The sequence below is a fragment of the Artemia sp. Qi Xiang Cuo genome, chromosome 21 (genome assembly GCF_049724085.1).
Source record: "Artemia sp. Qi Xiang Cuo chromosome 21, ASM4972408v1, whole genome shotgun sequence".
Taxonomy (NCBI): Eukaryota; Metazoa; Arthropoda; class Branchiopoda; order Anostraca; family Artemiidae; genus Artemia; species Artemia sp. Qi Xiang Cuo.
In genome coordinates, this window is record NC_142814.1 from 5030735 (window position 1) to 5102823 (window position 72089).

Sequence of the window (72089 nt, forward strand, 5' to 3'; positions counted from 1 at the left end):
TGAACATTTACTCTGCCTCAATATGTCATGCCCTTCGGTGTGCCGAATCAGCAGCCGTACCCTCTCGTAAAGTTCGAGTAAACACTGAAATTAGAGGATGGTCCGCTAACCTAAATTTAACAGAAGCATGCCAGACTGCAAAGTTCTGGTTTTGCCTATGGTGTGACAGTAGTAAACCAAGATCTGGTCAAGTCTTGAAAGTGAAGAATCATACTAAACGTGCCTTTGCCAATGCCTTGTCTAAGCACCGTAGAGACATAATTGACGAATACAGCAAGAAAAGCAAGTCCGATCCCAAACTCCTTTGGCGGAATTTAGTGAAGCCCAAAGAATCGACCTCTGAGGTCCCGCTTCTGACAAAAGAGGCCTGGAATACTTACTTCACCGATCAGTTCAAAAGTCCCGACCAAGCACTACGGAATTCTTACCGGAGTGAGCTAGATGAAATGCTAAAACTGCCGAAAGAGAACATGGTAGTTAATAGAAGTGTCATGCGTGAATGCCTGAAAAAGCTAAAAAAGAAACTTTTAAGAGGCTTCAATAAAATTTGTGGCTAGCATTTACTTTACGGTAGTGAACAACTTCTTGAACATGTATCATTATTATTTCAAATTATCGTTACCAGAGGTATTGTCCCGGATACCTTTTGCATTGGTGTAATAACACCCATTCTCAAACCAGGGAAGCCTCCCTCCCGGTGCTCCTCATATAGGCCCATTACTGTGTCGACTACACTATGTAAACTATTTGAGCTTCTTATTCGTGCCAAAATTATAAGCAAGTGCTCGGTTCCCCCACACCAGTTTGGATTCCAACGATCGCTTGGATGTGATCATGCCCTTTACTCGCTGGTGTCTATACTGACTGACGCTGAGAATGACAACGATTCTTTAGTTTTAGCAGCCCATGATCTTGCCCGTGCTTTCGATTCGTCTATCCACGAACATATTTTACTCTCTGCAGCAGAGAGAGGCGTAGAAAATTCGGTCATTGAACCCCTTGATTCAATGTATAGTAATCTTCGTGTTAGGATAAAGTGTCCTGGTTGGGATTGTGATATGCTTTTAGAACGTGATATACCAGTGAAAAAGGGTATTGGGCAAGGGGCAGTAAATTCACCAGATTTATTCCATAATTCCGTAATCGAAGCGCAACATGAAGCACCAACAACGTGTATTTTATGCGGGATTGACGTGTCGCTCATAGGTTATGCTGACGACATTTTAAACATTAGTAGAACCCTGAATGGAATAAAGAGTTGTTTTAGTGCATTAAAGGTAGAATATGCTCGTGTCGGTCATACATTTAATCCATTGAAAACTGAATTGTTATTTTTCAATTATAAAGTGTCGACTGAGGACATATGCGTTATTTTAGATGATACGGAAATCAAACCTGTTCCATCACTTACTTACCTTGGAGTCCCGATCGGTACGTCACTCAAGGCCACACGCGTACTTATTATCGATGATACCCTTAGAAAAGTCCGTGCTGCATATGGAAAGCTTGTCCCGAGCAAGGCGAGATTTAGTCGTGAAATTTTAGCCCGATTGTATAATGCATTTGCTTTACCGAATTTTCTCTACATCTCTCCGTTTTGGAGTTGCTTCACACAGACAGAGAAGAAAAAGTTACGCACGATTTATTTTAAATATACTAAGTATCTGCTTGGACTACCACCATGGTCCAAAAACCGGTATTTGATCAGTAGATTTGGATTGATAGACCCTGCCTTGGCAGTTCCTGCCAGAGTAGCGAGTTTTCATAAAAAGTTCATGACTCTAGGTCATCCTTGGGTAACTCTTCAGGGACAGACTTGAGTTGATTGTGTTTTTGAATGTTGATGTTGAGGGCCCATTTCATTGTATATATTCGTATTAAACCGTACTTTGTTGTTTGTCTTTTATTTTCTTTTTTCACTTTCCTATACTCTGCCGCCCATTGTATCTCTTACAGTTTTGGCAGGTAATAAATCTATATTATATTATATTATTATTATTATATTATACAGTTCGTTACCATGAACTGTTTGATAAATATGTTTTAACCGCCATCACAGACTATGGCTTATTACGAAAGGGCTGATAGATATGATACCTTCTTTGGATGTCCCCTACCACTTAAATTTCAGAGAGTTCTGATCTTAGGAAATGAGATTACTAATACAGTCTTAGCCTTAAAAATGGAATAAACATGAAAACAAAACGCTGCCTATTGCTCTGGGATGTCAAATGGACACTTTTAGTGGCTTTGGACACTTTTTCACTCTGAGGGACACCGGGACACAATTGGGTCAAAAAGGCAGCTTTTTGAAAAAAAGGCACTTTTTGGACATTTTTCCAAATCAAAAACCAAATATCTTTATTTTCTTCTTTTTTTTTTTAAATACGACTGCTTTTAGTTTGTACTTACTTTTAAGCTTTGGTAACGTCTTGGGGATTTTTCTTAGATGTTTTGCGCCCTGCGCGAACACCATTTATCAACCGAATAGGAATAGGACCTAAAGTCTTAACCAATGTGGTATACTAGAACTGTTCGAATCCATCTTCTTCTTCTATCTTACGGTTGAAGTTTGTCATCAAGTCGTTCAACTTCAAGGACCCACCTACTGCTGGTGGCGAAGTCACCAAAACCGCTGAGAAGGCTGGAAAGAAGAAGTGAATGGCCAATCCCTGCTGGCACGTTCCCTGTAAATCCCTGTGGCGTGTAGCCTTGTGCATATGGCTATTATTACACTGCTGTTATAGAAAGAAAGGAGTTTCCCAGAAAAGCTGTGTTGCAGCTCGATTTTATTTATAGCCCCTAGCCAATGTTTCTGTTTTATATTCTATACTTTCAGCTGTGATTTTTTGTCAAACGCTGGTCGTCAGTTTCTATCGAGTATAACTCTAGCGAATTTATTTCAATCAGCTTTGTCTTCTCACTCTTTTAGTTCTCGAAAACGTCATTTTTTCTCAGGGCTACTTCGAAATGCTCAGAAAACGGCAAGATAGAGGAGTTGTTAAACGATTTTAACCAGTTGGCTGAGTGGTTAAGGTGATCGACGTCTTTTCTTTAACTGTAAAACCATGTAGGTCAAAATAAACATTTCGTTGCTACAGCCGTTCGGACCTTGTCGCACCCAAAGATCCGTAATAGCTACTGAAGATCAACGACTCACATCTTTTTCGCATAACTTATGAAAATGCTGAAGTGAAAATGAATGTCTATGATTGGTTCTTTCCTTTTCGACTCATATAGGTAGTGGTATCGATATAAAATTTCTCTCTGTTGACATTCTCATGACGATTTTTTTCTGCCATCTCTTCAAATTGAATTAGCACTAAACTTTATTTATAGGTAGCGTTAATGTCAAAGCTGGAAATACCTGCAGAACTCATGCGCTAAGTAGCAGAACTAAGAAGGACGAATTTCACAGGTTTTTTGGCACTTTTTTCACAGGTTATGAAAATTCATAGTGGTAATCCTGTATTTGGCTAATTTTCTAGAGGGACACTAAAAGTGTCCTTTCTTGGCCGACTTGGACACTGGTCCCTAAAAGTCTTGGCAACCCTGCTATTGCTTATTTTCCTGTCAATTGTAAACTTATTGAATGCACTAATTTGACAAGCATTGCATATTTGTAGTCTGATAACATGGAGTTTGAATCTCTTTAAATAAGATGCCAAGGATCTTAGTAATGTTTTTCAATACTAATTATCAAAGTAAATGTTTTTACTTTGACAAAAGAACTGAAAATGTGCTTATGTCTGTGGGGAGAATATTCAACCTGGCAAAACTATAGCCGTAACATCGGCTAGGGGGAAAAGAGTATTTGACTGGTGAAATTTTTCGGGTCTACAATAAATGTAGAACGACTTACAATGGCTTGTGAAACGGATTTTTACAAGTCAGATTTGACAAGTGTAATTTATTTAAATTAGTTCAAATTAAAAAGAATAAGAACAATGCAAATTTCTCATATCTTGCGATATCTAGATATTTTACAGTTTATTTATAAATCAGCTTTTTTTTTATTTTAGGAGAGGGTCATAATCTGATGAAAATGAGGTGGCGATTGAAAAATGCCTGTAAGGCTTCCCCTAACAATGAATGTGCTGGGAAAACCTGGGATGTCCTCAGTTGATGGATACGAGGATTTCAATTGAAGAATTCAAAACACTTTAAAAATGTCCGTGCCAATTCATATAATTTGCAATTTTGCTCATTACTAATAAAATATTGAGAAAAAAACAATTTTTCATCATGCGAAGTTTCCTACTTTGTAATAACCCTATACACTTTCAGTGAATATTTAAGCTCATATTCAGATACACTTGTATAAATTTTCTTACTGAGGAACAGGCTAAAATTTCAAAACTTGAATATAGGAGAATTTGTAAGAAGTTCAAAAAGCTAATTTTACATGAGAAGAAAAACTAAAGATTTTTAAGAACCTGAAACAACCTCTTCTTTAAACGTCTATGCTTCCTTCGCGACACACTCAACCCAGTGATACGAAGCTGGATAGTCGACTGTGATGTGCTTAATACTATCCCATCAGGGTGTTCATTGGCCTTAAGTTCTCTTCCCACCTTTTTATGAAAGACGCAGGTAGAGACAAGACTTAATTAACGGTGAAAGCAAAAATGTGCTGTGGATTACCGTGCCAACACGATACAATTGTACCGTTTTTGCTACAAATTAAAGATCTTTGTAAAATATAGTGTTTTGGACATTTCGTGACGCAATCCAAAATTTCTGGCATATTTTAATACATCCTCAAGCAACTTCTAATCTAAAGGATTTAAGTAAATTATAAAAAAGGAATTTTTGTCGACGCGAATTATTACATGAAATCTCGTCAAGTTTCAAACTAATCACACTAGAAATAACACTAACATTTTTTGTCTGAGAAAGCATAAAGACATCATCGAAAACAAGGTCTGCTTGCCTTTCAGATTATTATATAATTTATTCGCTGAAATTGAAACTGACATAGAATACCATAATTATGCTATAAAGTGCAATTCGGTTAGAAAACAGGCGTGATATTCTCCATGTTATGGCAACGCTGCGGGCAGGGTTGCCAACTGTCCCACTTTTGTGATTTTGTCGCACTTTCTCGGTCATTGTACTGTAGTAAGTACGGCACAGAAAACCGCACTTTTCCCATGAAAAGCCAGAAAGTGTCGCACAAAAGTGCTATGGTTTTTTTTTTATTTGAAAATCTGGATGTGAAAGAAAATAAATTGTCAATTGCGACCTTTCTGTGTTCGTAGTGTGACTGAAATAAAGCGTCGCCTTTAATTTGTTGACGGTATGCCAGTTCAATCAATTTGACAAACTGACAAAAAATAAAGAACCCTCGCCGAGAAGAAAAGAATCTCAACGTTTGAAATTTAGATTAGTTGGTGCTCAGTGAATTAGATCCAATTTAATCTTGGGTTCAGTCATGAAATAGAAGGGCCGTTCTTTTACTCATCTTTGTGCTAAGATCTTACATCTTTTAACAAAGAACGCTTAAAAGTGAAATCTTAGCACTAAGATTTTACATCTTATAGCGTTCTTTGCAAACGTCTTTCATCATTCTGCTCTGACCAGCAGTCCAAGAACAATGATTAGTATATCGTCAAAGTTCTCTCATCATTGTTCTATGTGGCAGAAAGATGGCGTCCTTTACACTTTTTTATAATGTCACTGAACTGTAAGATCTTAGAACAAAGATGGGTTAAAAGAACGGAAATCTTTGCAGAAAGATGTGAGATCTTAGATGTAAGATCTTAGTGCAAAAAAACGACCTAGAGTAAGAACCAACAAAAATAAGAAAAACAAGAAAGGTTAGCCAAGCTTTTCTTAAGCCTCAACATCAAGATTCTAGTAAATTATAAGCTGAGGACTAGTGTTAGGTGCCAGCTAGGTTAGCCTTAGTTGTTAGGTGACTGTAAACTTTAGGCATTGCGCATTAATCAAGATTGTGGGGAATGGTTTTATTTTTACTAGGCTAACATATCGACAAAGGGTGACAATTCTGGTAAGTATACAGCTTTCAACATAAATTAGCTAGAATGAGATTGAATACATCACTTGATGCTACTTTATATGCTCTTTTTACTTCAATAACCGTTTTTTCAGGAAATTAAAGTTTTAGCCCTTAAAGGGACTAAGAATGTTCAAAATAGCATATAGTAACCAAAAGTCTAAAAACATGTTTCTATAGTTAAATTATAGGCATTGCGCATTAATCAAGATTGTGGGAAATGGTGTTCTTTTTACTATGCTAACATACTGACAAAGGGGTTACAATTCTGGTAAGTATGCATCTTTCAACATAAATTAGTTAGAATGAGATTGAATACATCACTTGATGCTACTTTATATGCTCTCTTTACTTCAATAACCGTTTTTTCAGGAAATTAAAGTTTCAGCCCTTAAAGGGACTAAGAAGGTTCAAAATAGCACATAGTAACCAAAAGTCTAAAAACATCTTTCTATAGTTAAATTTTAGACATTGCGCATTAATCAAGATTGTTGGAAATGGTGTTCTTTTTACTAGGCTAACATACCGACAAAGTGGTGACAATTCTGGTAAGTATGCAGCTTTCAAGATAAATTAGATAGAATGAGATTGAATACATCACTTGATGCTACTTTATATGCTCTTTTTACTTCAATAACCGTTTTTTTCAGGAAATTAAAGTTTTAGCCCTTAAAGGGACTAAGAGGGTTCAAAATAGCACGTAGTAACCAAAAGTCTAAAAATATGTTTAAAAAAAAACTGTCGAGGTAGAAAAAATTGTCATTACGGTAGATTTACAGCTTCTAAGATAATCCAGCAATGCTCAAAATGAAAACATCACTTGATACCTTTTTTTTATCAATTTAATTAAAAAAACTCTGCAAAATAAGTTTTCAAAGAAAAGTAAAGAACTCCATTAAACCAAAAATGAGCAAAAATGAAATCAAATAATCTAGCAAGCGTGAAACTACCACAAATCAGCATCGATAAATAAATAAAACCCAAAACGAACAGAAATTACAATAACGAGCAGAAATTAACATGAGTAGGGCTCAAAACCCTTATGCCTTCCCAAGGCCAGAACATAATTTGCACTTTACTGAAAGAAATATAAATTTTTTTACTTTTATAACTTTAATAAATCAAATAATATTAACATTTTTATTACTAAATATCAGTGTATGCACACTAAACTGACAATGCACATTCATTTGTTCACTTTCCTTACTTTCTCTTTGCCGACTCAATTTTACATGTGGAGATGTGAAGGGTAATCGTCTGGGGTAATTTTTCACCGGAAAGCAATTGTCTAGAGAATCTTTCTGTCGGTGGAGGGGGGTATATTTTTCTGTGGAGATGGAGCTGGATTTATCAGTATTATTTAAAAAGCCATCAAAAATAAAAACGTGTTTTTTCAACCGAAAGTAACGACAAACATTAAACATTAAAACGAACAGAAATTATTACGTATATGAATGGGGTTACTCTCTCCTCAACACCTCGCTATTTACGATAATGTCGTAATTTTGTTCTGATTCTTTAAGAACGACTCCTGAAACACAAGAGCCGTTTAATTGAAACTACACGAGGATTTTTTTAAAGTACTAAAAAACCTTAGGGTGAAAAGTGAGGTGCTGAAGAAAGGGCAACCCTCCTCAATTAACGGAAAGGGCTGTAAGTTTCGGAATTTGCCTAGATTGTTTACACATAGTATGTTTTATTGAAATGTACACTAGATCGGGAGATCACCGGTGCAAACACGGTTATCCCCTGATTTTAGTCAGAAGTGAAGTTAAGAGCTATGACTAGAACATTGAATTGTGACGCAAAGTAATGGAAAAAAATTATCTAACAGTGTATCAAACAGTTATATGTATTCTTTGAAAAATAATCAGAAATAAAATTTAAAAACAAGTTTTTTTTTAACTGAAAACAAGAAGCGACATTAAAAAGTAAAACGAACAAAAATTATTCCGTATACGAAAGGGACTATCCCATCCTAAACGCCTCGTTCTTAACGGGGATAGTCTATCCCTTTTGACTTTCAAAAACAACACTAGGACTTCTGATTTCCAATTGAATGCACCGCATCCGAAGTCTATCCGATATACGACTACCCTTCCTAGAAAAACTCTAAATGTTAATAATCAGAAACTACTATACCTTACAGCCCATAGGGCCGTGTAAGGCGGGGGGAGGAGAATTACTAGGCCTTTCAAATATACTTAACAGAATGGATATATCAGAATTTTTATTGGATATGTTTGGAGAAATGATGGGCGTGGAGGGGGGCTGGCTGCCATCCAGTGATTTTCAACTATTAGAAAGTGCACTAGAACTTCTGATTTCTAATTCAGTGGGCCCCTCCGAAGTTTGTACGACCACCATTTCCATACAAGTCTTATAGGCCCTAGGGGTATAACTTATAGCTCTTGCCCAGAGGGCTATGGGGGGGGGCAAACACATAATTACTGGACCTTTAAATTATGCTGAACAAAATGGCTGCCTCAATTTTTTTTGTGGATCATGTAGATAAATAATAAGCATGGGGGGCTTTTTGCCCTCCAATCATTATCCACTGTTATAAATGACGCTAGAACTTGCAATTCGCGAAAAAATCAGCCCGTTTTGGAATTTCTACAATAATTTCTTTTTATACGAAGTGTCCTGGTCTAAAACAATATAATGATACATTATTCCCATATCGCTATTTACTTAGTCAGTGCTGTTGCGCAGCCTATAATTAAAAAAAAGCTGTTTGGGAGCCAGGAATCAAAGCTCTTATCAGAAAAGGTAAATTGTCCTTCGTTTTGTTTAAACCAGTGATTTTTCTTAACTGCTTAATATATGATCTGTTAAATATATGGTGTAATATTTGATGTTCAATATTTGATGGGTTGGCTTTAATCACTGGGTTCCAAAAACTCTGGTTATAGAAATCAGTGAATAGGCTCGTCGCACTTTTTAGGTAGAAAAACACTTTCTCGGCTCTTTTTGTCACACGTTGACAATGCCGTCAGTTGGCAACGCAGGATATAAGAATTTTGGTGGAAAGTTCAAATAACGCATATGACCCATTGGTGGAATGCGTCAAACCCCAAACAAGTTCAAATGTAGATTAGTCAGTCACTTAAAACTTGTAATAACTTGTTTTTGATTGTAAATTTTAGGCTAATAGCGCAATATGCGTTGACTTTTCTTTCAAAATAGCCTACAATGGACAGATTTTGCACTGATAGTTTTGATTTTCACCAGTGCTAATATTTAAAGATTTTGGAGAAGAGTAAATAGCATTCCTATGTAGGTAGACATGCTGACTCAAGTGGTAATTTTGGCTCTTTGTTTTTCTATCTTGGAAAGGGGCCAGGCTAGGAAAACGAAACTTTCAGGGATAGCCTAGGTCTACAGACTAAAGTATGAGTAAATTTCTAGGTAGGCCTATAATTTAGCTAGGATGAAAGTGAAAACATCATTTGATGCCTTTTTTATGATCTTTCATAATACAATAATTGCTTCTGGTCCTAGCTGTATCATAAGCCTTAAAAGGGGCCCCAAAGGTATGAAAGTGAAGATGTCATTTGATGTCTTTTTTATGCTCTTTCATTATACAATAATTGCTTCTGTTGCAAATTGCATCTTGAGCCATGAAAGGGGCCCCAAAGGTATTTCATTTTTGTAACCATACAAAGCAGTGGGGCCCTGCTTATACCCTACAACTACTACTGCTACTAAGCCTAAAAGCATTAAGGTGAAGCTTTCAGAGAACTTTTATGGGGTTTTGAAACAAGACAAAACACACTATGACAATATATGATGTTGAAAGGGTGCATGAGCAATATCTCAGTAACAGCTTATAGGATTAAGTTGAAACTTCCTGGGTATCATGATGGGATGTTGAACTAACAAAAAGGCACTATGTGCATACTATTGCTACTGCTGCACACTATATAAGTAATTTCTCAGGAGCAGCTTAGAGTGTTAAGTTGAATCTTTCTGAGCATGTATAGGGGGATTTTGAACTAACCAAAAATCTCTATGTGCATGCTATCAAAAGAGTGTAACAGGTAGGTTCTCAGGGACTGCTTTGAGTATTAATTTGAAAGATCCAGTGCATGTTGAGGAGAATTTTGAACCAACCAAAAGGCACTACATGCACAAAGCCACTACTACTGCTAAGGCTAAGGGAATCAAGGAGAAGTTTTCAGGGACTGTTAACAAGAATGTAGGCTAAATCAACACTTACCAAGAGAATACAGGTTATCAAAAGGGTGTTTCAGCAATATCTCAAAACACCTTAAAGTGTTAAGTTGAAATTATCAGGGTATGTTGAAGATGTTGAACTAATCAAAAAGGTACTATTTGAATACTACTACTGCTACCACTACTATTATTCCTAATTCTCCCACTACTGCTATTATTGCTAATACCAAGGCTATTAATAAAACTCTCAGGGAATGGTAAGGCTGTGTTGAAGTAAATCAAATACACTATTTGCATGCAGGTTGTCAAAAGGTTGTATCAGCAATATCTAAGGAGTGGTTTAGAGCATTAAGTTGAAGCTTTCAGAGCATTTTGAGGGGGGTGTTGAGCTAAATTAAACCACACTGTGCAAATGCAGGTTATCAAATTAAGATATCAGCAACACCCTCGGTTAGTGAGCTAAAACTGTCAGGAATACTAGTATTAATACCATTTTTGCTGCTGCTTCTACTATTATTACTGCTACTATTGAACTATATCAAATAGTTCAAGTGAATCCAGGCTGTCAAAATGCCAAAGGCAGGATATCTTAGGACTGGAATATGGCATAAAGCAGAAATTTTCAGGGAAATTTTATGTTTCTATGAAATTAAATCAAGAGGCACTATGTGTATGTTGGCTGTCAATAGGATGTTCAACAATATCTCAAGAATGGCATAAAGTATTAGATTGAAACTTTTAGGGCTAATACCATTGCTACTGCTACTACCACCATTGAACTAAATCAAAAAGGCTTAAATGTATCTAGGTTGTCAAAATGGCATAGATATAATGCCTTAGGAACAAAATAAAGTATTAGTTTTTAATTTTCAGGGAACTTTGATAGGGCAGAAAACTAAATGAAAAGTTATGTGTGTATCCAGATTGTCAAAAGGGTGCATTTACATAATACCTGTAGCAGCTAGGGTCATTACATTGGAACTTCCAGAGCATGTTGTTGGAAATGTTGAACTAAATAAAAAAAAACTGTGTCAATCCACACTTTTGTCATAAAGGGTGTATTTGTGATAATCTTGGAATTGATACAGGCCTAAAATCAAAGTTTTAGGGCATGTTAAATTAAACATGGATATTAAAAGGGCATAACTGCAATATATCTGGAACTACTATGGGTATTAATGTTAAAATTTCAGGGGATGTTGGGTGTATGTTGCACAAAATAAAAACATACTATATGCATGCAGGTTGTAAAAAGCATCAGTAGTATTTCAGGAGTGGTTGAGGGTATTAAATTAAACCTTTTAGGATTACTACAACTACTACTACTACTATTAATAAAACAACAACCTATACTGCCATGGCTGCTACTACTGCTACTGCAAATATATATGACTATGACTGCTTGCAACTGCAAAAACTTGCTACTGCAACTCCAGCTACTTGCAACTGCAACTCTAGCTACTTGAAACCACAACTCCAATTGCTTGTAACTGTAATTACTTGGAAATGTGATTGTGACTACAGGTGAGTTTGACAGCAACAATTACTTGTGTCTGCAGCTACTTACAACTGTGACTGCAATTGCTTGCAACTGTGATTGCAAATACTCTACAAAATTGACTTTGACTACTTGGAAATGTGAAAGCAATTTGCAAATGCATGCAACTGTGACTTCTTGTAACTGGAGCTACTTGCAGCAGCTACCACTACGACTTAAGTACTTACTACTACTGCTATTGAACTAAATTAAAAGAGTTATCAATCAGATTGTCAACATGGCTCAGATGCAGTGTCTTAGGAATTAAATAGGGGATTAAGTTGAAACTTTCAAGGAAAGTTGAGGGGGATGTAAAACTAAATCAAAAGAAACTATTGGTATCCAGTTTTCCAAAAGAGTGTCAATATCCTAGGAAAAAATCAGGGCAATATGCTGGACCTTCAGGGTATGTTTTGGGGATACTATGCTAAAAGACACTATGTGCATCCAGTTTTCTTCAAAAGGAATATCTGCAATATCTCAGGAATGGCTAAGGATATTAAGTTAAAATTGTGAGGGTATGTTGAGTGGGAAATTGAAATAAAATAAAATGCACTATGTGCACACAAAGCTGTTAAGAGGGTCTATCTGCTATATCTCTGGAAAGATTAAGGAAATGAAGTTGAAATTTTTTGGGCATGTTGAGGGCATAGTTAATTAATATCAGTCTATAGTCAAGGCTTTAGCTTGATTGGGGCTAGAATTCCATCAGCCCTATTGAACCCCAAAGATTATACAGATGTAGAACCTGTATATGAATGTTTTCCTCTGTATCCATCAATCCAAAGAATCTGTTACACAGTATTACAAAAAGTTGTTGCAAAATTGTGTCTAACATATAAATAATAAACCAAAATCGGGATTCTTGTTGAGGAAAATCAAAAAAATTAAAAATATTCTTTTGTCAACCAATAAATAAACTATGTATATTAAAAATAATTTTTTTTTTTTTTACAGAGGTAAGTTTTTCAAAGAAAATTAACAAGCTACATTAAACCAAAGATGAGTAGAAATGGAATACCAGGAAAAGGCATTATTAAATGAAAGAACTCCCCAGAAAGTTTTTTTTTAACGGAAAATCTGCTTTGTGGCCTCCCCTCTCCCTCTTGACCTTCCTGCTATGAGATAGATTTTTTCTATTGAGTTGTTAATTTTTTTTTAGATTGAGTTCAGAGTTCATTTATTGAACAATAATTTTACACAGAAAAGCACACCAAAACATAATTATAATAATTAAATATATTGGCAATAATAATGATAAATAAAAAGTTTAGAATTTAACATAAAACTTAAATTTTCGTTTTTACCCTATAAATTAAACGGTACTTGTTTAGTATCCAGTAAACATGCAATAAGTGAAGTTTCGTTAATGCTGATGAAATAAAACAAAGTATGATAAAAATATAATGGTTTAGAAATAAATTTGGGCTATATATTTGCACATTAGAGGGGGGGGGGGGGTAAATCATAGCATATATTAAATACTTTACCTAACCTAGGTACCTTTATTTTGCCTAAACCCCAAAAAACTAAAGTTTAAATATAGTTCCCAGTGTGAGAAACCCCTTGTTTATACAGTGTCTCATATGAATTACAGGGTAATGTCTATTTGATCTTTGCTTTTCCCCGAGTGGCTGTTTTGCGTTTTTATTGGATTCTAAACAAGTACCAATTAAACTCTTCTTGAAGATAATTCCACACCATTTTTTTTAATGTCCCAAACAAATGACTACCTTGTGCCATAGCTAGTAGAGAATTCTATAACTTTAAACTTATGGTAACCAGATTAAAGTCAGACCAAACGCGCCACATAGAAGGAATTCTTTCATTAGCAGAATATCAAAGGGCATATAACAAAAAATTATAAACAAAGGATGGAGTCTTTAAAACAGTTGGCGGTTGCCTGTGGACTAAAAAAAAAGCAGAATATGCACGGAATACGAAATACACAGATCAAAGATTTAGAAGAGGCTTGATTAAAGAACTGTTAAAGTCTCTTTAATAATATTTTTGGCCCCTCATGGGAAGAAGAAAGCAAATTTGTAGAAGACGGAAAGGTAGACATCTATATTAGTGGACAATAAGAAACATATGATTGAACCAATGAAGAAAAAAAAAGCTTATGAATGCAATCAGGATATGAGTGCTTAAGCTTTTGAAGAGTACTAAGATGATAGATTTTTATATACCAAAATTCCCAGGAAACATACAGAACCACAATTAGGTCTAGAGATGGATCCTGTAGAGGTCTAGTTTTCTTTTATATCAGGGCAAGATTTTGAAACATGAGAAAAATAAAAAGCTTTGATTTGGAAACATTTAATACAAGATGATTCATGGTAAACCATGAAACAAAATGCTTGAAAAGAAATGTCAGGTTCAGCCACAGACCAGTCTCATCTTTAAACAATGTGGTTAGTAGGCTATCATCTACAAAAGCCACCAGACCATCATCAGATCCAGACTCATGCTTTGAGAGATCCTGGTTGGCTTGTTGACAAAGCTGATAGTATAATTGTGATTTACAATTTTTAACTGCAAAGAAAAGTGTTGAATTCTTTGATTCAATAGTTAAATTTAGACCGAAGCACCTATAATAAAATAAGCACAAGCAAGCAATATAAGCAAAAGCATACACAAGTAATACATAAGCAAGCACAAGCAAATATAATAGATAATGCTACATCTCCCTTCTTCACACTTAACAAGGTCTACATATCAAGCCGTGTTATTGGCCTAATCACTCTGCCACTGTGGGTCCGGGGCAAGTTCACTGATGCAGAAAGGAGTGGTGTAACTTCCACATGGTGCAGGGAGGCATGTCTGCTGTTTGGTGATGAGTTTGGCGACAGTGGCGCCTCTTCTTTGTGTGACTCCTGATCAATTTTGGGGGCTTCTTCTGTTGGATAAGAATCAATGTGTGGATTTTCTGCATTGGAGGTGTCCAGATAGGCTGTTTCATTGTTTTCGTTTCGAGTTGTTAGGGTGCCCGGTGATGTGAGGGTAGGGAAACGGCGTCGAAAGATATGGGTTCTGTTTCTTCGCAGCCTAGATCCATCAGCAGTTTCAACAACGTAGGATCTAGGATTTTCATGTCGCGAAATGATTTTGGCTTTTGTCCAAGAGCTATTTGCCATTTTCTGGATAAATACTTTTTCACCCGTCTGAAGTTCCGGGAGTTGCTTTGCTGATTTGTCATAGTAAGATTTCTGCCTATTATGTTCAACCAACCTGTGTTGCATGAAATCTTTTGTTGGAACAATTCTGGGTTTTAGCTGTTGTTATGTTGATGGTAGGATTGACTGGAGCTGGCGACTCATTAGAAGCTGGGCTGGTCAAGCATAACTGTCAACTGGGATATTCCTATATTCCAAAAGAGCAATACAAGGGTTGGTTCCAGCTTCTTTTGCTTTAGTGAGTATTTTCTTGCAGATATGGACAGACTTTTCTACAAGCTCATTGGATCTTGGGTATATGGGGCTAGATGTTTTCAAGCTGATTCCTCAGGACTGAGTAAAATCTTGAATTCCTGGGAGAACAGTTGTGGACCATTGTCAGAGGATATGAGCTGGGGAATCCCAAAACGTGAAAAAATGGTTTTCATTTTTTCTATAATGGTGGACGAAGTTTGGCTTGGCAATTTTTTGACTTAAAAAAACCTGCTATAATAATCACTGATTATGAGGTGGCATGCTCTGTTCCACTCGAATAGGTCAATACCGAGGTGTTGTCATGGGATTGATGGTATCTGGCTGCTTCTTAGCGGTTCTTTCTGGTTGTTGGCAGCAAACTTCAAACATATTTCACAATTCTGGACAAACCTCTCTATATCAGCATTCATCTTTGGCCAGTATATGATCATTCTTGCACGCATTTTAGTTTTGTCTATTCCCAGGTGAGCATGATGGAGTTGGTGTAGAATGTTAGTTCTCAGCATGTGAGGTATGATGATCTACTGGCCTTTCAATAGCAGACTGTTGTGGATGCTCAGTTTGTGCTGGATATTCCAGAAGGCCAAAACTTCCATTGGGCAAGACTGACGTTTTGACGGCCAACCATCACGTACAAGGGATGCGAGTGTTGCTAGTTGGGCATCTCGGCGTGTCTCATGCCGGATTTCCTCAAGTTTAGAGTCGCTCACTGGTAAGGATTTCATCACTGTATTGACATAAACTTCAATGTCGTTCTGTAATTGAGTGTCCGTGTCAGGCAAGTGCAGACGTGATAGCGCATGTGGTATCGGTATTTCTGCTCCAGGGCTGTATCGGTCTTCTAAGTTGTAGGGTTGAATCTGTCTCATCATTTGCTGAAGCCGGGCGGGTGCTTCATGGAGTGGGCGTGACAGAATAGTCTCTAGTGGGCGATGGTCAGTTGTAACAAAGACTTTGCGACCATAGATGTAGTGGTGGAAGTGTTTGCATCCAAAAACGATGGCATACAGCTCTTTTTCCATCTGTGAACAGTTCTGCCTGTCTTGCTTAGCGCCCGTGAAGCAAAACCAAATATTTTACCTTTCAAGGATAGTTCAGCTCCCAGCCCGTGTTTCGATGCATCGACCTTAAGGTTCAGTGTTTTGCAATCATGTTCAAAAAAAGATAAGCTGTCTGATATAGACCTTTTTATTTCTTCCATAAATGATTTGTGAACAGCTTCCCACTTGAATTCTGTGGCTTTAGTCAGGTCTCTCAATGGCTTGTTCTTTGAAGATGAATCAGATATGTATATCGATAGAAAATTCAACATTCTAAGTAACGTCTGAAGCTCCTCTTTTGACTTGGGATTTGGCATATCCTTTATCGCTTTTATTATTTCAGGATCAGGCTTTATTCCTTCTTTGCTGATGATATGTCCAAAGTATTTGACCTGATCTCTTGCAAATTTACATTTGTCTTTGTTGAATCGAATTCCGGTTTCTTTAGCTCTGTTGAGATCTGCAGTAAGCCTTTTATCATGCTCTCTATGGGATTTTCTGTATACTAAGATGTCATCCACAAGTATTGTGATGCCTTTAAGACCTTCAAATGCTTCTTCCATTTTCCTCTGGAATTCATCTTGCGCCGACACAAGGCCAAAGGGATATCTCTTCCATCTATAGCGTCCAAATATTGTGCTGAAAGTTATTAGGTATGAAGATCGAGTAAAGAGTGGTAGTATCCAATAGCCTGAGCGAGTGTGTAACTTGCTGAAAATAACTGCTCCATCTATCTCGGCAACAGCATCCTCGAAGGTTGGGATAGGGGAGTGTGGGCGTTTTATGGGCTTATTAAGGTCCACGGGGTCAATACATAATCTGAAAGTTCCATCCTTTTTCTCAACCATTACCATGGCATTTACCCAATCTGTTGGTTCACTAACCTTTTCAATGATGTCAAGGGATTCCAACCTATCTAGTTCGTTTTTTAGCTTCTCTTTCATGGCTAGTGGTACTTTTATAGCTGGGTGTACAGTTGGGGTTGCATTGTCCTTTAGATGTATCTCGCATTCTGTTTCAACTTTCCCTATGCCCTTAAACACGTTAACATTTTCAGCTTCTGGGGACTGTTCAATGCTCGGAACAAGCTTGATCAGGTTCAGGTCTTTGCTTGTTTTGAGGCCAAATATGGGTGTGGTATTTGATTTGACTATGTAGAATACATGTGATTGTATAGGTCCATTTTTGTAGCTTCATGACAGGCTGCATACCCCAAGGTAGGGTATGGCTGACCCACAGTAGCTGGTGAGTCGTTGAGTGGCTTTGGATAGCTTTGGCTTTTCTGACAGTTTACTTAAGTATTGCGATGGGAGTATGTTGACCTGAGCACCAGCGTCAACCTTAAATTTGATCTTCAGCTCTCTACTGATGGATATTTCTGCAAAGACTTCATCACTGCTGGAGCCTTTTCCAATTGTATATAGAAATACCTCGGTTTCTTCCTGATTTTGCAATTCACTAGTGAAACTAAGGCTCTCTGTTGCACCATTGCCAACAGCATTCACTGCCTTGCTTCTGCAGACTTTGGCGAAGTGGTTACTCTTTTTGCACTTTGAGCATGTTTTTCCTTTAGCAGGGCATATGTGTAGGGGAGAGTATGTGCCACCACAGAAGTAGCACTCTGCTTTCTTATGAGGCAGATAGTATTTGCTTTTTGAAATGGCATCCACTTCTTGCTTGATTTCTTTCTGTTCAAATGTTTTGAGTTGCGCTTGGGTCGATTCATGTGCACAACAAATTGTGACAGCTTGGGTAAGTGTGAGAGTGTCACCAATTCCCGAGAGTTTCTCACGCAGACTAGGGTTTGTCACTCCACATACTATTTTGTCTCTCACCATCTCACTTTCATTAGTATACCCAGCTGGTTTGACTAGAATTTTTAGTTCTGTTATGTATTTCTCAAAATTTTCAGTGTCTCTTTGGTCTTGCTTTTTGAAAATGTAGTATGAGAACACTTGGTTTTTCTTAGGGGCTGCATACTATCTGAATTTTTTTCAAATACACCTTGAATTCGTCTTTATCTGCTTCTTTGAGCTCAAATGGTCTGAATATCTTTCGCCCTTGATTACCAACCCATATGAGAAGGTAGGCACATAGCACTTTCTCTGATTTTTCAGCAAGGGGACCTTCGCACATCAGTGTTGCGTGACTCTCGAACTTGGTCCATTCAGAAGCAAGATCATTGGTGTTCCAGTTGATTGATGGTTGACTTATATCCATGACTTCTGACACCATGTAGAATTCTTTGATTCAATAGTTTAATATAGACCCAAGCACCTATAATAAAATAAGCACATAATAAGCACAAACAAGCAATATAAGCAAAAGCATACACAAGTAATACATAAGCAAGCACAAGCAAATATAATAGATAATGCTACAAAAAGGTCATTAACATAAATTTATATCAGCATTGGACCCAAAACCGATCCTTGAGGTACTCCATATTCAACCTGAGAACTATCACGAAAAGATTCACCAATCGAGACAAGAACCAGGAATAAGCATTTGCCCATACACCAAAGTGAGAAAGCTTTCCTAGAAGAATATGATGTGTCAGAAAAGTGTCTTTCAAAAATCTAAAAGAAAGCAGCCAGAAGCAGAGTAGATTCGAGAACAGTGTGAATAAAATCTATTAAAGAAACACATGCATGTTAGTAGAATTTCTAGCCCAAAAACGTAACTGGAAAAGATGAAAGAAATCTTTAGCTTCAAGAGAGCTTAAGAGACGTGATAATATGGTTTTTTAATCACTTTATTAAAAACCGACAAGAGCGAAATAAGTCCTTAGTTGGACAGGCCATTCCAAGGGCCTTGTTTGTAAAGAACTATAACTCTAGCACATTTAAGAGCATCTGGAAACACTCCAGATTCAAAAGATAGATTTATCAACTGTTAACTGGGATTAAATAGACAGCAAAATAATTTGAAAACACATGTTTGTATCTGATCTGGACCTAATGAAGATGTACTTTTTAGCAATGTAAGAATTTTAGCTACTAACAATTTAAACATTTTTTCTACCCCATATGTATGAAATCGGACTAACGAATCAATTTTTGGCTCCTATCTGAATTTAGATCGATTCTGTTAATAATATTAATAAATTTTGTTAATAAAATTTGTTGCTATACAGTATTTTTCCCAATATTTGCAAAATAAGATGGCAAATTTTTCTGACCTTTCTCTGTTCCTGTCAAAATATCACCATCAACAACCAAACTAGAAAGAAGAGGCTCAGAACATGAATTATTAATTTTCCACGTCTCTAGCGTCTTTTTCATAGTCTGAAAACTAGGAAAAATAATCATCAGACATTACTTGAAGAACAAGAGACTTGAAAAGGTTCCTATATGCTTTATAATTGTGAAGATGCTGTTGAGATGCCGACCTCTTCCTCTCTCTCCACAAGCAATTATTTTGCTTCCAGCTTCTTAGAAGACTTGGGGTCATCTATGGGTTAAGCGACTCAGCCTTTTAGATCAGGATTGGCATGGCAGAGAAGCATAAGTATCAAGAATAGTAGTCCTAATTAGTTCATAAAATATATTAAAACGCCGATTCGGATTTAACTACAACCCAAGATTGCTTATTCAATCTAGACCTCAGAAGATTAAGATTTTTAACAGAAAAACAATGAAAGCGTGAATCAGAACTGTTAGATCTGGAATTGGAAGAATCAGCTGCAAAATAATTGTTAAGATAAGAAACACCATCAACAAGAGTCCTGTTGATTCAATGACTCATGTGGGTATAGATGTCATAGGATGCATTCTACCTGAAAGCATATTGGAAAGAAAATCCAGTGATGAGGAAGAACTGTCAATCAAGTTTAATTTAAAATTGCCCGTAATCACTTTCTCGCACTATTGACGGGGAATCAGATCTACAACCTCGTTAAGTTGTTGTAGGAAAGATGAAACAGATCAGCAAAGAGAGTGATAAAAGAGACCCGGCCTGCAAAAGAGGCCCAAAAAAACAAAGATTAAAAATCCCTTCCAAACTTCGACACAAATTTTTACAAATAGAAATGTGACTAAAATTGTTGTAGCTACCAACTGAAAGCAAGATTTTAGTTGTTGTCATGTCAGTATTTTTATCCTCTTTTTTTCGTCTTGTTATTTCATTTATTTTAGTCTTCTCATATAAACTATCCATGACAGATCAAGATTAAAATGATTAATGAGAAAAATGCAGGCATCCCTCAAACCCCACGCCCCGACAACTAATAGTATTAGAAAAACACTGGGGCATCATTAGTTTTAATTCAATGAGGGAGATTGACAGGGATGTGCATGCAGCTGTGTTGGCCTAAGGTAGCTTAATGCTGCAATGTGTTATTTTATAATAGTAGTAGTTTACTTTTGTTGACAAAATGCCACTGTTTTTGTTTAATTATGTTGATGGATCTGCCATTGCTGGCTAAAAACTTATTATTACCAGAGGCGTCATTAGCCAAAATGCTTGGGAGGAAGGGCAATGGATTTTACCGACTAATTTGAGTGTTATCGCTATTAAAAGTACTTCTTTTCCGTTTTTTACCCACATAGACTGATCTTCTTTCACAGAAGACTGAAACTCTTTATCATATATCAATCAGCCGATTTACCTTATGAAAAAAGAAGATTTTTGCTAGTAAAAAGTGGCGCTTCAAGCCACTTTATTACTGATTAAACTTTACTGGCTGGCTGAGAATTCTCCATTACTTATATCTATTATAAATTTTAGAAAGAATTCTCCATTTATTGGATTGAATATCCTGAGAAATCATTTGATCTTTTCCCATTCTTTCAAAAAGCCTAAATGATTTTAAATAGTCCAATTGTGCAGGCTCTATGACAATGATAAATGATAAAGCCATCAACTCAAAACTAGATTAGAACTTAATTTCATTACATGCTTCATGATTTATGACAGGCTTCATTAAGTTCTGTTAGATATTGAAGGGGTTCTAGCTCTAAATTTCAAATGACCTGGTACGCAAATCATAATATTTGGCAGATCGTTGATCAAATCCCATTTGAGTTGGATGCGTCTTTTTTTGTACTATGTTTACAAAGTAGAATATAAGTTCATATTTCTGCTTCATATTTCATATTTGGGTAATTAAACATGGAGAAGAACAATTTTTTCTCTTTTAGGTCCTATAGGGTAAAGGTACCGATGATTCAACAGTTTTTGTAAAAAACCAGTTTTTCTGGTCTAGAAGTCTTAATTTAAAGACTTTCATTTTGAAAAGGGTTTGAGTATGTAGGAAAAACATCTTGGGATCTAACTGTTTGATGAGAAGTTTGAAGTTTTGTCTGGAAAGGGTATAAAACTCCAATTTTCCGAAATTACAGCATTTTCATCTACAAATTCGACACAACAAAAGTTACCTGTTTTTGACACAAGTCGGAACCCAATTCAACACCCGTATTGGGTGTCAAACCGATGATTCAACAGTTTTTGTAAAAAACCAGTTTTTCTACTCTAGAAGTCTTAATTTAAAGACTTTTGGTTTGAAAAGGGTTTCAGTATGTAGGAAAAACATCTAGGAATCTAACTGTTTGATGAGAAGTTTGAAGTTTTATCTTAAAAGGGTAAACAACTCCAATTTTCCAAAACTAGAGTATTTTCAGCTAAAAATTTGACACAACAGAAAAGTTCCCTGTTTTCAACACAAGTCGGGACCCAATTCGACACGCATTGGAATGCTTGGGGAATGTCTATGGGCGGAACCTGGTGTATTTGAAACGTATATTCTTAAATAATTTCTTAGACCACACTGCTTTTCCATTAAAAACAAAAAAAAAATTTTTTAATTAAGGGTTATGGACCGGGGGGTTAGTTGACCTTTTATTGTTTTGGTCTAAGTATAAATATATTCTTCATTTTTGATAGATTTCAATTTATATACTGGGAGGAGGCGAGTAGAATCAATATAGACATTCAGTACATGGAAGTGTTTATTTAATATATTTCAATTTATATACTGAGAGGAGGCCAGTTGAAAGACAGTCAGTGCATGGAAGTGTTTAATTAATATGTGAGTTTTGTTCTTATTTATTTATATTTTTCTTTCGTTGTTGCTTTTTGTTCTCTTTATGTGTTTAGTATGTTTTATTGTAATGTAATTTAAGTGGTTTTTTTTTTGCTTTATTTATTTATTTATTTTTACGTTGAGAAAGGCTCCCGGATGTGGGGCCGAAATATTCGGAGCTTTTGTGCATAATTAATTGTTTTGTAGTTCACTGCTTGTTAGAAAATTAAAACCCGTTTTTCGTGTTTAAAAATTTTTTTTTTGTTTTTAACGTATATTCTTGTTTCTTTGTTTTTCTTCAACTTCATTTAATGTATAAAAGTATAAAAGACTATGCAAAAAGTAGAAGTAATAAAACTAACAAATTAGTTTCAAGTATGTAGTATTTGGTATAACAAAATCGGTAGAACAAATTTTAATACACTTTATTAAATACAAATAGTTTTCAGTATAACAAATTTTGTAGAACAAAATTGTTTCCCTAGCATTTCGTAAGGGATAGAGTCTAGGAAAATAGGAGTTGATTTCTAGAAATTTAAGAAGTTTATTTGATTTAGTGGATTTTATTTTCATTTGCAGATTCTTATTTTCGTTCAAAACATAGGCCTACGCATCATTTTGTATAAAATTTTGTATTCAATAAAATTTGTATTTTTTATTCGGATGAAGGATAAATAAGGGTATAATCTAAAAAAATCTGGTGGGGGGAGGGGGGCAAAATCAGGTCTAGGGGGGGGGGGGCAAAACGAGGTCTGGGGGAGCAACTACCCCCCCCCCCCCTCCCGCCCCATACCAATTTATGCCTCAGCATGGTATGAGACCAAGTAGCAGTTCCTCAGATGATATACAAATCCAGTGTCTGTAAGTAAAACGTCAAAGTTAAAAAAAAAACTTTTGTTTAAGTGTTCTTTTATCTGAAATATTATAAGAAATAATAATCATCGAAATCTCTCGTTGCGCAGAAAGCACCCGTAAATTCGACAGCTATGGTGCCTATGGTTTCGTCAGTGGATCCTGGAATTTCGACACCTATTATTTCTCATCTGTTTTACATGTTCAGTGAAGTTTCGACAAATTCACCTATATTTCGACAGGGCCTGTTGCTGTCTGTCCAAAATTTCGAAAAGGTTACTACGAGATATTCGCCAAAGAAATAAAACCCTTGATAGAAGCCGATATTTACGGTTGAATGCGGCTGAAGGAACATTTTTAGTCCGCCTGGTATTCCACTACATCGAACAAGAATTTTCGACACTTGGAACCTAGTTTCGACAATGCAATTTCCCTCGCCATTTTCATTTAATTTTATCAAGAAAAGCTAATGTAGCTACATTTCAGAGAAGATCAGATGTATCTCGACACATTGGCGCTTATCCCAACTTTTTCTTGCAATAAATAACCAAGTAATGACAGTTTGAACATTACACACCTGAAAAATTGTCGGGAGCTCCTTTCATGTCGAAAACAGGAAACTGACCGAATTGTATGTCCTTTTCTTATCTGGGTGTACCGGATATAGTGTCCACGTTTTGCACCGTCGAAATATAACGACGGCTCCAAGAGATGGCGCTCTAAGTCACGGCTAAGCAGAGCTATCCCGTTTTGAAGGAAAATTTCAACAGTGGTTCCGAAATTGCAATGTCGAATCATCGGTGCCTTTACCCTACTTCCAAGATGCCACTTTATGCCACTCAAATCCTTTGTGTTCTAGTAAGATCTAACTATTAGATTTGGCAGATCATATATTCATGGCAAAGTATGATCTTGGATGGGTACGAAGTCTTTCTTAGTTTGTCTCCGGCTTAAATTTTGGTTGTCAGAGAGCCAATTCAAATATTCTGCTCTAGTGTAAGCTTGTATTTATATATTTCGTTCTTGGCCTTTATTATTTCCTCCTTGCCAAATTATAATTTATTTTTGTAATTGCTCTAAAAAAGTGGAAAAAATAATAAAAATGGAGGAACAAGGAGAAAAAAATATAAATAATCTAGGAAAATTGCTAATATGGTGGCAAAAAAAGACTAATGGAAAAAGAATATCAAAGCAAAAAACATTGACTTAGTAATTAGTATCATTAGACTGTGGCCCTAAATTAGATAAGAGCGTATTTGTACAACAAACGTCATGGCTTCTCAAGCGAAATAATAATATCCCTATCTCGGTATTTGGCAGTTTCCTTTTGCGTTAAAGTTCTAATGACATTATACATGAAATCTTACCCTGAGTTCCCACTGATGCGAGTTCACGCTAAAACGGCGGTTTCTGCGTGATCCATCATATTTTCTCCTTTTTTGCTGCAAGTTTCTGCGTCACAACGGTTTAATGGCTGCGTTGAAGTATTTCTACTGAGCCATTGAAAATCGTATCCGTTATTTTAAATTGAAAACATTGTAGAACCATAAATTCCAAGTAACTGAGAAACTAAAGTTTATAAAAAGTTTTCCCTTAATATTTGACAAGCAACATGAGGATTTTGTCCTTTCGGTAATTCAGTAAAAAATTTTAATAGGCGAGTCCTGGGGGATTTTTACAAGGAAATGAACCAAGGAGACAAGACTTATATTTTACATTAGGCATAGTTAGCCTAGGCTATTATAGGTTAGCCCTTTGAATTTGATTTAGCCTATTCCTATGCATATGTTTTTTTTTAATATATCATTGTATCTTTGCGCTTCAACGGCTGTAGTGAGCCGGTTCTGTGTGAACATTTTTGCGATTTTCCCGCATCCGCTATTCGTGAGTCGTTTTGCGTTAAACAAAAACCGTACCAGTGGGAACCACACGTAATTATTAAAATTATGTAAATGAAGACTTACACAACCATATACTTGTCACAAATTTAGGAAAACTGAGGAACTCATTTTTAGCGAAAAAGACCTCCATATGCCGTCATGCAGTTTTAGCACTTAGCTGGCGTCAGGTATGAGGTTATGGAACGTGTGTGAAAAATCACAGAAAATGAATGAGAAAGTATGTCATCATTGAGCTGTAACTGTAATTTTGATTATTGCAGTGAAAGAGTATTAAGTGTATTAAGCTGAAATTATCAAATAATGTTTAGGAGGGTGTTGAACTAAATCAAAATACTTTCTGTGCATCCAAATTGTCAAAATTACGTATATGCAATGTTTATGGAATTGCTAAGGATATTGAGTTGAAACTTTTAGAGAATGTTAAACTAAATCAAAAGACACTACTTGCATCTCGCTTGTCAAAAGGGCGCATCTGCGATATCTATTGAATTGATAAGGGTATTAAGTTGAAACTGTAAGGAAATATTAACTAAATCAAAAGACACTATGCACATCCAGGTTGTGAAAGGGTGTATAAATACAATGTTATGAACAGCTACTTTGAAATTTTTAGATAATGTCGAAGGGGATGTTATACTACGTCAAAGCACATAGTATGTGTATCCCAGGGTGCCAATAGGGCGTATGTCTAATATCTCAGGAACAGATCAGGGTTGAACCAAAACAATTAAATAAAAATTCTGTTAAATAAAATTAGAATCTTAAATTGCTGAGCTTTCGAGGAATTTCCACATATTATTATATATTAAACATCAATTTTATTTTCATATTTTTTTTTTAATCGTCTTGATTGTATTTTATTTTCCATTTTTCGTCCATGTTTTGAAAAATTAAATGACGCTGTTTAAAATACATATAGTTTTCAATAAAACTCCAATTACACAAAAGCTTTTAGAAGATTTATTGAATGGGGGGAAGGTAGCCAAACTCCTGTTTGAAATAATTTCTGTTTGTTTTAAGTTTGACTTTGAGTATTCATTTTAATTTCTACTTGTTTTAGGATTTATCAATATCAGTATATGTCATCTTAATGTTTGATATGATTCTGTAATTTGTGTTCGTTTCATCTAATTCATCTATTCATTGATAGTAATTTCTGGCCGTTTTAAGCTTGAGTTTTTATAGAACTTTATTTTAGTTCGTCTCAAGTTTTAATATAGATTTTTACTTTTCTTTGAAGAATTTCCTTTTTGGAAAGCTTTTTTAATTAATTATAGAAAGACCAACGTCCTTCAAACAGGGCGATACCAGCCTCAGACTAGTAATCCCTGACCTGGCCAATGAAAATGATGAACGTGGGCAGGGGTCTATGAACAGCTAAACTGGTCAAGCGAGAAACAGTCAAGTTAAATTTTTAAAGAAAAAAATCATTATTAAAGAAAATTCCCTAAAGGATTACTAATAATGTTTTACACATGCCCGAGGAATTGAAGGCTCCTTTACTTGGTTTGAAGCCTGCAGTACCATTCCAGTTGGGTAAGGGGCTTTCAAAAGGGCCGAAGGCCGTAGCTGTCAGTGGAAGTAAGCTATAAGAGGCGGCATATTGTGATCCCTCTGGCCGTCTATATATGTAAAATCCAACATTTGCAGTCCTCCCACTGAATTTCCGTTCAAGCTTCAAATATGAAAACTTATGAGAAATAACTCTGAAACCACGAAAATAGATATGACTGTAAAATTCCAAACTAAAAATAAACACACAAAAAAAAACAATTCATTTTCAATGGCTGAAGACCCTTTTTCTTCGATGGCTGAAGGCCCGAGCAATCAGTGGGAGGTAGCAATAAACTGGTGAGGCCAGCCCTTTTGCTAGTAATTTATAGGTTTCAACTGCGTATATGTGTGTTGTTGTTTTTTTTAGTTGTTTTGTTTCCCTTTGAGCCTAAATAAACTGCCTACAAAAGTATCACTATTCACATCCTCTTCTTACTTACTTTACTTACTTACTTAAAGCTCTTGCTCGGCAGCGTCGCCAGCGTAGAGGGAACCAGTCGTCAGCGCCGTCAGTCTTCTCCAGACTGGTCGGTTCAGGGCGAGGGTTGTCACTTCAGCTGGGTTAATGTTTCTGGAGGCGAGCCGATCACGGATGAAGCCCACCCATCTGGTGCGTGGTCTTCCCCTAGGACGCCTCCCGCCGTTTGCAGCTGGGTCGAAATCGAAGATGAGCGAAGCGGGTGTTTGGGCCGGCAGACGGAGAAGATGACCATATCAACGCAGCGAGCGAGATTCAAGCTGCTCAGACAGAGGTGGGAGTTGTAAGGACCTGAGGATTTCTAAATTTCAGACCCTGTCGGGCCATTGGGAGCGTTTGATTTTTCGGAAGTGTTTCGTCTGGATGGCGTCTACCTTTAGCGTTTGTGTCTGAGTCAGCGACCAAGTCTCAGAAGAATACAGCATAACGCTGGCAACCGAAGCAGAATATAATTCGTGCTTTTGTGAGACGGCTGATCTGGGGTTTATGGAAGACTGTTTTTAGAAGGCGACCGAAGACAGAGTTTGCTTTTGCCGCTCTTGCTGATATTTCGGCATCTAGGCTTCCGTTTGAGCAGACAATTGAACCAAGGTAGGTAAACTGCTTGACTACCTCTACAGTCTGGCCACAAATTTCCACAGATGACAGGGGGTTGGACGGCGTTTTCTCAATGGGCATTATCTTGGTCTTCGACCAATTTATTTTCAGACCGAATTTCTCAGCGGCAGAGGCCAGTGTTTCCAGTGTAGTTTTGAGGTCACTAATGTTTTCGCATATTAGCGCCACGTCATCGGCAAAGTCGACGTCTGAAAGAACTCTTCCAGCAAAGCCTATGCCAAACGGCTGCACCTGCAGTGTTTTATTCAGGATGTGGTCTATTACATAGTTAAAGAGCTCAGGTGCAGCGGCACATCCTTGCCGGACACCATTTTTAATTTTGAAACATCCAGAAGGCCGTCCATTTACGATCACCGCACTTTCAGTGTTATTATACAGCTCTTTGAGAAGACGGACGATTTTCGTGGGTACGCCAGCAGACTGGAGGATTAGCCATAGTGACTGCCTATCAACAGTGTCGAAGGCAGATCGAAAATCGACAAAGGCAATGTACGCCTTCCTCTTATATTCAAGAGTTTTCTCTACTAGCTGTCTAGTCGTATGGATTTGCTCGGTGGTGGACCTGCCTAGCATGAAGCCAGCTTGCTGGGGGCGACGCAGGGCATGGAGATATCTTGTTGCCCGTTTGAGAAGCAGCATAGCGAAGAGCTGTCCAGGAACTGAGAGTAAAGTTATGCCACGATAATTGCTACATTCTGGTTTGCTCCCCTTCCTCTTGTAGATTGGTACAAGTAGGCCCTTCTTCCCGTCTGAGGGGATTTTTTCAGAGTGCCACACAAGGTTAAACAGCATTTGTAGCCAGAGGATCATGGCTGGACCCCCATTTTTAAGGAATTCCGATGTTAGGCCACATATTCCTGGCGCTTTGTTATTGTTTAGCTTGCGGGTGGCAGCTTTTAGCTCCTCCGCTGTAAATTCAGGACCATCAGGAGCAGGTATGGTATTAGCCGCAGCAGCTGCTAGCTCATGGTCCGTCTGGTATGGTGGATCTGAGTTGAGCAGTTTCTCAAAGTGGTCCTCCCACTGGCGGAGGCATTGTGATTGGTCGTAGATATTCTCACCGCTAGCGCTTCGAAGGTATGGCGTAGTTTGAGTGTGCTGACCTGACAGCTCACGAAGAATCTTGCAGGTGGCTCCACTGTCCTTTTTCTTGGCGGCCTCTTGCAGTTCGGATGCCTTGCTGTCAATAAAAGCCTTGCGGTCTTTATGCAACATGGAATTGCTCTCTTTGTTTAGCAGTCTGTATGTAGCCATGTCCCCGCCAAGACCTGCTTCTCGCCTGAGATCTATGATGGCAAGGGAGTGATTACTGATCCAGTCCTTTTTCTTCCGTTGCCTCATTCCAACAACGTCAGTTGCTGCCGCAAGAGTGTTCTCATTGAAGGACTTCCATGCAACTTCACTATCATCGCATTGGCCAAGGACCTCAAATCTGTTGGATATCTCCACTTGGTACCGCTCAGCCAGAGTGGGGTCCTGTTGGATGCGACCGGCATCAATTTTCTGAGAAGACTGGCTGTTCTTCATAGCTTTGAGTTGGAGCTTAATTTTGGCCGCTACCAGCCGGTGGTCGGTGTTCCCAAGCTCAGCGCCACGGTAGGTGCGGCAATTCTGGACAGACGACAGCCATCGTCGACGTACGATGATGTAGTCAAGCATCTTCTTTGTTGATCCATCATTGCTATACCAGGTGTACTTGGCTATATTTGGTCTCTGGAACCATGTGTTCGCAATCGTTAGATTATGGGCCACACAACAATTCAGCAGCCTCTCTCCATTATTATTTAGGCTATCCACTGTAACAGGTCCAACAGCGAGATCCCACAGGCCTGATTCGGTTGAAATACTTGCATTCAAGTCTCCTAGGAGGAGGAGGTAGTCATGAGGAGGTACAGAAGATAGTTCAGAACTAAGCAGGCTATTGAAATCGTCTTTGTCTTATTCATCAGTGGCGTTTGTGGGGGCATAGCAAGTAGTGAAAGTTATTTTTCCATTCTTCCCAATGAGTATTGCGGTCAGGAGTCTAAGCGATACAGGTGCTAGGTAAAGGAGGGCCCAACTTGCAGCATTGTTCAGTACTAGGCCAACGTCTCCTCTTCTTTGGCTACCGCCAGACCACAATAATATGCGTCCTTCACCTATGTCCTCTTCACCATGTCCAGGGAGGTGTGTTTCGGTGACTCCAGCTATTGTGACTTTATATTTTTTTAGTTCTTTTGCTAAAAGAAGCTTCGAACCGGGTTGGTTCAGCGTCAGGACGTTCCAGGTGGCCACATTGGTGCCACCTTGGTCAACGATGTTCAGAGGGGATTTTCCTTGGGCGGTCCGAGGTCGATACGGGGTTTGAGATGATATATCCGAGGCTGAATTTCTGGTTCCATTCGTAGCAATAGGAGTTTCAGGAGGAGGGCTGCCAACCCAACCGTCCCTAGATGCATTTGGTTCTCTGGTGGCTAGCCAGGTATCCAGAGGCACGTGGAGGTCGTTCTTCATGCGCCAATTTGCATGGGAACTTGCATGGGAACTTTCGTTCTTGGCCTTTATTATTTCCTCCTTGCCAAATTATAATTTATTTTTGTAATTGCTCTAAAAAAGTGGAAAAAATAATAAAAATGGAGGAACAAGGAGAAAAAAATATAAATAATCTAGGAAAATTGCTAATATGGTGGCAAAAAAAGACTAATGGAAAAAGAATATCAAAGCAAAAAACATTGACTTAGTAGTTAGTATCATTAGACTGTGGCCTTAAATTAGATAAGAGCGTATTTGTACAACAAACGTCATGGCCTCTCAAGCGAAATAATAATATCCCTATTTCGGTATTTGGCAGTTTCCTTTTGCGTTAAAGTTCTAATGACATTATACATGAAATCTTACCCTGAGTTCCCACTGATGCGAGTTCACGCTAAAACGGCGGTTTTTGCGTGATCCATCATATTTTCTCCTTGTTTGCTGCAAGTTTTTGCGTCACAACGGTTTAATGGCTGCATTGAAGTATTTCTACTGAGCTGTTTAAAATCGCATCTGTTATTCTGAATTGAAAGCTTTGTAGAAACAAATATTCCAAGTAACTGAGAAACTAAAGTTTATAAAAGTTTTCCCTTAATATTTGACAAGCAACATGAGGATTTTGTCCTTTCGGTAATTCAGTACAAAATTTTAATTGGCGAGTCCTGGGGGATTTTTACAAGGAAATGAACCAAGGAGATAAGACTTATATTTTACATTAGGCATAGTTAGCCTAGGCTATTATAGGTTAGCCCTTTGAATTTGATTTAGCCTATTCCTATGCATATGTTTTTTTAAATATATCATTGTATCTTTGCGCTTCAACGGCTGTAGTGAGCCGGTTCTGTGTGAACATTTTTGCGATTTTCCCGCATCCGCTATTCGTGAGTCGTTTTGCGTTAAACAAAAACCGTACCAGTGGGAACCACACGTAATTCTTAAAATTATGTAAATGAAGACTTACACAACCATATACTTGTCACAAATTTAGGAAAACTGAGGAACTCATTTTTAGCGAAAAAGACCTCCATATGCCGTCATGCAGTTTTAGCACTTAGCTGGCGTCAGGTATGAAGTTATGGAACGTGTGTGAAAAATCACAGAAAATGAATGAGAAGGTATGTCATCATTGAGCTCTAACTGTAATTTTGATTATTGCAGTGAAAGAGTATTAAGTGTATTAAGCTGAAATTATCAAATAATGTTTAGGAGGGTGTTGAACTAAATCAAAATACTTTCTGTGCATCCAAATTGTCAAGATTACGTATATGCAATGTTTATGGAATTGCTAAGGATATTGAGTTGAAACTTTTAGAGAATGTTAAACTAAATCAAAAGACACTACTTGCATCTCGCTTGTCAAAAGGGCGCATCTGCGATATCTATTGAATTGATAAGGGTATTAAGTTGAAACTGTAAGGAAATATTAACTAAATCAAAAGACACTATGCACATCCAGGTTGTGAAAGGGTGTATAAATACTATGTTATGAACAGCTAATTTGAAATTTTTAGATAATGTCGAAGGGGATGTTATACTACGTCAAAGCACATAGTATGTGTATCCCAGGGTGTCAATAGGGCGTAAGTCTAATATCTCAGGAACAGATCAGGGTTGAACCAAAACAATTAAATAAAAATTCTGTTAAATAAAATTAGAATCTTAAATTGCTGAGCTTTCGAGGAATTTCCACATATTATTATATATTAAACATCAATTTTATTTTCATATTTTTTTTTTAATCGTCTTGATTGTATTTTATTTTCCATTTTTCGTCCATGTTTTGAAAAATTAAATGACGCTGTTTAAAATACATATAGTTTTCAATAAAACTCCAATTACACAAAAGCTTTTAGAAGATTTATTGAATGGGGGGAAGGTAGCCAAACTCCTGTTTGAAATAATTTCTGTTTGTTTTAAGTTTGACTTTGAGTATTCATTTTAATTTCTACTTGTTTTAGGATTTATCAATATCAGTATATGTCATCTTAATGTTTGATATGATTCTGTAATTTGTGTTCGTTTCATCTAATTCATCTATTCATTGATAGTAATTTCTGGCCGTTTTAAGCTTGAGTTTTTATAGAACTTTATTTTAGTTCGTCTCAAGTTTTAATATAGATTTTTACTTTTCTTTGAAGAATTTCCTTTTTGGAAAGCTTTTTTAATTAATTATAGAAAGACCAACGTCCTTCAAACAGGGCGATACCAGCCTCAGACTAGTAATCCCTGACCTGGCCAATGAAAATGATGAACGTGGGCAGGGGTCTATGAACAGCTAAACTGGTCAAGCGAGAAACAGTCAAGTTAAATTTTTAAAGAAAAAAATCATTATTAAAGAAAATTCCCTAAAGGATTACTAATAATGTTTTACACATGCCCGAGGAATCGAAGGCTCCTTTACTTGGTTTGAAGCCTGCAGTACCATTCCAGTTGGGTAAGGGGCTTTCAAAAGGGCCGAAGGCCGTAGCTGTCAGTGGAAGTAAGCTATAAGAGGCGGCATATTGTGATCCCTCTGGCCGTCTATATATGTAAAATCCAACATTTGCAGTCCTCCCACTGAATTTCCGTTCAAGCTTCAAATATGAAAACTTATGAGAAATAACTCTGAAACCACGAAAATAGATATGACTGTAAAATTCCAAACTAAAAATAAACACACACAAAAAAAAACAATTCATTTTCAATGGCTGAAGACCCTTTTTCTTCGATGGCTGAAGGCCCGAGCAATCAGTGGGAGGTAGCAATAAACTGGTGAGGCCAGCCCTTTTGCTAGTAATCTATAGGTTTCAACTGCGTATATGTGTGTTGTTGTTTTTTTTAGTTGTTTTGTTTCCCTTTGAGCCTAAATAAACTGCCTACAAAAGTATCACTATTCACATCCTCTTCTTACTTACTTTACTTACTTACTTAAAGCTCTTGCTCGGCAGCGTCGCCAGCATAGAGGGAACCAGTTGTCAGCACCGTCAGTCTTCTCCAGAGTGGTTGGTTCAGAGCGAGGGTTGTCGCTTCAGCCGGGTTGATGTTTCTGGAGGTGAGCCGATCACGGATGACGTCCGCCCATCTGGTGCGGGGTCTTTCCCTAGGACGCCTCCAGCCGTTTGCAGCTGGGTAGAAATCGAAGATGAGCTGGGCGGGTGTTTGGGCAGGCAGAAGGAGCAGATGACCATACCAACGCAGCGAGCGAGACTCAAGCTGCTCGGACAGGGATGGGAGTTTGAAGGACCTGAGGATTTCTAAATTTCGTACCCTGTCGGGCCATCTGGAGCGTTTGATTTTTCGGAGGTGTTTCGTCTGGATGGCATCTACCTTCAGCGTCTGTGTCTGAGTCAGCGACCAAGTCTCAGCAGAATAGAGCATAACGCTGGCAACCGAAGCAGAATATAATTCGTGCTTTTGTGAGACGGCTGATCTGGGGTTTATGGAAGACTGTTTTTAGAAGGTGACCGAAGACAGAGTTTGCTTTTGCCGCTCTTGCTGATATTTCGGCATCTAGGCTTCCGTTTGAGCAGACAATTGAACCAAGGTAGGTAAACTGCTTGACTACCTCTACAGTCTGGCCACAAATTTCCACAGATGACAGGGGGTTGGACGGCGTTTTCTCAATGGGCATTATCTTGGTCTTCGACCAATTTATTTTCAGACCGAATTTCTCAGCGGCAGAGGCCAGTGTTTCCAGTGTAGTTTTGAGGTCACTAATGTTTTCGCATATTAGCGCCACGTCATCGGCAAAGTCGACGTCTGAAAGAACTCTTCCAGCAAAGCCTATGCCAAACGGCTGCACCTGCTGTGTTTTATTCAGGATGTGGTCTATTACACAGTTAAAGAGCTCAGGTGCAGCGGCACATCCTTGCCGGACACCATTTTTAATTTTGAAACATCCAGAAGGCCGTCCATTTACGATCACCGCACTTTCAGTGTTATTATACAGCTCTTTGAGGAGACGGACGATTTTCGTGGGTACGCCAGCAGACTGGAGGATTAGCCATAGTGACTGCCTATCAACAGTGTCGAAGGCAGATCGAAAATCGACAAAGGCAATGTACGCCTTCCTCTTATATTCAAGAGTTTTCTCTACTAGCTGTCTAGTCGTATGGATTTGCTCGGTGGTGGACCTGCCTAGCATGAAGCCAGCTTGCTGGGGGCGACGCAGGGCATGGAGATATCTTGTTGCCCGTTTGAGAAGCAGCATAGCGAAGAGCTTTCCAGGAACTGAGAGTAAAGTTATGCCACGATAATTGATACATTCTGCTTTGCTCCCCTTCCTCTTGTAGATTGGCACAAGTAGGCCCTTCTTCCAGTCTGAGGGGATTTTTTCAGAGTGCCACACAAGGTTAAACAGCATTTGTAGCCAGAGGATCATGGCTGGACCCCCATTTTTAAGGAATTCCGATTTTAGGCCACATATTCCTGGCGCTTTGTTATTCTTTAGCTTGCGGGTGGCAGCTTTTATCTCCTCCGTTGTAAATTCAGGACCATCAGGAGCAGGTATGGTATTAGCCGCAGCAGCTGCTAGCTCATGGTCCGTCTGGTCTGGTGGATCTGAGTTGAGCAGTTTCTCAAAGTGGTCCTCCCACTGGCGGAGGCATTGTGATTGGTCGTAGATATTCTCACCGCTAGCGCTTCGAAGGTATGGCGTAGTTTGAGTGTGCTGACCTGACAGCTCACGAAGAATCTTGCAGGTGGCTCCACTGTCCTTTTTCTTGGCGGCCTCTTGCAGTTCGGATGCCTTGCTGTCAATAAAAGCCTTGCGGTCTTTATGCAACATGGAATTGCGCTCTTTGTTTAGTAGTCTGTATGTAGCCATGTCCCCGCCAAGACGTGCTTCTCGCCTGAGCTCTATGATGGCAAGGGAGTGATTACTGATCCAGTCCTTTTTCTTCTGTTGCCTCATTCCAACAACGTCAGTTGCTGCCGCAAGAGTGTTCTCTTTGAAGGACTTCCATGCAACTTCACTATCATTGCATTGGCCGAGGACCTCAAATCTGTTGGATATCTCCACATGGTACCGCTCAGCCAGAGCGGGTCCTGTTGGATGCGACCGGCATCAATTTTCCGAGAAGACTGGCTGTTCTTCATAGCTTTGAGGCGGAGCTTAATTTTGGCTGCTACCAGCCGGTGGTCGGTGTTCCCGAGCTCGGCGCCACGGTAGGTGCGGCAATTCTGGACAGACGACAGCCATCGTCGACGTACGATGATGTAGTCGAGCATCTTCTTTGTTGATCCATCATTGCTATACCAGGTGTACTTGGCTATATTTGGTCTCTGGAACCATGTGTTCGCAATCGTTAGATTGTGGGCCGGACAACAATTCAGCAGCCTCTCTCCATTATCGTTTAGGCAATCCACTGTAACAGGTCCAACAGCGAGATCCCACAGGCCTGATTCGTTTGAAACACTTGCATTCAAGTCTCCTAGGAGGTGGAGGTAGTCATGGGGAGGTACAGAAGATAGTTCAGAACTAAGCAGGTTATAGAAATCGTCTTTGTCTTCTTCATCAGCGTCGTTTGTGGGGGCATAGCCCGTAATGACAGTTATTTTGCCGTGCTTCCCATCCAGTCTTGCGGACAGGAGTCTAGGCGATACTGGTTTGAATGACAGGAGGGCCCTACGTGCAGCACTGTTCAGTACTAGGCCAACGTCTCCTCTTCTTTGGCTACCGCCAGACCACAGCAATGTGCGTCCTTCACCTATGTCCTCTTCACCATGTCCAGGGAGGTATGTTTCGGTGACTCCAGCTATTGTGACGTTATATTTTTTTAGTTCTTGTGCTAAAAGAAGCTTCGAACCGGGGTGGTTCAGCGTCAGGACGTTCCAGGTGGCCACATTGGTGCCACCTTGGTCAACGATGTTCAGAGGGGATTTTTCTTGGGCGGTCCGAGGTTGATACGGGGTTTGAGGTGATATATCCGAGGCTGAATTTCTGGTTCCATTCGTAGCAATAGGAGTTTCAGGAGGAGGGCTGCCAACCCAACCGTCCCTAGATGCATTTGGTTCTCTGGTGGCTAGCCAGGTATCCAGAGGCACGTGGAGGTCGTTCTTCATGCGCCAATTTGCATGGGAACTTGCATGGGAACTTTCGTTCTTGGCCTTTATTATTTCCTCCTTGCCAAATTATAATTTATTTTTGTAATTGCTCTAAAAAAGTGGAAAAAATAATAAAAATGGAGGAACAAGGAGAAAAAAATATAAATAATCTAGGAAAATTGCTAATATGGTGGCAAAAAAAGACTAATGGAAAAAGAATATCAAAGCAAAAAACATTGACTTAGTAATTAGTATCATTAGACTGTGGCCTTAAATTAGATAAGAGCGTATTTGTACAACAAACGTCATGGCTTCTCAAGCGAAATAATAATATCCCTATTTCGGTATTTGGCAGTTTCCTTTTGCGTTAAAGTTCTAATGACATTATACATGAAATCTTACCCTGAGTTCCCACTGATGCGAGTTCACGCTAAAACGGCGGTTTTTGCGAGATCCATCATATTTTCTCCTTTTTTGCGGCAAGTTTTTGCGTCACAACGGTTTAATGGCTGCATTGAAGTATTTCTACTGAGCTGTTTAAAATCGCATCTGTTATTCTGAATTGAAAGCTTTGTAGAAACAAATATTCCAAGTAACTGAGAAACTAAAGTTTATAAAAAGTTTTCCCTTAATATTTGACTTGACTTGACTTGACTTGACTTTTATTTTCAACTAATAATACATCATACTTAACTGGCACTTACAACACATTTTTTGAATAACATTATCAACAAACGTAGAGATGGTAAGAACGTATGACGTTTTATTAAGCCACTATTGTGACTTGAGCAGCGTCACACAATCTTTTATCATAATCCAAAACTCATTCCCTCTTTCTACTCTTTTCATACCATTCAATACAAATTAACTCAATTTAACATTTTTTTTAACATTTTCATTTACAACTTAATTACAATTTAACATTAAAAAAAAAAAAAAAAAAAAAAAAAAAAAAAAAAAAAATTAATTCACACCCAACAAAAACTTTTTTAATCTAATTTTAAACTGAAACTGGTTTTCTTGACTTCCTAATACTCTCCGGGAAACAATTCCAAAAATTAACTGCATAGTTTCTAATTGCAAAACTAGATCGACTCGTACTCCTTACTTCTGAGACCAAGCTTCAACAACCTCTAGTCCTATGATGATGATAGTCAGAATTAAACTTAAAAAAATCTCTAAAATATTCTGGAGATAATCTATTAAGCACCTGGTAAGTAAACACTCCCGCCTGATGGTCCCTGATCTGATGAATATTTAAAATTCTAAAACTAATAAAAGATTCCCGCGTATGCTCATACTGAACAAACTCACCCAGTACTCGAAGTGCCTTATTCTGAAGAATCTGCAGTCTTTTAATATTTGAAGTAAAATTAGATGCATAAATACAGCAACCATAAACAATAAAAGGATGAAAAACAGTATGATATATATTTCTTAAAACACTTAAGGGTAACACGTGTTTCAAACGCCGCATCACTCCAAGACCTCGTGCAAGTTTAGAAGAAATCATATTTATGTGCTTCTTCCAACTCAAATTATTATCAACATAAAATCCTAAATATTTATTTTCAAAAACCTGTGAAAGCGACAAATTATCAAATACTACGGAAGCACTATTTACAATTTTTCCTACCCTACTAAAAATCATATAATTTGTCTTAGAAGTATTAACAGCAAGGTAACTCAAGGAGGTAAACACCAAAAGGTTTTCCAGCGTTCGGTTTGCTTTATCTACAAGTTCTTCCAGTGACTGTGCAGAAATCGTCAAAGCAGTATCATCTGCAAATGCTGTAACAGTTGCTTCAGGCATGTAGAAACTCAGAGTATCTATGTATACGAGAAAGAGTAATGGACCAAGGACTGAGCCCTGAGGAACTCCACATTTTACAGGATAGACTCCACTAGCGATGTCATCTATCATTACTTTAGTTGACCTTCCATACAAGTATGATTTAAACCAATCCAAGCAAACATCTTTTATCCCCAGACTAGATAGGCGACACAGCAGCAACTCAAAATCCACAGTGTCAAAGGCTTTTTTGAAGTAAACAAACATCGTTAAAGGAATAAGACCTTTTTCTAGAGTTCCATTGATTACATCCAGAAGATGATGAACAGCATGGCTAGTAGAATGTTTACTGCGGAATCCAAATTGGCTGTCACACAATATTCCTAGTTTATCCAAATAATCATAAAGTCTCCTGTGAATTATCTTTTCATAGATTTTAGAAAAAGTAGGCAATAACGATATCGGTCGCCAATTCGATAGTTCTTGTTTCTTCTCCCCTTTATACAATGGTATTACCTTTGCTAGTTTAAGACCACTAGTGAATTCGTCGGTCTGGAGTGATAGATTTATTAAGTCAGTTAGACAAGGTAATATATAAACTAGGATAGCATTTACAGCCCTAAGATTAAGTCCATCTATTCCGGCAGAATTGGACTTCAGTCCTTTCACTGTGCTCTCGATCTCCTTTGCTGTGCACTTCTCGAACGAAAAACTGTGCCCTTCGCCTCGATTATCAATAAAGGACTTTAACAGATGTCTTCTAGACTTTTTAGCTACGTCTTCCTTAATACTCGCGCCTATGTTCGTGAAATATTTTCCGAATTCATCAGCCATTTCCTGTTTATCAGTGATTTCACTTCCATTCACCATCAGACTCTTTACTCCATCATTATCATTAGTCTTCCCTTTTAAAACCTCATTTATTAGTCGCCAGGCTCCTTTTGCATCACCACTTTTACCATCAAAAGCAGAAGCATAATATGCTTTTTTCTCACTGCAACGCTTATGGTTAACTTTGTTTCTGACTCGCTTAAATTCTTCAAGTAAACTCGCATTTTCCGGGCTCTGTAAATGTTTTTCAAAAAGCTGGTTTCGCATTTCCATCATTTCAAGCAATTCTGTGGTCACCCATGGCTTTCTTGGCTCATTTTTCTTTTTCCTCATTTTCCTCAGAGGACAAGACGCCTCATATACCGGCAAGAGAATATTCATAAACCTGTCAAATGCTGTAGTTGCATTCTGCTCTTCACTAACTTCATCCCATGCTATAGTACTAACTTGCTCTTTCAGCTTTCTCAAGTTATTATTTCTCATATCTCTATAAACTCTCTTACTTAGGTTTTTAGTCGAAGTTTTGATACTATTTATCATACAAACAATCGGGAGGTGGTCAGAAGCAGGTTGAAGGAGAACATCACAGAATGCTTGCCTCAATAGATTTGAAGAAACAAATATGTTATCAATTAATGTTGCCGACTGAGCAGTGATACGGGAAGGAATCAGATTCACTGGGTACTAATCATGAGATAATGCAAGATTTAAAAATTCTAAATTAACACTATTTAAATTCAATAAATCAAAATTAAAATCACCCAGAATAACACACTCTGATCGATTAGACTGGGCCCTGCTTAGAAACATATCAAACTCCTGAAAAAATTCCTCCGGATGAGCACCAGGGGGTCTATAAACCAGGCAAACAATTAACTTTTTACCATTATTTATTTCAATCTCAATAGAAAAAATTTCTATCTTACCTTCATTCCATAAATAAAGGTCCTCCCTTTCCTCAAAATTCAATCCCTCTCTCACCAAAAATGCAAGTCCTCCGTGCCCCATTGAATGCCGCGACTTCGATATCAGTTGGTAACCTGGAAAAGCGTAGGAAGAGAGAAGACTATACAAACTCAAGAATGATTCACAAATTCCCAAAACATCAATCACACTATCAACATTACTTAAAAACTGAACAATTTCTTCAAAAGCCGACGTTATGTGGCAATTCCATTGAGCAACACACAAACTATACAACTCTTTTTTAATTTGACCAAACTCTTCAAAACCAACGTAGCGGCTAGTACGTAGCGGCTTGTGGAATTCAACAAATCGATCATGAAAATGGGGACATATCTTATGTTATAAAAAATCATCAACTAAGAAAGAATTTTTTTCAAGCAACTCTAACTGAGGTATTGGGAGTAAACTAACCATAATAAGAAATTAAAATAAAAAGCCACGATCTTGTTTTCTTCATTAGGGATAAAAACCATACATAAACTGGAAATAAAGGAAATAGGAATAACTGAATAATAATAATAATATATAAACACATATAAATACTCAAAATTTAAAAAAAAAAAAAAACACATATAAAGACTCATAAATTGAATAGGAATAATTGAATAATAATAAGAATAGATAAACACATATAAAGACTCAAAATTTAAATACAAAAAAAAAACATATATAAAGACTCAAAATTTAAATACAAAAAAAAAAAAAAAAAAAAAAAAAAAAAAAAAAAAACACTCAAACACGATCGAATATGTCATTCAGAGACCAAAGTCTACGAGCAGAAGTTGCATTTTTTAGATGGACATAGATCCGACCTTAGTTTGACCACACAAACTTATTGCCGTATTTTTCCCTTGCAGCATTCAACAATTCTCTTTTTTTCTTTGTTAGGTTCTCAGCCACAAAAATCTTCGTGTTCACAAGGTTTTTTTTGCAAGCAAAAACTTTCACAGCTGTGTGCGCGGTCTTTAAACTTCACTAAAACAGGAGCAATTTTATCAGGGCGGCTATCAACAGAGTTCAACCGAAACCTATGCACAGATATAACATCACTATCAGCAAGACCTGAGAACGCCATCTTATTGCGTATAATATTCATTGTTGCATCTTTTACTTCAACGCCGGGGGATTGCTTGACACCGTTGAACAGTAGTGTATCCAGTCTCAACTCTTGGTCAGCATCATCGATCTTGGCTTCAACTCTAGCAACTCGATTTTCAAGTAATTCCAGTTGATTTTGACATATTTTCAGGTCTTTTTCAATCCTGTCAAATCTCGGAGTATATTCCAGTATTATTGCATCGTGAACTACGTCAATTATCTTTTCAATTTCAGCAGCAGATGGTGTGGTCGAGGGGTGAATTTTAAGTGCTTCGTTAACTTTTTGCGCTATAGCCTGTTTCATATTTTCTTTTGTTACTGCTACATCTTTAAGAGTTCGCTCAATAAGTCCCGTAGTATCTGAACTTGTAGCCAAATTTTTATAAACAAGCGGGCTGAGAGCGAGTTCCTCAAAAGCGCCTTTAACTCCCTTTCCAACGTTTTTCATAGCTTCGGTTTTGTTTGATTCGAAATTTTTTTAATTTTGTTCCAAAACCATTTCAACTTCATGCGATCCGTAACAAAATACTTGGTACTTAAATCGACCAGATTTCTCTGCGACAGAACGAAGAATTCTGACTGGCCATAAAGGATATCTCGCAAAGCTTGCCAGGGCAAGGTCATCATCCTGAAACAAGGGCATCACGGTTTCAAAGAAAAGGCACGAAAAAAAAATAATAAAGGCAGGAAATAGACTTATCTTTACGTGGAGCCTGCTAAGCTTTACCACCGTTTTCTGACATCCCAATTCACGAAAAGTAAATATCTGATCAGTAATTATCCAATCTAAAAAATATCCACTTCTCGCCAAAAGTCTATCACCAACAAATTAATTGGTAAACATAGGACAGGATTATACGTCACTATAATCCCAAACCAATTGTTGTTACGAAATCACTGAGTTAATTATATTTTCAAGTTCAAAGAAACCAGTTCAAATAGATGTTCACGCTTTGAAATCTAGTTCAAGCAACATGAGGATTTTGTCCTTTCGGTAATTCAGTACAAAATTTTAATAGGCGAGTCCTGGGGGATTTTTACAAGGAAATGAACCAAGGAGATAAGACTTATATTTTACATTAGGCATAGTTAGCCTAGGCTATTATAGGTTAGCCCTTTGAATTTGATTTAGCCTATTCCTATGCATAGGCTTTTTTAAATATATCATAGTATCTTTGCGCTTCAACTGCTGTAGTGAACGGTTTGTGTGTGAACATTTTTGCGATTTTCCCGCATCCGCTATTCGTGAGCCGTTTTGCGTTGAAAAAAAATCGCACCAGTGGGAACCACACGTAATTCTTAAAATTATTTAAATGAAGACTTACACAACCATATACTTGTCACAAATTTAGGAAAACTGAGGAACTCATTTTTAGCGAAAAAGACCTCCATATGCCGTCATGCAGTTTTAGCACTTAGCTGGCGTCAGGTATGAGGTTATGGAACGTGTGTGAAAAATCACAGAAAATGAATGAGAAAGTATGTCATCATTGAGCTGTAACTGTAATTTTGATTATTGCAGTGAAAGAGTATTAAGTGTATTAAGCTGAAATTATCAAATAATGTTTAGGAGGGTGTTGAACTAAATCAAAATACTTTCTGTGCATCCAAATTGTCAAGATTACGTATATGCAATGTTTATGGAATTGCTAAGGATATTGAGTTGAAACTTTTAGAGAATGTTAAACTAAATCAAAAGACACTACTTGCATCTCGCTTGTCAAAAGGGCGCATCTGCGATATCTATTGAATTGATAAGGGTATTAAGTTGAAACTGTAAGGAAATATTAACTAAATCAAAAGACACTATGCACATCCAGGTTGTGAAAGGGTGTATAAATACTATGTTATGAACAGCTAATTTGAAATTTTTAGATAATGTCGAAGGGGATGTTATACTACGTCAAAGCACATAGTATGTGTATCCCAGGGTGTCAATAGGGCGTATGTCTAATATCTCAGGAACAGATCAGGGTTGAACCAAAACAATTAAATAAAAATTCTGTTAAATAAAATTAGAATCTTAAATTGCTGAGCTTTCCAGGAATTTCCACATATTATTATATATTAAACATCAATTTTATTTTCATATTTTTTTTTTAATCGTCTTGATTGTATTTTATTTTCCATTTTTCGTCCATGTTTTGAAAAATTAAATGACGCTGTTTAAAATACATATAGTTTTCAATAAAACTCCAATTACACAAAAGCTTTTAGAAGATTTATTGAATGGGGGGAAGGTAGCCAAACTCCTGTTTGAAATAATTTCTGTTTGTTTTAAGTTTGACTTTGAGTATTCATTTTAATTTCTACTTGTTTTAGGATTTATCAATATCAGTATATGTCATCTTAATGTTTGATATGATTCTGTAATTTGTGTTCGTTTCATCTAATTCATCTATTCATTGATAGTAATTTCTGGCCGTTTTAAGCTTGAGTTTTTATAGAACTTTATTTTAGTTCGTCTCAAGTTTTAATATATATTTTTAATTTTCTTTTAAGAATTTCCTTTTTTGAAAGCTTTTTTAATTAATTATAGAAAGACCAACGTCCTTCAAACAGGGCGATACCAGCCTCAGACTAGTAATCCCTGACCTGGCCAATGAAAATGATGAACGTGGGCAGGGGTCTATGAACAGCTAAACTGGTCAAGCGAGAAACAGTCAAGTTAAATTTTTAAAGAAAAAAATCATTATTAAAGAAAATTCCCTAAAGGATTACTAATAATGTTTTACACATGCCCGAGGAATCGAAGGCTCCTTTACTTGGTTTGAAGCCTGCAGTACCATTCCAGTTGGGTAAGGGGCTTTCAAAAGGGCCGAAGGCCGTAGCTGTCAGTGGAAGTAAGCTATAAGAGGCGGCATATTGTGATCCCTCTGGCCGTCTATATATGTAAAATCCAACATTTGCAGTCCTCCCACTGAATTTCCGTTCAAGCTTCAAATATGAAAACTTATGAGAAATAACTCTGAAACCACGAAAATAGATATGACTGTAAAATTCCAAACTAAAAATAAACACACACAAAAAAAAACAATTCATTTTCAATGGCTGAAGACCCTTTTTCTTCGATGGCTGAAGTCCCGAGCAATCAGTGGGAGGTAGCAATAAACTGGTGAGGCCAGCCCTTTTGCTAGTAATTTATAGGTTTCAACTGCGTATATGTGTGTTGTTGTTTTTTTTAGTTGTTTTGTTTCCCTTTGAGCCTTAAATAAACTGCCTACAAAAGTATCACTATTCACATCCTCTTCGCTTCAGAGAAAATAATATGTTAAAGAAAAAAAATGGTAAAAATTGCTATGCTGCCACACATGCAGGGGAATGCTGCCACACACGTAGAGGAATGGGGCCTTTGACCCTAGCTTTTTTCCTGTTTTCAATAAACACGATGTCAGCCTCCACGTGACATCTTATTTTATTTTTTGAAAAGTTTGGCTTATTTTCGAAAATCGAGATCCACCAAGTAAAAGAATAGCAATAAGATATGTAACTTCTTTGATGATTGTTTATTCACTAGAAGGAAATGAAATAAAATGACATTCCAGAAATAGATACAATATCAATGTCTTCTGTTTGATATAACATATCACTTTGAAATTTTTGAGAGGAACTACTTATGTATTTAAATTCGTGGCAGGAACTAAGTGTATTAATTTAAATAAATGTGTGTATTTTTTTCAGGTCACTACAAATCAAATTATAAAATCATGGCTTACAAAGCCAAAAAATGTGGCACCATACTCGTATTCATAATTTTAATGTGTGTGTTCATTGATCAACTAGGCTTAATTACTAAATTAAAAGAAGTACCTTTTGCCGAATATTTGGCGAAAATGGATTTGAGTGTGCACAAAACAGTTGAATCTCTAATCAAAAATGAAAAAACAGATCTTTTGCCGTGTTGTACTCTTCATTTGAATTTCACCAAAACTGCCTGTGTATTAAATCAAAGACCAGAATTGGTTATTATTGTGAAGTCTGCAGTTGAAAATTTAGCTAGAAGAAATGCTATTCGCGACACATGGGGCGGTGATAAATCCCCTGATCTCATCATTCGTACAGTGTTTATATTAGGAAACAGATCTGATAATAATCAGTCTCAAAGTGATGCTCTGCAAGAGAACAATGAATATGGTGATATTATTTTTGGTGAATTTGAAGATACGTACTTTAACTGCACCTTGAAAACACTGGTCGGTTTAAGGTGGGCAGCTGAGCAATGTGACGACGCCCCATTCTATTTTTTTGTCGATGACGATGTGCTAGTCCTTATAAAGAATCTCAAAGAAGTAATGTCTTCCCACAAAGAGGCTAAAAATCTCTATCTAGGATATGTGTTCAATTCATGGCCAGTTCGGCAGAAATTTTCTAAATGGTATATATCAGTTGACGAATATCCTTATGACCGCTGGCCACCATATGCAACAGCAGGATTTTATTTGCTCAATTTAAGAACTTTAAAAAAATTTTACTATGCTTCAAATTATGTTCAGCTTCGTCGCTTTGATGATATCTATATGTCCTTCCTTGCTTTGCATACTTTTATTGCACCTGTTCATTGTGATGGGATGCATTTTTGGAGGAAGTCGTATTATTCTCCTGATGGGTATAAAAGTGTTGTCGCTTCTCATGGGTTCGGTGACCCATACGAAATGAGAACTGTTTGGAAAGCGTTGAAAGATTCATGATTCTTTGGTATGCTTGGTGTGTACTTCATTTCTTTTATTAGAATTTTGAGTTTGTCTATGTATTTATTTATCCTTCAAATGAGTTTGTAGCTAAAATATTCAAGCTCAACACGTGGAAATTTTAATAGAATAATTTTGAAACCATGAGGATGTCGATAGCCTATACGAATCCAAGCAAGTGCCTACAAAAGGTAAATGTGGTGCAATGACAACAGACATGGAAGGTCTGAGCTATCGCCCTTTGCGAATGAAAAAAGATGACATCAGGCTATATTTTGAGGATAATTGGCCTGAATAAGCAAACAGGGCCAACCTTGCCAGCTGGCTTCTTTTCTTTTTTGATTTCCCTCGTGAACGAGTCGCGTCATATATCGCAAACGGATTTTAACGAACGTTAAACGTCATTTTGTTGGGAATTTTAATGAATTTGCTTTTTTATTCCTAAATTTGCGGTGCCAGGTATAATTAATTATCTGATTTGCTGCTAATCTTTTATTGAAAATAGATGATTTTTGAACTTTATTTTGAAAGACCTAACAGAGAAACTTTCAGGGATAACTTCCCCAGGAAGATCATTCCAGATCTAAACGCAACGTCGTAAAAAGCTGTTCTTCAGATACTCTGTTTCGATGTGTCAACCTCTTGATAATTGGACAGAGCTGTGTGTCTTCTATTATTGGCTGCTGGTACCCTGGGTGTGGGAAGATGGGAGCACCTGGGATGATTTTTTTCCGCATTTTTCTTCGGATTTTTACTATTACGAGATTAGAAATTCTGTTTATCTTGAAGGCAACATATTTAACTGCGTACTTACATCAAAATAAGTAACCTCTATACATTAGGCTATACACAGGTTAGACAATGGGGGGGGGGATAATACCAGAAAGCTCTAGAGGAGGAGGTGAATTTATGTACTAAAACTACTTTCTTTACAAAAAAAATTATTATCAGATGGTTCCTACAGTGTTAACTATGGTACATGTACAAAAAATTCGTAATGGTCCATTAGTTGTATATATGTACAAACTAGGTATGTTCAAATAGAAGGTAAATTTTGTTTTTCAGTAAAAATACTTGTTTATTCATTATTATCATCTTTTTCGTCCCTTTCAAAATAATTCCCCTCTGATACAAGTTGCTTGCCCCAGAGTTCTTTCCAGTGTTTTAAGTTTTTCTGGTATGCGGTTTTTAGTACTGAGGTCTCTTTCACTGATGAGGTCTCTTTACCTCTTTGATTGTGGCAAAATGACGTCTTTTTATTTTTGAGAGCAAGGAAAGCCACAGGGGCCAAGTCCCGTGATTATGGTGGCTGACAACCGTATCATTTTTGGCCAAAAAATCATAAACAAGTAACAATACTCATGCGATCGTGTCCTGGGTCCAATTTTGAGCATTTTTAGAAAAAAACTTCGCTGCCACATGTTTCATACCCAAAACATTGAAACATCGAAAAAAATGCATCGAAAAAATGTCCTTGGCAATTTCTAATTGTGGCTCAACGATTCTCCATAGCAGTTTTATTCACCGCGTCCATGCCTTCTTTGGTTGTGTATATGCTGTTCCATTTAGGTCCAGTATTGTTCGTAACATCTTCTTGGCCTTCTGTAAAGAGCTTCTACATACAAATACTTGCACACTTTTGTGGCTCAAAGTAGACTTGCTGAATGGCGCAGTCAAAATTTGAAATGCGCTGGACCTCTTTTCGCCCAAAATTTAATGTAGATTCTCTGCTCCATTTTTTTTTTTCAAAAGAAAGAATTAGCCAAGCATGTTAATACAAGTCTAACCTTTATAAAAGTAAAAAAAAAAAAAAAAAAAAAAAAAAAAAAAAAAACTAAAAGGGCAAAAAGGTTGACAGCATATATTGGGAACCGGTTTACCAACAGAACAGAAAAGTTGACAGTCAAAGTTGTTTAGTCCACAAAATTTAAAACTTTTCTTTTTATTTGTGTCTTAAATTATAACTAAACTATTCCCATTATATTATATATTTATTGCGTCATTATGTGTCAAGTTGACTAACTCCATAAAAAAAATGGAGGAAAAAGAGGAATTGCTGGTTTTCATCAAAGAGTAAATGTAACTTGGAAGAGTGGGAACTGGCGCTAGTGTCGAAAAAACTATCAACACCATCTAGCGTTGGCGACACTGGGCATTTTTTAAAGCTTTGTAATTGTTTCTCTGTTAGTAACTAACATCATATGCTTATTACTGTCCTAGTTTCATCAATTACCCTTATTAAGTTAATTATTCTTCTTATTACACAGAAAAAATGTCAAGTTTCGCCAAACGGTAAGTGGGGTTGATAGTTGATTTTATCGATACTAATGCCAGTTTCCACTATTATAAGTTTTGGTTTTCATTAGAGTATTACTATTTACATAGAGCTTGCTATTACTATTAGAGTATTCCATTGAAATAAGTTTTTGAAATTTACTGTGTTCGAGTGTAGAGTATGTATTAATATGAATTGGTCAGATTTGGATTCAATCAAATTTCAAAATTGAAATCCTCTTTCGATAAAACTGCCGAAACCTGGAGCGCAAGGGCTTAAATTGCTATGGGGCAGGGAGGCAACTGCCTCTCCCAGACCTCGGTCCCCCCGTACCCCAGTGTGCCCCCCCCCTCAACTGACATTTAGTTTCCTCAGAAAGCTTGTCAAAACTAAGGTAAGCCTGCATAATCTAAGCATCGAGAGAATCGGGTCAGTTTTCTCTAATATATCTTTGCCTTTATAGTACTATATGGCTCATTTTCAGTTTCCACTGTCATTTTCCCTTGATTTGGTAAAATTGGATCCAACTTGGCCCCCTCCCCCCTCTCTGGGTTTTGACGAAATTATGCCACTGCTGGAGCGTTCAAATAAATTAAATTCATAAATTTATTAAAATGCCAAAGTTTGGCTTATAGAATAAATTGTTACGCTTTGTTTCCAAATCAGGTTTTCAACTTATTCTCGCTAATGAAGCCTAAGTGAAAAAAGAATTGTTTTTTAATTTCTGAAAAAGGGGAAAAGCACGTGGATGTAACTCGGTAGAGGGGGGGGGGGCTAAAACAATTTAAAAGATTAATATGTTAAAAATTATACGAATTTTCAGTAAGACAGTGAAAAAAACTAATAATAAAAGTCCGAATATTTCAGCTTCACATCGAAAAGATATCGTCAACAAAAACAAAAAATCTAGCCTAAACAAAACATATAAAGACAACACCAAACGCTATACAAAAACGATATTTACGAATATTTTGCCCGTGTACAACAAGGCATCTTCAGCGTAGAGAAAAAAAAACATATATAAAACTAAAAATATATATATAAAACTAAAAAAGACAAACTAAAAAATAAAATATAAATTTACTCACAAAAAAAATTGCCAGCTACCTTAATAAAACAACAAAAGTAACAGTGGTGTTTACATTTTTTTTTTTTTTTTTTTTTTTTTTTTTTTTTTTTGCTGCATGTTAAGGCTTGCGCTAAGTCAATTCACATTTACCCCGTGTGGGCACAATCCTTTGAATTTTTTGTCTGCTTTTACACATTATTTTATCAAAAATTTTTATAATGACTGCTATATTTGTTTTAAACTTTGTTAGTAGGCAATTAGTTTGTTATAAATTTAGGACCAGTCCTGGTCATAAGGAGACATGTTAAGAAAACAATTCTTACTTCATACTATGCATAATAATCCTGGTTAATATATTTTCCAGGGGAGCACCTTTATACTCACTGTTTTCACTGTTGTATAATTTTTTTTAACAAAATTGTGAAAAAATAAACAAATTTGACTGCATTTATTCGTTTTCAAATAGTCTATATATGAAAGTTAAACGCCATCACTGCCATCTACCAAAAAGATACAAATAGGCAAATACTGATTTTATTTCAAGTTAGGTTAGGTTAGATTAACTAGATGGCTCTTGTGTATTTGTTTTATAAACGATTTTCAAGACTTGGAGAATATACATAAAAATGAAAAATGTGATTGAAAAACAGGAAAAGCTAGGAAAATAGTGAGGATAAAGGTGCTCCCCCTGGAAAATATGTTAACTAGGATAATTTTGATATCACGAAGTAAGAATTGTCTTCTGAACATGTGTCCTCATGACCAGGACTGGTCCTAAATCTATAATATTAGTTTTTGCTTAATGAAAATAAAAGTCCATAATTACCTCTTAAATAACGTCTAATAACAAACATATTAAATATAGTTCATTGTTCAAATTTGGAATTGGAAATTCATGTCGGATTTTATATCCTGAGACGGAGACCTTACAATAGGGCATTTAAGCAGCGTTCGCATGCGTGTCTAGTTAGAATCCTATCAGTGTTGCCACTCGACCGGCACCGCTCCGCGGCGCCGGCCTCGTCAAAAAGCGGCATTTTCGCGGCATCCTTGAACCAAAATGCGGTAAAAACCGCGGCATGCCCGAAATTCTCGGAAAAGCTGTGTTTTGTATTTTTGAGAGAGGATTGGGGAAAAATATCGCTTTAATATGAATGTTGATTCAGTGTCAAGTGAAGTGTGGTGAAGATATGTCCTAAATTTGAGAAAAAACGCGCTGTCTATCCTTCTTTTCAGTGGTCAAAGGTAAGCATGGTCAGCTCAGACCGTGAACACACATTTATCGTTCATCGTTTTCGTCAAGCACGCAACAGAAGTAAAAGTGCAGAGGTACCACAACAGGGAAGGTCCACGGTGGGAAAACCGTATAAATGTGAAGTGAATAGTGAAGAAATTAAAAGCGATTTTCCCTTGGGCCTTCAAGCCTATCCAATAGAATAATTGATGGGTAACTAGATTCTCGTATCTCAACCTTTTTCGATTAATGTTTAATGAAAATCAATATCAAAAGCTACAAGAAGGGACATTCAGATAAATAATACAAGACAAACAGACAAGATTAATTTCAGATAAATAATACAAGACAAACAGACAAGATTAATCGGAATCGGACTGTTCACGTGTGTCACAAACAATATCTCTGGCCAGGCCATACACAATGCTTTGGTTCAAAATGTTACAGTCACGAGAAGAGGCACTAGCCTTCACTTTGAGTACACTCTTGACTAGTCCGGGTTCTAGCTCTAGCACTGACTTGGCCGAGTCAAGCCCTCCTTTAGAATTGCGCTTAAGGCCACACTTGGTTTTCAGTGTGGCCGAAAGAGTCACAGCACTCAGTCGGTTTCGCTTATCAGTTTTCACTTCCTTGAGCAAACTGAAGAGACGCTCGGCAATAACGTTTGAGAAATGGAGTGAGAAAAAGTACTGAACCATATTCCCGACATTTGGGAACATGCAACTACCATTTGGTGATTTCGTTTGCAAGATGTGGCGCCAGTAAACGACAATGTCCATGTCATCTACGTCAGGGAGATCAACAGTACCAGGAAGAGCTACACTCGGTATAGACCGCCATTCCTGCTCTAGCTTTACTTTATTCCAAAGCACAGAATCATAGTAGTCGAAGAACTGACAAAGACTGGGAACTTTCAGTTCATAACTAGAGCTTGGGGTAAGCAAGTGTACCAGGTCGTAGATCTTTTCAGAGAATGGAAAACGGTCAAAAATTTGTTGAACAGCTTCGACGTAGAAATCCCTTGCGGAGCGACGAATTCGGAGACTTTCCGCTACAGAACGGCCACTGGTAACTTCTCTCGTTTCGAGCCCCACAAGGAAATTGTAACCTTTGTAGCCGATATAGATATTTTCGTCGGGAAGATAGTTCACTTCGTCATGCAGATTGATGTCAAAAGGGTTGACTGTTCTAACATATGAAGGCTTCATAAAGTTCATGGCTAATGTCCGAAGAAGTTTTTCCACCTGGCTTATCATGAGGTGAAATAGCTGTTTTTCAGACTGGAAGATGGTGTTGAACTGATTCAGCTCTCCCAGCACGTACTCGACAAAAAACATCATAACCCTCGAGTATGGGTTGTAAAGTGTCATTCTTACATGATCATTAGCATGCGAGGGATCATCAAGCACCAACGAGTCCCAGTACAACGTAAGAGTATCCCACTGTTCGAAAATACGGCGTGCACAGTTTTGAAACAACAACCAGCGTGTTGGAGCCAAAGCAAGGAATCTGTGCTGTTTCACTTGAGTAAAGACTTGAAATTCCTTCCTATATGCATCTTGGCGTTTTGCACTGTGCCTGAAGTGATTGCACACCGTCCGACATAGATCTTCGAGGCTCTTGGATAGTTTTTTGCAAGCATGACTTGCAACAAGGGCACACAGATGGCAGCTACATTTCACAACTGTAACCCAGGAATATTTCCCGTCAACAAGTGTTTTGACTGAGTGGTTTATCCCCATCATAGCATTCGTTGTGTCAGAGAGAATCCAACCCAGTTTTGTAGAGTTACACCCGCCTTCTTGACATCATCCATTACCTTCACTAGCAGGTTGAATAGACCAGGCACTGATCCTTTACTGTATTTAATAAGAGCAAGTCACTAGACCTGCACATTTGGTGCTTTATCACAAGAGCTGACACATACAGCAAGTTGTTTGATTAATGATAAATCTGCGGTCTCGTCAGCTACTACTGAGAAAAGATTCGTTTTCAGGTTTTCAAGAAGCTTTTCATGGAAATGAGGGGACAACGCTTTGCGAGCAATATTAGTTGCTTTAGTTCTACCAAGAGTGGCCTGGCTTAGAAGATCTGGGCCTGGCATACTTTTCACAAGTTTCAGCAAGTCTTCAGAAAGCAAATAAGGTAGATCGTGCTCAACGAGAAATGTCACTAGCTTCGCTTCAACAGGGGCCACTCTTTCGATTTTTGAATCACCAGAAAAATGAAGACTCAATGGCATGGTCTTAGAAGACGAAGTTATCCACGCTTTTTTATTTTCTTCGTGAGCAGTGGTCTGTTTGTGCCTTTTTGCGTCGTGTTTCCCTTTTTTACAAACGAAATCCTTTTTGCAGTAAAGACAGTGAGCTAAATATCCACTGTTTTGACCGGTTTGCACCTTTCCTTTTCGTAATAATTAATTAAAGTCAGATTCTCTTTCCCACTCAGTCTTGTATCTTTGGTCTGCCCTTTTCTTTGTGATCCTCGGTTTTTTGTTGGAGAGTTCACTATCGTCCGGGTCTTTATCACCGTCCTCATATTCCTGATCGATATCTATCACTTCTGCCATTATGTTGTCACACGTTTGGTCTATAGACAAGAGAAAAATTTAGCTATTATGTCCTTTCTTTCATGGATTTACTTGCTGGTGAAAGAAACGAACCTGCATTAGTTTAATTTCTTCCAGCGCCAGCCTGCTGAGAACCTTTTGTTCTTTCCGGATAAATCCTTCGCCGAGAATCCGGCTGAAGTCGGAAATTTGGCAGAAGTAAGGCAGGAAGTTTTGATCAGTTTCGTCAAAGCAGATATGACGTCGAATCACAATAGATATGACGTAAACACACATATGTTGCGTTTTTGCTGATGCCCTCTGTTACTACGGTGACTGCGGATCTGCGGTTAGTCGTTTTGCAGTTACCGTGATCTCTGATATACGGTCCACAGCAAAAACGACTATTACATTGCCGAAATTGCACTTTTCAAAAGTCATCCCAAAAGAAAAAAAATGTTATTCAATTACATAACTAAGTGCTGAACTTCTTTCTCACCAATTTGACAAAATGTGATGAAAATGAGATGACTTTTCAGATACCACAAGCAGATACCACGGTCGGACAGTGATATCTAAATATCAGTTACCGCGGTAGCTGGCCAGATGCCACGACAACTGCAAAAACGCCTTTTGACCGTGTTATCGGATACCATGGTAGCTGCAGAGACGACTTTAGACCGTATATCGAATACCATGGTATCTGCAAAAACGCAACTATTGTTGTATAATAATAATATTTATGACCCACTCTGTAGGTTGAAGATAGTGGAGTAACCAAAGGAAAGAAATAGAGAGAGTACAAAATAACACATACAAAAACAAAAACCACTCAATGAAAAATTCTGTTCCTAAATCTGAATAGTAAAATTTGTTTACCGAAAGGGCTGAAAGACCAAATGAAAATGCGTTACTTCGTTGCTATGACCTAGGCCCATGCTCACTTGGACACACATATTCAAGCAACGAATTAAACGGATACGTCAATTACGATCCTATTCAGAGAAAGTATCCTTCCCGAAGGTTGATCATGAAGTTTGACAGGCTGTCGAGAACATGCGTCTCTAAAATAATTTGAAGTTTTTCAATATTAACTATTGGAAATTAAATTTCTGAGAGCCAAAGTACTTGGTTAGATTACGCAATGAACTTGTCGTGAAAAAATCCAGCTGATTTAAATACGAGGGATTGCTCACTTCATACCACCATTTGTGTTAACACGCTGCAGCCTGAGCGTTGATTTGCCTAAATTAGGACCCACTTGATAACTCTAGTGCCGGAGCATATGGCTGGCACATTCTAAGGTAGGCCTTTGCAATTTTAGTAGGCATTTAGAAATAGAACTATGAACTATATACCTATCAATTGAGTGATTCCTTAGTACCTGGAACAGTAAGGAAAGACTCTCTGTGTATCTGACCCAATAAGTGAAACATGGAAACACCTATGCTGCTGGGCATCACTGCTTTTAAGCAAGTTATCAAAATGAACCCAAGCGATTAATACCTTTTTATGCTCGGGGAACCTGTTTTGTGGATTAACGATTTTTGCAGTGGCGAGCGAGAGCATCTTGTGATTAGCAAGTGTCTGACTGCGTTAAATTGAGACTTAAGGAAAAAGAACATTTTTTTTTTTTTTTAATACACAATGGGCAGAAAGAGAAAAGTTCGTCTACAAGATGGGTCTATGCAAGAGATTAATTTGGATGTGTCTCAGGAATCCACGGAATCTAGCAATGAGAGACACGAACTAAAAAGTCTATCAGATAATTTCAGCAAAATCTTGGAGATTGTTACTGCAAATAGCTCTAAATTGGATGTATTAACAACTGGGTTCAGAGGCCTTGAGGATCGTGTTAAAAGCCTAGAAACTACAGTAACTGACTCGATATCGATAGTTTCAGCGCTAGAACCGAAAGTTGCTGCAATTGAGAATGAGAATAAGAATATGACAAATCAAGTGAAAGTCCTCGTTGATGAAAATCAGCTTTTGAGATCCGAGTTGACTAGTATCTCGACACGAATGATGAATTTAGAAAGCAAGCCTTCAGAAAACAATATTTTGATTTTGAATATTAAAGCAAAGGATGAAATTGAAGGTGCTACAATTTTCAAGTAGATTGTTGTGCAGGGTCTGGGTTTAGATGATGTTCCGTCATTTAAGATTTTGGACTTTAAACCAGATAAGAAATTCTTGAAAGTTGACTTATTTTCGAAAAGCTCTAAATTACTACTGCTAAAGAACGCGAGGAAACTGCAAGGAAAGTCTATTTGTGGTTTTCAGAATATTTATATATCAGATGATGCTCCGCAATGTGTTCGAGAAGCACGAAAAAAGCTGATCTTGACTCGCATGAAGCTACGTGAACGCGGCATAGATAGTTGGGTCTCTAAGTCCGTGCCCCCCTGCTTGTTCATAAGGCGTCCAGATGGCTCAGTTACAAAGTACAATGCTGGTGAATTTGTACAGGAGCTTATTAATCCCCAAGATGGTGAAATGGCGACTAGCAGTGGGCGTATCCAAGCTGGTCGGAGAGGCGCTAGAGGTAGTGGAGTGGCGTTCTGAAATGATATTAGATGAAATTTCCCTTAGTCTGTTTGCTGGTGAAATATAATAAGTGAATATTATGTTATGATGAAGTTAATAATCAGGTTCCCTGAAGTTAACATACCAGAGTATTAAAAAGTATGTGTTTTGACAATAAGCATGTTTTCGTTGTATCTTTTCGTTATTTTAATTTTTTCTATGTTTCTTTTGTTTTTTTTATATTACTTTCTTTCCGTTATATGATTGAATATTTGGGAGTTCTGTTGCTGAGTACAAGTTCTGCCCTACAATGTGCGTTGAAATTTGATAATGGTATTAAATAAATAGAGACTGGTGCTGCTTGAGAATGGTCACGTAAAGTTTGCGGATCGAATGAATGAGACATTAAATCGAGAGTTTGATGGAGATGGGAATAATCAGGTTTGTTTGGAAAATTCTAAGTATGTATTTGCAAGTGATCTTAAGGATTATGTGACGCGGCGGGGGCCACAAACTCTGCATATATTACATCTAAACTGCCGGGGGTTAAATAGTTCTCTACATTATATTTCAGAATTGTGTTCGGATCCGAATTTTGATGTGGTGGCGTTGACTGAGACATGGCTTCGGAACGATAATTCATCTTTGTTAGATATTAATGGTTATGATTTTATTAATAGGAATAGGGAGACTCGACAGCATGGAGGATTAGCAGTTTATATTAAATCAGGTTTTGCAGTTAAGACTAGACAGGATATTTGCATTTATCGCGAAATGATTTTTGAGTCAATGGTGTTGGAAATAAGTAGAAATGGATCCAAGTTTTTGGTTCTTATTTTGTATAAGCCGCCTTCTGCTTCAGAGATAGAGTTTTTAGAGTTATTGGAGCAGCAATTGGAAATGTTGAATGTATCAGGTTGCCCAAGTTTCATAGCGGGTGATTTTAACATAGATATGATGGTACTTAGTAATCGTGCAACTACTAGGTTGTTAAATTTAATGTCTAGTTTCGGATTGTTCCCAGGTATAAATATTTGTACAAGGATTTGTAACACGTCAGCTAGTTTAATTGATAATATATTCACGAACGTGAATTTTTGGAAACCAGGAGTGCTGGTAAATGATGTTTCAGACCACTGTGGAGTGTTTCTTTCTGCTGAAGTGGACCATAATTATACAGCTGGGAGTTTTTGTAGCCCAATTGTACCGACTGTGGACGCGGATTCTCTTGTACGATTTAAGAATTAATTAGAGTTTATGGATTGGGAGTTTTTGAATGAAATAAGTGATCCGGATATTAAATTTTGTAAGTGTTATTATAAATTGTGTAGTAGTATAAGAGAAAACTGCCTTATTCTTAAAAAAAAAAACAATAGTAAAAATTATTATGCAATAAAACCGTGGATTACCAGTATTCTTCTTAGATCTATTAGAAGGCGCCATGAAGTATATAAAAATAGTATAAATTAGTCAAGTGTACTAAACCAGCAAATTTATCGTAAGTATAATGTTGCTTTAAATAAATTATTGAGGAAGGCTAGAATTGAGTATTTAGCTAAAGAATTTAAAAAGAGTGAGGGTAACCCGGCAAAGACGTGGAGTCTCCTCAGGCCTCTTATTGGCAAGAGAAGAGTTACGTTGCCAAATCTTCAGTCAGATCAAACTCCAGTTCAACTTTCCAATCAGATGTGTGATTATTTTTCTAGTGTAGGTAGTAATGTTGCCGGATCTATTTATTGTGATAGGAGTGATGGTACTTTTGATCAGTATCTTCCTCCCAGTTGTGATACTTCTATTTTAATGACTAAAGTGACGGAAAGTGAAATAACAGATGTAATAATGGCTATGAAAAATAAAGCTTCAGGTGTTGATCTAATATCTATAAGAGTGCTAAAGTTTGTTCTACATTGTGTTATTAAACAATTGGTTTCACTAATAAATGGTTGTTTTAAAAGTGGTGTGTTTCCAAAGTGTTTGAAACGAGCGAAGATTGTTCCAATATTTAAGGGGGGTGATAAAAATGATATAAGTAATTACCGTCCCATTTCGCTGCTACCAGTTATTGCTAGAATTTTCGAGAAGCTAGTATATATAAGGCTAGAAAAGTATCTTGAAAAGAATTTGTTTTTTTATCAAAATCCATTTGGTTTCAGAAAAGGTTATTCTAGTGAGCATGCAATGTTGTTTTTGACTACATATGTTAATGATGCATTAGACAATAACCTTAAAGTTGCATCAATTTTTCTGGATATTGCGAAAGCGTTCGACACTGTATCTTATGATATTTTGTTAATGAAGTTAGAAAATTGTGGTATTAGGGGAAATGCTTTGAAGTTGTTAGAATCATTCTTAAATTCAAGATCAATGTTTGTGGAGGTTAATGATGCACGTTCTGACAGTAGATTTATAAATTGTGGAGTTCCCCAGGGATCACCCCTAGGCCCACTTTTGTTTTCTATTTATATAAATGATTTGTCAAGTGCAGTTGATGGGTTGTATACTATTATTAAACCTCCTCTAGAGACACTTAAACCTAGTAAAGCCCTAGTTATGTTTGCTGACGACACGAAATTAACCGTATGTGGTAGGACTGAGAATGAATTGATGTCGCAATTACGAGAAGGTTTTAAGAATATAGAAAGGTGGATGAGAAGTAATAGGTTAAAACTTAATTGTAATAAGTCTAGTTTATTGATATATAGCAGATCTCCAAGTTATTAACCATGGGTGAATAATTTAAGTAATGGTACATCAATGATTCCACGAAGGAGGAGTGTTAGATATTTGGGGATTATTATTGATGAAACTTTAAGTTTTGTAGATCATATTGATTGTGTGTCTATGAAACTTGCACGTAATGTTGGAATTATGCGTAAATTGAAAAATTTTCTCCCAACTAGTATATTAAGATTATTGTATTTTTCAATTGTACATCCATATCTATTATATTGTTCTTCAGTATGGTCGTCTACTTTTGGAACTCATCTTCTGCCCCTGCGTGTACTACAAAATTCGGCAATAAGGCTTTTGATTGGTAAGGATAATAGAGGATCATCTGTTCGTAATGAGTTTATGACGCTGAAGATTCTACCGGTATCGGGTCTTTTTAAATTTTATAAAACACAGTTCATGTTTAAGTATCTTTATGGTAGTGTTCCTGTTTGTTTTAAGGGAATGTTTGTGAGTGGGGGTGATGTTCATGAGCATGGAACTAGAAATTTGGAAGAATTTCGAAGACCGATTCCGCAAGCGACAAGATCATTTTTTTCTATCCGTCATGCCGGTCCGAGTGCTTGGAATAGTTTACCAGTGGAACTTAAATGTGTGGATGACCTGCTGCTGTTCCGTAGTTTATTGAGGTCGTATTGTTTAGTAATTTATTATTTTTAATGAATTGGCTAAAAAGGGGGGGGGTACGTGATTATGGTCAAGTGGCTATGTATAGTATGTTAGTACTAGTTTTTGAGTTGGAGGGCAGAACTTGTATTTGTATTCATATTAATTGAAAAGAGTTATTATTTTGGATCTTATTTTGTTATTATGATTTTTTATGCGTCTAGAAGGGATTACCCCCGCACAAGCTTGCTTCTGGGGGTATTTTGTTTGTTTGTTTTTATGTATATTGTAAAATAAATCCCAGTTATAAATTGAAATTGAATTGAAATTGACGAGGACCCTTGCCAAGAAGGGCCGAACTATCCGTTGAATGCATTACTCGAATATATTCGCAATCAATAAAATTCCATACAGTGATATTCCCTGTCAGATTTGGGGTACCTCTACAGCTAGTAACTGTGTAGCATGCTTGACGAAAACGATTTAAGACAAATAGGCGTTCACGCACTGAGCAGTGTTAACCAAGCTCATTTGATTCGGCCACTGAAAAGCCGAGTTTGTATTGAGGTTCAAAGTTTCCACGTCATAGTAGAACTTAGCACTGTGAGCAGGGCCTTAAATATTCTGAACATCATGCATGAGAAAACAGTAAAATGTCAAAAGCTCCTCTTAACACAATCTGATATTGCATTATATATACTTAAAATACTCACACAAAAATTTGCTTTTCAGTTCAACTTTAGGGAGTCCAGCAAAGAGAGGATACAAGAGCTAACTGTTTGGATCACAGATTAAATTTTGGGATTCCACAGAAACCTTAGGTCTTGTTCATTTTGGATGCCTGTTCATTTATCATCCGTTTAGGACTTCTTTTGTTTTGCTTGTCGGGATCCCAAAACGTAAGTGGAGGGATACCTATGACATTGCAAAAGTTGTCCGTCTGTCCGTCTGTAGCCTAAGCACGATAACTCTCGAAGGGAATGAGATATTTTGATGAAACTCGGTGGGAGGATCCTTTGGGTCAAGGGAAAGGTCGAGTTTGTAGATGGGCTCTGTAGCCCTACACTTAGGGGTGGGGATTCAAATTAAGGGACAGACAAAATATTTTTAAACAGCTAATGAGATAGTCAATTATGGGGTAAGAAAATATGCTGAACACGGCAATGAAAACCATCTTCTCGCCGGACAAGTTGTTCACCCAGAATCCGGCCAAAACCGGAAAGTTTGTTAAAAGTAAAAGTTTTATTTGAAGTTTATAAGATGTTCGATTTCGGGGTAAGAGGGCATGCTGAACCCGTATATGACAGTCGTTTTTTAGCCGGACATATATTTCGTCTGGTGGCTTAAACCGGATAATTTGTTATACGTATATTCTTTATTTGAAGTTGACTAGATGTTGGAAATAGGGGTAAGGAGACACGCTAAATTCGTTTCTGAGCTTCAATTTTTCGCCAGACAAGTAGCTCCGGAATTTCGGTGAAATCGGAAAATTGGCAGAAGGCAGGATCGTTTCGATCGGTATCGTCAAAATAAAAATGACTTATAGAGGTAAACACACATGCTGAATCTAAATCTGAAGTTGGTTTTCTCAGAGGATTAGTCATTTGGCATTAATCTGTTTCTAGATCTTTAAGAGTAAAAATGTTCAAGGAGTCTGGCGAAGACTGGATCTAGCAAAGACAAAACCCAATGTCTGGATTAAATATTGAATTTTTGGGATCCCATAGAACCTTTGGTCTTGTTTTTCACTTTCACAGAGGCACATTCGGTTATCAGATATTTTGCGTCCAGCCAGCCGCGTCGGAGAGTAGAAAGGCTGGACACAGTCGACAAGTGCTAACAAGGAAATTACTAATTTCGAAAACAATTATATTTCTTAGCTGTTTCATCATCGTGATTTTCATGATCTCTTCTAGTGAGAGTCGGGCTTTCAAAACTTTTGGTAAGAACTACACCTCTCGTTGATACCATATGATGAATTTGAATTTTGAAATGATGAAGTAACGAACTGGCAACTAGTTAAAACACGCATTTTGATAAACAGAAAACAGATTATAGAAGCCCCCCACCCTTTAGGATAGGCCAGTACTTTTTGGCTCAATAAACTTTCTGACCTGATCATATTCAGGGCCATAACGGCAAGGTGGGCGGCCCCCCCCCCCCCGGAATATTGTCGGCGAGTCGTTAAAAAAAAGCCGAGTCATCGCGCAGCGCCACTATTTCTCGTGAAAACAGTCAATTTTTTACTTGGAAACAGTAGATTTTTCTTAAAACCAGTCGGTTTCTTCTTGAAAATAAGTTGTTTTTCTTAAAATCAGCCGAATTTTTTTCAACACAGTCGTGTTTTTTCAATATAATTCGTTTTTTTCTTCATAAAACAGTCGGTAAAAATGACCAGCCAGTTGATAAATGCCCCCCACATTTTGGCTAATAATGGTTCTTAAGACACCTAGGTTACTTAAATATAATTACTAATTACCATCAATACCATCAGACAATCCTGAGAAATAAGACATGTCTGTCTGGTCCTTATTGCTAACTTGAAAACACTTGGGCTGACCTGACAGAAGTCATGAAGTCATGAGATGAACTGAGAAAGTCAAACGTCAAAGATTCGTCAAACCAGCAAAAATTACTCAACACCCTTCAAACACACTGGCCTCCGAAGGGATAAGCTGCCGACCGCAGAAGGGTCATTAATTAAGGTCCATAGTTGACTTCCACGAATCGAGTCGGCCATGTCTTTTAAATCCCCATTTTATGCAACAAAGACATTTGCGAAAGATAAGAAACTTAAAGTTCGACAAATTTTACATACGGGAACAAATACGGTATAAAAAGCCATTTCGCGGCATAATCGCGGCGTGCGGCATGATAAAAATTTTATGCGGCATTTCTCTCAAAATCGCGGCGCAATGCCGCGAAATGCGGCATAAGTGGCAACGCAGAACCCTATGTCTAGACTCGTGTTTAGCCAGACTTCAATGTCTAGGCAACGACTGTTCACAAATCAAATTCGGTGCTTAGTTAGATACGCCAGACAAGGCGCTTGGCTTGACTTTAAGTTCTAGACTCTAGAACTCAATTTCTAGGATTTTCGATTACAGCCAATCAGAATGTTTCAGGTTCCCTATTTTCATCATTTTTGTTTACATTTTTAAATTGAAATTTAATTCTTGTTTTTTCATTAATTGTTTTTTTCCTTTTAGGCAAATATGCAATGCCAGACATAATAGTGAAGCACACTAAAGCGGTGTTCACATGCGTGTCTAGCTAGAATCCCATGTTTAGACACGGGTCTAGCCAGACTTCAATGTCTAGTTAACAACCGTTCAAAGTAAAATTCGGTGCTTGGCTAGACACGCTAGACAAGGCGCTTGGCTAGACTTTGAGTTCTAGACTCTAGAACTCAATATCTAGGATTTTCGATTACAGCCAATCAGAATGTGTCAGGTTCCACTATTTTCATCCTTTATGTTTACATTTTAAAACTTAGATTTAATGGTTTTTTTTCTCGTTAATTGTTTTTCTCATTTTAGGCAAATATGCAACACCAGACATAATAGTGAATGACACTAAGGCAATTGTTTAGCTTATCTCATCTATTATCTTGTGACAGTAAAAATAGGGATTACAATTTTGAAAGTTTTGCTTGCATAAGTTCTCTTGATTGGCTAGAAATGACAACTGTAATCTATTTGAAACTAAATTTGTAGTTTTGGCTAAGCACTGAATTTTACTTGCGAACGGTCGTCGCCTAGACATTGAAGTCTGGCTAGACACGTGTCTAGACATGGGATTCTAGCTAGACATGCATATGAAAGCTGCTTTAAAAATGCTTTTACCTAGGGAGTCAAAAACTCTTGAGATTATCTATTTGCTATACATAATGGCCAGAAACCTTTGCTCATAAGAAAATAGCCGATTGACTTTTAGAACCTCAAATCTTATTAGTATTGCATGTTAAAAAATTTTCCCCTTTTGTCGCTTAGACCTAGTCTAGGGAAATTAAATCTAAAGAATTTGTGATTTTGGACAAATCGTTGGTGTGTCCTATTGTTTATTGTTATATTGGTATTTGGCTTCCCCTGAATCAATCTCATTATCATTCCATAAGAAAGGTGTAAAGACGGGATAGAATATTAACAACTTACTTAAACCATATTCTCTGTTCAATACGAATATCTGAGACCCATCTTCCCTCTTTATATTTTCTCAATCTTTAGACCCAAAAAAATGCGCCTTTAATAGCTTTATCTTTAACCATCCCTTTGAAATGTAAAGACATAAACTTCGGAGTGGGAGGGGGGCTCCAGGTCCCTCTGAAAATAAAGGAAAACCTTAGGACCATAAGGGACACATTTACTTTCGCGGTAGGATGATTAAAGTTTTTCCCGTGTCCCGTTTGGGGGAAAAGAGGTTTTAGTATTCTCAAACGTTTTCCTAAATCTATCAAAACTATTTCGCAAACTTCATCGCTCTAAAAGTCTAAAATACTGATCAGTTTCTATTTTTCTTCTTACGGGGATTGCTTCACTTGAAGTTTTGTCACTGCTTCGCCTGTAGGACAGACAAAGCAAGGAACAGTTTTTGAATTGAGACGACTTTGGGTTTCGCATTCTGGGCGGGGGAAACTTTGTGAAAATCTTTGAGATTTTCACAAAGTTTCCCCCATCCAGAATTTTATTATTATATCAAACCAGTGATCCTAGAATATAGAAAGCTCTCTCGAGCGGAAATTATATTTCATAGCACCCTTTTTAAGTGGCAAGACGGCCTTCCTTGCCAAAAAACAACAACTTTGTCCCAAAGTGGGTCAAAAAGCTAGCGAGTGAAAATTCTGACATAGCCAGTTGATTTATGCTGTTCGATATTCTCTGTTCCAAAGGCTGTATTGCCGCGCTGTGGCACCTTCGTTTCTAAAGATGCACGTGGTCCTCGCAAATTTATAGATTAATATGAAACACATTTTAATGCTTTGTTTGAGTGATTTGTTTCATTTGAGACTTGATAAAATTATAAACAGTGGTATATGATTTTGTGTCAGCTATTATAGAGGAGTGACAATTAACCTCTGTTTAGTTGGGAGAGGGGGAGTTGCCCGAAACCTCAGAAAGTTCGTTTTAATAGCCAATTTTATTAATTTTCAGGGAGCTTTCGATTAAATATAGAAGGAAGTGTGATTGTTTTCTTTTCTTGGGGGGGGGGGGGTTCAAATTTGAACGAAAATATATCCAACAGCAAAACCTATTATTTATGCTAATTCTAAATATGCAAAATCTGTTTACTTTATAGTTGCTTAACAAAAGTTATTATTAAACGAATCTTTGCATAATTATTTGAAAAAAAACTACGTTTTCCAAAGAGTTAAAGAGGCTGAGTCACAAGTTCGGACCTTAAAACGTATAGGGATTAAGAGGTACAGTTGGGGGGCTGCCGCCCCCCAAACCCTCCGCTTTTGCAGCCTTTAAATAAAAAAAAAGTTTTTTTTTAAATTAAAGTGAGGAGCGACATTAAAACTTAAAACGAGCATAAATTATTCCGTATATGAAAAGGGCTGTCCCCTCCTCAACGCCTCGCTCTTTACGCTAAAGTTTTTCATTGTTTGAAAAAAATAGAGTTGTGATAAAGTCAAACTTTAGCGTAAAGAGTTTTACTTTCATTTTAAAAAACTTGTTTTTTTTATTTAAAGGCTGCAAAAGCGGGGGGTTTGGGGGGCAGCAGCCCCCCCAACTGTACCTCCTAATCCCTGTACGTTTTAAGGTTCGAAATTCGGCTGTCCTCTGCCAAAACCAAGTATCTACATTTTTAAAGTTTCCGAGAAAATCGTGAAATAGTGATTTTTTTCATTTTCTAAGCTGGAATAGCTGATGACGATACACAACTTCGTCAATAGGTATTCCGGAGTCGGCTTAGTAGGTAGAAGTATTTTTTCACATTATTTTTTTTTAAACTTCAGTAAATGTAGATACTAGGTTTTGGCACAGTTTTTTTTTTTTTTTTTGCTAATAAACTGATTATTCCACCGCCAAAACCTAGTATCTACACAAAATTTTATTTTAAAAAATATCTTCAAGTAACAATGAAGATAAACTGCTACTTCGAATAAAAAGAAAGGGGAACTGAGTCCATTGCTTATCAGAGAGATTTATTCGTCGTATGGGTCGTCTTCATTCTTGATGAGATCTAGGCTTTCATCGGAAACCGGAAGTTCCTTCCAAAATTTCCTTCAATTTGCCGGCATCATGAGACACAATTTGTTAACAATTAAAACTTTTTTCTGGCTTTGAACATCCCTTGGAACAGAGTTGGGCTCGGGAAGCGTCTTGATATTGAATTTTTTCTGAAGAAACAAGCATTGCTTTTCCTCTTCGTCGAAATCTTGGAGAAATTTTATGCCGCAGAACCTTTTTTGAAAGATAGCTGCAAAAATTGACTTTAACCTTGGTAGAGGTGAATCCTTTTTACCAGGGGTTCTTTTCTTGGATTTCCAATCCCTGAAATCCTTCAACTCTATTCCAGAAACTACCTTCCTGCAGTTTGCAACACGCTGAACAAAGTCAGGAAAGTCATAGCGTTACCCCTTTTTTCTCATTTTCGTTTCAATTTTGTCGTGTATGCCATCTGTTGCATTGTGCGTGTGCCCTTTTCTCATATTCTTCAACTTTATCCTCTTGAGCGCTTCTTCTCTGTTGACCCTCATCACAAGAGAAGTATAAAGCACCCAGTTCTTTTTCTGACTGGAACAATTGTCCATCCAGAATATAAATTCCTGGACATCCTTCTCTGCTGTTACTACAGTATAAACCGAATCCACTATTTTTTTAACCCCTGCCCCTCAAAGCTTCCTGCCACAGCACACAAAAAGAACGGCCTTTTCCCACAGACGCTGCATCATACTGGTCGACACGGGCAAATGTTTCATTGAAGACAACAAGACGACTAAGAAATATTGCTTCTTGGTTCCCTGGCAAGTTGGGTAACAGAATCATTTTTTGTATGTCAACTGCGAATACACATATTCCAGTTTCTTTGCTTTTGGTTCCGTCACGTTGATGAGGCAACGTGACGTCTTGTTTTGTGTAGCCTTCCTTTTCTATTTAATATGTTCTTGCCAGTTTTGCCTGGAAACATCAGCGTCATGCAATCTTGTTTGTAACAGCATAAGATGGCTCAAATTCTCAAATAAAACCTTCATGGCTGCTGTTTTCTTTGCTGCTATCGTCGATCTCCGTGAGATTGTACTTTTCACACTCAGGACAAACATCGCATGCTGGCATATTTAACGAAATGTTCATTTCTTTCCACTGACGTCTGTAAGTCTCGTGTGACACAACTGGTATTGGAATCTTAGGAACAAAGTCCTGATGCATCAGATCAACCATCAAAGAAGATGGCAGATATCTGATGTTTGGTGCATTTTTGCGACTGTAATGTGGCGTAGAGGGTTCAAAAGAAATGATATGACTTTTCACATTCTGAACTATTTCTGGGGGTAGCTTGTTGTGATGACTCTGCCTACCCCTGAAATCCATTATGCGCTGGCCAACTTGCCCAGTTTTCATCTTCTTGCTCAATTCAGTTAGGTAAGAGTCCGATTTAAACCCAAAAGTATTCATGAACAGTTTCTTGTAAACCTCCATCTTCACAACCACATTGTTGTCTTTCTTCGGAAGGTAGTAGTGTTTAGTTTCATTTTTTCGGTAGACTTAAAACGATTGAGGGTTACTTTCTACCGTCCGTCTTCTTATGCACTCTAGCCTCACACAGCCGGCGAGAAATTTGTTTCTTGACGCACATCCTTTTTTCCAAAAACTTTTCCAGTTTTCTTTTCTGGTCCCAATGTCAAGCTCCTTACATCTTTTTTACATGTAATATTACTGTATTTTTCAGTAAAAAGATTCTTGTACTTAGTATTTTCTTTTTTTGTCTCTTCACTTCTTTTTTTTTTTTCTCGGGTGCTCTATAATCGCATTTTCTTGTTGTTCAGTATCATATATTTCATGATTTGTGTTACCATTTACTGACACAATTCTTGCTTTTGTATTTCTTTGTTCTCGTATGTCTTGACTGTTTCCTTGCAGCTGATCTCTACCAGTACAATAATCGGCTCTGTTTTCCTCAGAACTACTGGCGTTCCTCAAAACATTACTATTACTGATATATTTATTAGCAACAAGAGTTTTATTCACTGCACTGCATGGTATGTCAAATGGTACGAAAGTATCTAGTTCAGATACATCACCAGTGCAAAATAATTGCAGTTCACTGAACACTAGAAATTCGGACTCATTAAGAGGAGGCTTTTTGTAAATCTGGGAGTCTTTTTGAGCTGTCATCCGCTCAGCTGCGGTTCTTACAGTAATAGGTTGTCCGACGACTACATCACTACCTGAAACTGCTTGGCCAAACCTGAAATAGGAAATACATAATTCGTCTTTTCCATTTTCAAATAAAGATTTTTTTTTGTACAAGATTCATAAATTTTTGCGAAAATTTCTAAAGGCTGTAGTGAGCAACCACCTCTAATTGTAAAAATTCAACATCAGTGTTTTCTTGAGCTCTTAGCCTTTTCGAAACTGCCAAAAAATATTGCCGATTCAATCCTTTGCGGCTTGGGATACAAATGTTGCGCAGGAGGGCAAATATTGTGACATATGGCGAGATTTATCAGAAATTCTCCATCTAATGAAAAGATTAAGAGCTGACTGGAGCAAAATATAAATGGAATATAAGATGATTTCAGCTTAGCGCAACAGCAACCCCGAATCACTGAAACCAAAAAACGGAAGAAATCACTGAGTAACCGAAAAAGTGTAAACAAACAAACCGAATCTGGAGATGGAATGTAAAACCAGTCGTTTTGTAGGATTAACTCGACAAAGTAGTTTTTACTGCTTAGGGACGAGATTGCAGTACCCATGACCCCACGACATACCCAAGACCAAAACTCTTGGTACACTCCTCTTCCTATATCTGAGCTGATGCAAGTTAGTACACTCTTTTTACCAAGGTCGGGTCTACTACAGGAGGGTTACGATGGTTCACTGTGTTTCACAGGCTCAATATCTTGAAATATGTCAAGAAATACTGAATGGAAGAAAGCTATTGCACTGCGAGTCTTGCAAGTAATTCACCTCTACTATTACTAAAACCCTTTATTATTCTTCAGACTTCGTTATTGTTATTTCTAAAAAGTAAACAGAAGAAAGTGATGATCATGATGAAATTTTGCAGTTGTTTCGCAAAATCCGTAGATGCTTTGTTTTTTCTGCTCAATTTTCGTCACAGATACTAGGATTTGCCATCCATTTTAATGTTGGATGTAGATACTAGGTTTTACAATTATAGTATGTGCATACTAGGTTTTGGCTGTGGAAAACCGGTAAAATACGTTTTTATCAATGTAAATACTAGGTGGTATCTCAGCAACTATAGCAGATAGAAAAATTCGGACTTCACCACTGGATTCGCCGTATTAGGATTAGGGGAGTTCCATCCTTAACTCAAAATCGAATCTTTTGTAGATACTTGGTTTTGGCAGAGGACAGCCGACTTGTGACTCAGCCTCTTTAACTCCTAAGAAAACGTAGTTTTTTTCAGATAATTTCTGCACGTTTTTGTACAATTTATTACTTATTATTCCTTGACTAACTGTTAGCTGATCGTGTCAGGAGTTAAAGTTGGGGGGCTGCCGCCCCCCAAAGTTTTAATGTCGCTGCTTACTTTCATTTTTAAAAACTTGGTTTTTTTCTATTTAAAGGCTGCAAAAGCGGGGGTTTGGGGGGCGGCAGCCCCCCAACTGAACCTCCTAATCCCTGTACGTTTTAAGGTTCGAACTTGTAACTCAGCCTCTTTAACTCTTTAGAAAACGTATTTTTTTTTCAAATAATTATGCAAAGATTTGTTCAATAATAACTTTTGTTAAGCAACTATAAAGTAAATAGATTTTGCATATTTAGAATTAGCATAAATAATAGGTTTTGCTGTTGGATATATTTTAGTTCAAATTTGAAACCCACCTCCCCCCCCCCCCAAGAAAAGAAAACAATCACACTTACTTCTATATTTAATTGAAAGCTCCCTGAAAATTAATAAAATTGGCTATTAAAACGAACTTTCTGAGGTTTCGGGCAACTCCCCCTCTCCCAACTAAACAGAGGTTAATTGTCACTCCTCTATAATAGCTGACACAAAATCATATACCACTGTTTATAATTTTATCAAGTCTCAAATGAAACAAATCCCTCAAACAAAGCATTAAAATATGTTTCATATTAATCTATAAATTTGCGAGGACCACGTGCATCTTTAGAAACGAAGGCGCCACAGCGCGGCAATACAGCCTTTGGAACAGAGAATATCGAACAGCATAAATCAACTGGCTATGTCAGAATTTTTACTCACTAGCTTTTTGACCCACTTTGGGACAAAGTTGTTTTTTTGGCAAGGAAGGCCGTCTTGCCACTTAAAAAGGGTGCTATGAAATATAATTTCCGCTCGAGAGAGCTTTCTATATTCTAGGATCACTGGTTTGATATAATAAAAAAAATTCTGGATGGGGGAAACTTTGTGAAAATCTCAAAGATTTTCACAAAGTTTCCCCCGCCCAGAATGCGAAACCCAAAGTCGTCTCAATTCAAAAACTGTTCCTTGCTTTGTCTGTCCTACAGGCGAAGCAGTGATAAAACTTCAAGTGAAGCGATCCCCGTAAGAAGAAAAATAGAAACTGATCAGTATTTTAGATTTTTCGAGCGATGAAGTTTGCGACACAGTGATGAAGTTTCCGACATAGTTTATGGTCCTATGTCAATTTTAAATTCTTGGTCAACCTTCTTAAGACCATAGGCGGGCGTGCCTTGTTTGCCTCTCATTAAAGGTAATCTAATGGTCTTGTGTCAATTTTTGAATTCTTGATCAGCATGCCTAAGACTCTGGGCAGGCATGCCTTTCCAAAAAATAACCTGACAAGTATGTGTCCAATAGTGAGTCATGCATACTCCTGCCATTTACCCGTGCCCCAGCCATTTAAACATTTGCCTCTCAATTACTTGGACTATCTATCTTAGCTTTTCTCTGTCTACAATTACCCAGCGTGCTGATGCAACCTATTGCAAAATACTTGATAACTTCAATTCAAAATCACCCAGCCGTGTTTTGAATTGATTTTGAATTGAAGTTATCAAGTATTTTGCAATAGGTTGCATAGGTTAGGTTAGGCTGCCGCCCCCGGTTTTTGGAAAACAGGGAAGGAGTGATCAGATTGAGCTGAGCTCAATCCGATAAGCTCCCAGGCCCTAGGAAAGCTTATCCTCTAAATTTCAGCCCGATCAAACAACGTTAAAGGGGGGCTGTGGTGGGACGGTCGAAACTTCCAGCCCACTTTCCCCCATGAAGATAAAGTCGAAGGGGGGTGAAATTTTACATGTTTCTTAGTTTGAGCTTAGGCTACAAAATGCGATCACCGCCGTCTCTCTGCGACCGCTAGGACCAGCAATCGCTTAACATTGTGGTGGGTCGCCTCTTTAAAGAGGCACAAGTGTGCCTCCTTGATTTAAAAATAGAGCCTTAAATTTAAAAAAAAAGAAGAAAAACTCTGAAAACTATTGATAAGGAATTTGCATGGCCTCCCAGTCTCAGAGGTAAGACTGGAGTGTGGTATAACTACACGCAGTCCATAAAAAAAATTAACCATTTCTGTAAAACTAACGGCTATAGAATATCCATAATTGCACACCATCTACGCCAATGGATTCTCTTTGGAGAGAGGGCATCTTATGCCTCAATAGCGCGTTTTAGGTCGATATTTTCAAACTTTCTAAGAGAGGTGGTTCAATGATATATATAAATATATAGATGAATATATATATATATATATATATATATATATATATATATATATATATATATATATATATATATATATATATATATATATATATATATATATAGATATGATATATATATATATATATATATATATATATATATATATATATATATATATATATATATTATGTATGTATATGAGGGTTTTGGGTCTTTGAATATTTGAAATATCCCCTCTTATAACGTTATTTTGGAAAAAAAAAACGCTTTAATTTGAATAGCAAATACACTAAATGATCTTTTTTCTTGGAGGATTATTGTACAAATGGTAAACGTTCATGTAATAAACGGGGTTTGTGGGAGCGGTAAGCTTCCTCGTTTTAAGGGTAACCCTGGTAATGGCATTAAAACGAACTAAACTTATATAGTTTTTTAAATGGAAGTAAAGAGTACCGCTAAAGCTTAAACGGCCACAATTTTTTTCCTATAAGATAGGGCTGTCCCCTCCTCAAATCTTACACTTTTCGCTCAAGTTTGACTTTTTGTAACCAATGCTTTAAAAACGGATGATCAAATACAAAGGCGATTTGACTGGGATATTTTTTATTTATTTTTTTACAATACCGCAAGAATTGAAGAGCTTATCGATGCACATTTGCTTTCTTCATGTCAAAATGTTTTAAAAGGCATTCGGTAAATAAAATAATTGTAATTAACCTGAAGACATGATTTTAGGAACAAAATGAATGAGTTTCCAGAGGTTTTGAAAGATGCAAGAATAATTTGAAAAGTAATGTTTGAAGTTTTGAAGAATACAAGGCAGGGATCACGAACCAAGGTTAGAATATTGGAAGCTACGGCAGTGGCGGATCCAGAGGGGGGCGTGCCCCCCTTACGTAGTCAGAAGTAGTGTAATTTACTTAATTAACGCAAGTTTGCGTTCATTGAATTTGCTCCTAACGCAAGTTTATCGGATCAACCTATTTTGCGTCCCCCCTTCCCTAAAAAAAATCCTGGATTCGCCCCTGATCTACGGTAGTGACAGTAGTCAAGTTTGGTTCTGAAACGCAACGCTTCAAAAGGGAGAGGGAGAGCGGTTCGAAATTGTTTCCCAGAGGAATTGTCTAAGGATAGTTCTAGGTCCCTATTTTATTGACCGTATGTCGAACAACAAGCTGCACAAAAATGCAGGTCTAGGGCTGCATTTTTAGTGAGCTAGGGCTAGCCCACTTTCTAGGGCTATAATGAAGAAAGCGTTGAGACGGCAAGGACACAATTGAAGGATGAAGGATGGCAGATTACCAAAGATTATACTTTTTTTACCAGGGGCTAAACAAAGACTGGTCGTCCCTAATTGAGGTGGGAAGAGGTCATAAGAAAGGATTGAAAGAACATTGGACATGGAGGGGGGGAGGTAAAGAGTGAAGCTTCGGATAGATTAGGTAGATGAGGAACGTGCGCAGCTGTCTCGACCTCAGACGACTCGGTGCTGCAGTGAGTCGTTAGTAGTAGTAAGTAGTGGCAGTTACTTTACCTTGTTAACAAATTTCAAAGACAAGCCAATTCGTAGTCAATCGGGTAGCTGAAAGGAATCCCACCGGTAATTATCTGTTAAAGCCACCACACTCAAGAAGTGAAGTTAGGTTAGTGCTAATGAAATATACCTAAGCATGATGAAAATAAAATACTTTAGTAACAAAATTATGGAAAATAAAATAGAGAATTATGAAT

The 72089-nt window shown here is 37.4% G+C and overlaps 1 protein-coding gene across 5 annotated transcripts; it reads left to right on the forward strand.

The window, feature by feature from the left end:
- Positions 1–9060: 9060 nt before the first annotated feature.
- On the forward strand, positions 9061–45595 carry LOC148939179 (beta-1,4-mannosylglycolipid beta-1,3-N-acetylglucosaminyltransferase brn-like). 5 transcript variants are annotated; one of them, XM_089106644.1, is made up of 2 exons: positions 9061–9137; positions 44535–45595. In XM_089106644.1, the coding sequence occupies exon 2, from the start codon at positions 44561–44563 to the stop codon at positions 45539–45541; it is 981 nt and encodes a 326-aa protein (XP_088962770.1). In that variant the 5' UTR covers positions 9061–9137; positions 44535–44560; the 3' UTR covers positions 45542–45595. The 5 variants fall into 5 exon arrangements, with proteins under 5 accessions (XP_088962770.1, XP_088962769.1, XP_088962773.1 ...); XM_089106643.1 differs by having other exon boundaries at positions 9063–9111; XM_089106647.1 differs by lacking the exon at positions 9061–9137 and adding an exon at positions 9164–9323.
- Positions 45596–72089: the final 26494 nt, after the last annotated feature.

Excerpts from the sequence above, each read along its gene's own strand:
- LOC148939179 (XM_089106643.1), top strand. The coding sequence starts at position 9,084 with ATGCGTCAAACCCCAAACAAGTTCAAAT. Across the intron at positions 9,112-44,534 it reads AACCCCAAACAAGTTCAAAT|GTCACTACAAATCAAATTAT; the intron begins GTAGATTAGTCA and ends TATTTTTTTCAG.